The sequence below is a fragment of the Pelophylax lessonae genome (assembly GCF_965119305.1).
Source record: "Pelophylax lessonae genome assembly, chromosome: 4".
In the NCBI taxonomy this organism is placed as follows: domain Eukaryota; kingdom Metazoa; phylum Chordata; class Amphibia; order Anura; family Ranidae; genus Pelophylax; species Pelophylax lessonae.
In genome coordinates, this window is record NC_138771.1 from 309,089,229 (window position 1) to 309,161,317 (window position 72,089).

Below are 72,089 nucleotides of genomic sequence, written 5' to 3' on the forward strand. Positions count from 1 at the left end.
CATCTGAACCAAATAAGTTTATCTTGGTCTCATCAGACCACAGGACATGGTTCCAGTAATCCATGTCCTTAGTCTGCTTGTCTTCAGCAGACTGTTTGCGTGCTTTCTGGTGCATCATCTTTAGAAGAGGCTTCTTTGTAGGACAACAGCCAACCAGACCCATTTGATGCAGTGTGCGGCGTATGGTTTGAGCACTGACAGGCTGGCCCCCCACCCGTTCAACCTCTGCAGCAATGCTGGCAACAGTCATATGTCTATTTCCCAAAGACAGCCTCTGGATATGACGCTGAGCATGTGCACTCAACTTCTTTGTTCAACCATGGCGAGGCCGGTTCTGAGTGGAACCTGTTCTGTTAAACTGCTGTATGGTTTTTGCCACCGTGCTGCAGCTCAGTTTCAGGGTCTTTGCAATCTTCTTATAGCCTAGGCCATCTTAATGTAGAGCAACAATTTTTTTTTTTTACAGATCCATAGAGATTTTTTTTGCCATGAAGTGCCATGTTGAACTTTCAGTGACCAGTATGAGAGAGTGAGAGCGTTAATACCAAATTTAACACACCTGCTCCCAATTCACACCTGAGACCTTGTAACACTAATGAGTCACATGACACCGGGAAGGCAAAATGGCTAATTGGGCCCAATTTGGACATTTTCACTTAGGGGCGTACTCACTTTTGTTGCCAGTGGTTTAGACATTAATGACTGTGTGTTGAGTTATTTTGAGGGGACAGCAAATTTACACTGTTATACAAGCTGTACACTCACTACTTTACATTGTAGCAAAGTGGCATTTCTTCAGTGTTGTCACATGAAAAGTTATAATAAAATATTTACAAAAACGTGAGGGGTGTACTCACTTTCGTGAGATACTGTATATAAACACACACAGTATATTTAGATACACATTATATACCGTGTATACGTATACATGTATGTATTTCTACAGAGAGAGAGAAGAGGAAGAAAAAGAAAGCAATATTTTCCACCAGGAATTCCACCTCAATTTGGTCAGATGTACCTGCTTTAACCCATAAAACCAAAAGCAATCTGAAATGCATCAATTAAAATGTAAAAGAAACCTTATATGTAAGTCCACTTCACAAGCAGGTCCTGGGTCCCTCGTGGAAAAGAACGATAACAGTCTCTGCCCTGTATTTGCTGACGGACATTACTAAATTAGACCAAGCATCAGGTATAGTTTTTTCATTTTAAGGATGCATGGTAAGTCATTTGTAAGTGTAACACTTATAGGCGTTAATTTCCTTTCATAAAGACCACATTACACCCCCAGACAATGCCTTCCTCTGCTTTTCTCTCCCGAAGGACAGTGCCATCTTTCTTCCGGCATTATCCAGGGCCATCATCTAATTCCTTGACTGCAATACTGGCTTAGAGTTGGCGTGTATATTCTGGCACTTGTACAGTTTTCTACTGTGTTTACAAATGTCCAACATTGATCCATTTTTTTACCCCCAACCCAAGGACAGTCAGAACAATGCCCTGGATCAAAATATTGATTTCTTAGCTTTTAATATAGCCATGGATATTATTAGATGGGGGAAAATCATCCTTTTTTTTTAAATTTATTGTTGTTTCTGCCATTACTACCATGTAGTAAAGCATTGCACAGCTTAATCACTCTTACTGTAAAGAACCCCTTTCTAAACTGAAGAAGAGCCTAATTTCTTTCTGCCTTTCAAATCTAGTTTGACAGGCAGGCACTTTTATAATTCACATGTACTCTTTTCCCTGCATTTTATTCCTTGCCTGGCTATTTCTGGACATGTTGCTAAATCCATTGATAGACCTTAAGGAGTTCACTAAGAGCAGCCAGAAAACTCACTGCTGCTTATGTAACATGCAATCCTCCTTATTCTCTCTTTAACTTTAGGCCCCTTTCACACCTGTCCACTCCGTCGGCGGACTCCGTTTTTCTCAATGGGGATCGAACCGCCGATCCCCACTGAGCAGGTGGATGACAGCTCCGTCTACGCTCTGTGTGTGGAGACAGAGCTGTCAGGTCCCCGCTGTTCTCTATGGGGGAATCGGATGAGAACGGACCGCCTGGAGGGAGGGAAAATAGGGTTTCCATCCATCCAGATTTGACGGACTGGATCAGATGTCAGCGGACATGTCTCCGCTGACATCCGCTGCCCCATAGAGATGCATGGGGCATCCGTTCAGATCCACCTGAAAAACTGACAGGCGGATCTGAACGGTCCGCTAGTGTGAAAGGGGCCTAAGTGTAGTGGCAGCTTTGTTTAAAAAGCAAATATTAGGTTCCAAAAAAAAATGTTTGTTTTTATTTTTTAGGTTTAAACATTTGTAATATAATTTTGATCCGATTTTTAGTGCGACTTGGATATGGTTTGCATACCCTATGGGGTCAAAATTGTTCTGGAATCGCACCAAAGTAGTACAGGAACCTTTTACAAAACAGCGTCTCGTAAGTTGCATTGATGTGCACATGCACCGATGAATGTGATTTCCATTGTCTGTGTGACTCAAGTTACATCTGAAATCCCACTAGGGTGAACAGAGCCTTATTTATGACAAAAGAGGGTTGAGGTTTGTAAGAAAGGGAATTATCATTCAAAAGTAACATGGAAAGTATCTTCTGTTACTAGAATCATAACGCAGGCAATAGATTTTGCAATTTTCTTTCCTTCAATGAATTAAAGGGAAGAAAATCACTCAATTCCTCCCATCAACACAGTCAGTGCTGAAGGGGGAATACCTCCCGCAATGCTATTGTGCCTTCCCTGCCATCAGAATGCAAAGATCACTACCGGCGGCTAAAGCTGCCGGCAGTGATCGCACAAAAAAACAAAACAAAAAAAAAACAGACAGGCTGATTGTACTGAAATGATCAGTAGATCAATAAATCTGCCCATAGATTTATCAAAATGCGGCTGGTTCCTGCTGAACTGGCCCAATTTTGATCTGTCTATGGCTGGCTTATGAGTCCTATCTGAACGAGAAAATTGGACAGGTGGGAAGCAGGGAAAATTGAATGACTCCTCCAGCAACGTGGGCCACCAGCCTCAGTTTTATCAAAATCTACTTTACGGCTACTTTGCAGGATCATGAGAATTTAGCTTAAACCGGTAGCCTGTTGCCATACAATCTACATTTGTGCTGCTTCTGCAGAAGACACAGAGTGGTAGCAACCAACCTGTTCACAAATAGGGTTTTTTACTTGTTTAAATGTAAATTAAATTCTAAAATGTAATAAGGTATTCTAGAATTCAGTGTTTGTCACTTTGGTTCTTCCCATTGTATTAGTACAACATGCAAGTGTAAACTGTGTATGAGCTTTTCAAAAAATTCTAGTAGTAGAGTGTTGTCAAAATGTAATTTATCACATTTGTATAAACAACTGGAATAATTATAAAAATTTAATAAATATCACATTTACGACAACCAGACACAAGGGATACGAATAAATGCTAAGGCCATCAAGATACATTTTTCTTTATCTTACATGCATTTAAATTGTCCCATGCATGTCATATAAAAGCCCCATGGGGAATTAGCCACCAAGCTGCCTTATCTTAGGACAGCTGGATAAAAAACAGTTTGGAAATAGACTATACCACAATACAATCAATTTTTTTTGCCAATTTTCTTTTCCTTGGACATGTGTAGTGATCATTTGCATTCCATATATTGTTTCGTTCTAAAGGCACACAAATATTTGTATCGTACAACAATTTTAGATTCCATATACTGATGACTATTTACCGGAATAAAAAATCCGAAATCAAGTGCTAATTTTTTTATTTAGTGTTGGATCTATGACGAATAGCCAATTACATTCAAAAACATCTTAGTATCCTGGTGTTTAGTATATTGAAAAGTGGAACAAGAAGATCTAATGTTCCACATAAACTATACATTTTTTCCAATGTAGGTTTGAGAATAAAGGGAATATTGCTATGGCCAACATCTCATACTCTGTTTATTATAATACAGAACCACTGTATGTTGCCCTTCTGTCAGGGTAATTAGACTTTCCACACAAGCTGTAAACAGCATAGATGAAATCTGCAACTGGAAATCTGTTAACCATACAGGCAATGTTTCTCAAACCAGTTTTCAAGGATCACTTAGGCTGGGTTCACACTGAGGCGGCTTCAAAGTCACCCGACTCTGAAGCAACCCCATGCAGCGCGACTTCAGCGTGGCTTGCAAACGACTTCTCTAATAGAAGTCAATGCAAGTCGCCCCTAAAGTAGTGCAGGAACCTTTTTCTAAGTCGGAGCGACTTGAGTTGCTCCGATTAGAACGGTTCCATTGCACTGAATGGAGCGTGACTTGTCAGGCGGCTAAGTTGCTTGACAAGTTGCCCCAGTGTGAACCGGGACTTACAACCCACGTTTTTTAGATCTCGTCACATAATCACAAGTGATGTAATTAGGCAACATAAAGCAACACAGCTTTGCAACTGCCTGAAGGCTGGAAATGGGAGACCTGTTGGTGGTTCGTAAGAACTGCAATTGGGAAACACAGATATAAGCTAACCTTTTATGAGTATTATTACCTATATTTGAGGTAGTAAAGTACAATCGAAAAAGGAAACTGAAAACTTTGTAATAGAGTAAAGAAGATGAACCTATTTAGCTGTACGGAAAATGGCAGGGCTGCTCTAGTAGATGAGTGGCTATTTCCATCAGAGGTTCATAAATGCTATTCACACAGGTATTAGGACTAGTCACAAATTCCCTTTAAAGAAATGTAACACCATATTCTTAAAGGGTAACTCCACTTTCGTGGGGAAGAAAATCAGCAAATAAAGAAAAACAATATATCATATACGCTAAAACAATACAGCGTATACGAAACATATACGCTATATTGTTATATATATATAGCGTATTGTTATATATAGCGTATTGTTATATATAGCGTATAGTTAAAACAATATAGCGTATATGAAAAACAATATAATTGCAACACAAATCATATTGGAATTGAATTTTATTAAAAATGTCTTTTTAATCTGCAGCTGTTGTAATTTTCTGCCTAAGATACAAGTCAGATTTCTGGCATCCCCTGCAACAAAAATGTCATTTTTGGTGAGATACTCCCAATAGGAGCATGTCTAAAGGGATGCAGGCCCAGCAGCTTTCCTCATTAGAGCCCTGCAGCTGCCACAGCTGATAGATAATTATGAACTCACTCCCATTTGACCCACTCAGCACAGAGGCACAGAGGAACGAACAATGATTTATTCAGAATAACAAAAGGTAGGAATCTGCAACAAAGTTTGCTAAAAATCCCTGCAATGTACAGAGATCACCCAGAGGGGAATGTTTCTTTCTCAACAAAAGTGGAGTTACGCTTTCAATTTCTATTGCTTTTGTACAGCATTAGTAACAATGTATATGTATATGTGTGACATTGCTTGGGATTGGAAATGTTCCTCTTGTTGAATACCCTAAATGGCAGAGGCATGTAAATGTCTAAAAGGGAACTGTATTTAGAGAAATATGGAAACTGCCATTTGCTAACTTTCTTCTAAAAATACTAAATCCTTAGCTGCTTTCTAGGTTACTGACCTATAATAGTGTGTGGCTAGTGAATGTTTATACCTGTTCTAAGTCAGCAATTTAGAATATTTGGAAAATGTTGTTTTCCTCATAATGTTTAACCCCATCACCCAGTCAAATGCAGTATATACAGTTCTCTCTGTTACAGATCTCTCTTTGTACATCCTGTTTCTGGAAGGAGGGTTTCAAAGTGTTAGACTTCTTTTTAGAAATAACACCCCCTTTTGGAAAAGAAGTTCCTAAGAAGACTCAGGGGCCATGTGTTACACCACCTCTGAAGCAGAATGAGGTGCACTATCTTGAAACCAATCTCATTTGTCTACAACAACTGAACTTCTATAGCAGGGGTGCCCAACCTTTTGAAGGGCGAGGGCCACTTGGTAACTAGTCGTGGGCGGATGACAGGTCTGTGACTATTTTGCATATGCAAAGCGGACACAGACACAGCCTGCTCTACTGTATGGGCCCTCTGATCCGATCCACCCAGAAGGAAGGGGACAGATCCCCTCGTGTATTTTTAGTGGATCGGATTGGAGGTAGGCAGGTATAAACAGACTCAAGTCCTTTAACATCTGCCGCTCCATAGAGGTGAATAGAGTGTCCGATTGGGTCCATGTACAGCGCCACCTCCTGTCACATGCAGATATCACTCTGCATGTGACAGGAGGTGGCGCTGTACAGGAAACATTGGCTTATGTGGCTCGGCTCTGCAGCCACTTGCTTCCTGTTCCACCAGCTCCATTCACAACACTGATGTTCGGGGATGGGGGGGTCTGCAACCCGCAATCTGGGCTTGCTGACCCGCAATCCCATTGCAGGAGGTCACAGGCAACATCAGAAGGCCACGGGTTGGACACCCCTGTTCTATAGCATTTCTCCTAAAAAGAGAGGAACAGGTATTGATCTGTACCAAAGTATGCATGGTTCTGAACTCTGTGTACTCTGCAGGCCAGTTAAACTTAACAGGTTATATGTAATGATCCTTAAAATATAACTAAAGGCAATTTTTTCTTTTAGTTTGGATAGAGTGGTGAGGGATTAGAACACCTGTCAGGTTTTTATTACTATCTGTGTCCCCGTTAAAGAGATCCACCCTCTCAATTTGTATAAAACAAATAGTGTAGCGCTAGATGAAGTAATAGCATATCATATGAAAAAAACAGTCCATGCAAGTAGCCCACAAGTGCAGATAGTAGTAGAAATCCTGTTGGGAGGTGCATATACACAGATGCTCTTCAGTGTGCCACACACAGCCCACCACCATACAGAATGGCCTCTCAACTCAACCTGATAAAATTCAGGCAACCAGATCTCCACTCTCCTCGGACAGGACAGAATAGCACTCTAAATATGGGACCATGGACCAGTATACTCCAGGACTCTCTCCAGTATGAACGTTAAAAAGGAGACAAAAACACACACGTCAGACGCTCCTCCTATCCCCCCGCACGCGTATCGCCTCCTGTGGGTGGAGGCTTCCTCAGCGCTGAGGAAGCCTCCACCCACAGGAGGCGATACGCGTGCGGGGGAATAGGAGGAGCGTCTGACGTCACCCGCTGACACTTCGGATACCGGCGAGGACCGAGCTGGTCTCGTAGCTCCCACCGTTGCCATACATATTGTACCATTGATGACTGCTGTGAATTAACCTTCTAAGCGTAAGAGGCCATTTTTTATCATTTAAGATTAATAAAGCTTATATCAGGTTCATGCTATGGGCTGCCTGTTTTTGTCTCCTTTTAACGTTCATACTGGAGAGAGTCCTGGTGTATACTGGTCCATGGTCCCATATTTAGAGTGCTATTCTGTCCTCTCCGAGGAGAGTGGAGATCTGGTTGCCTGAATTTTATCAGGTTGAGGTGAGAGGCCATTCTGTATGGTGGTGGGCTGTGTGTGGCACACTGAAGAGCACCTGTGTATATGCATCTCCCAACAGGATTTCTACTACTATCTGCACTTGTGGGCTACTTGCATGGACTGTTTTTTTCCATATGATATGCTATTACTTCATCTAGCGCTACACTATTTGTTTTATATTTGATGTGCTGGTTTTGTTTTTGAACCTGAGTGTATAGCTGCTTACTGTTAGGTTTTTGAGCGCTGATATTTTTTTCTTGTCTATATATTTTAGTAATCAATTTACTTATATCTAGCAGCTCAATATGGATGTATTTAGTTACCCTCTCAATTTATCCTGTTTACCATTATCATTGAAAGTGAAAGTAAAAGAAAATCCCAAATTTTGGGTTGTCCCCAAAAAGGTAATATAGGGGAAATCTTGCAATTAGGACACTAGTTCTGGTGGCCTGAGGGTCCCCAAAAAATTCACTTGATTTACAGAGGTTTCCTCTCACTTCCTGTTTGGCTCTGGGGAGGGAAGGAAAAAACTCTGCAATGGGACACATATGGCGAAAAAAAATTTGATAGGGGTTATAACCCGCCCTTACTCTATCCAAAATGAAAAAAAAAGTTCTACTTTAGGGCAGCATCAAAATATGAAATCATAAGTCTCATATAATAAGGCAGCTAAAACCGCAATGACTACGTACCGTCTGCAGGAACCTAAAACCACCAGAATTCCCCTGCTTACTTGCTAAAAGGAAACTGAAAATTTCATGGTTTCTTTGGGTTACTGTATTTTTGCAAATAGATAGTACACTAATAAAAGCTGAACTCCGGACCAAAAAACTTTTGTTGAAATATATTCCTCATTAGCCACAAAGGATATAAATCCACTTTGTGAGCTCCAAATGCATTTGGAAATCCAGTTTTTACCTTGTAAAAGTAGCAGTGACATCATCACATAGCCTGTGCAGAGATAAGAGCAGTGAATGTGAGGGGGGGGGGCAGGGATCCCAGATCCCAGCAGGTCTTCCCCTATAGGCTGCCTGCAGAAAACTACAGGAGGGGGCGGATACAAGACTATTCACCCTGCCCAAGCAGAAAGAGCCGCAGTGAATGGTCTTTATTAAAAGAAGCTCCCGCACAGAGGCAAAGTTTAATGCTGGATTACTGCACAGAGCTGGAAGAAATACACAATTACACCAAGATTCAAATCAAGAATACACATGCCTCTTGTGTTTAGACATTATTTGCTGAGTTGAATTTGTAGAGTTCAGCTTTAAATGAGCAGGAAAGTGTTCATTCTCATTATCTAAATTAACATTCATGTACCCTGAGGACAATAAATAACAATAATAGCATATTTGTACATATTTAATAAGTCCCCTCCTATTGCCACATATTCATGTTTAAATATATATTTACATCAACTCTATCTAGTACACAACGGGGATTCCTGAGGTACAAGTTTTGCTGTACTGTTATCTTTTGACTGAGAGTTCTTGATCCATAGGATTTAGTTTATATTGCATTCAAGTGTAGAGAGTTTCACTATGCTTGGCCAGTGCTATGATATTTTACCGAATGATTTGCAGGACAAACAGATATCCAGAAGACCCTGGTTATTGCCAGTGAAAGTATTAAGTTGCAAACCCAACGTTCATGCTGCAAGTGGAGTCTATTTTGAACTTCATCTCCCGCAGTTGGCATACGGTCACCTGACATGATAGTCTGCATGTATAATGTGTCTTTTGTATGTCCAGTGATGTCATTCATCTGAGGTAACATCAATGTCCTTTGGGCTGTCCTGACAGGTTGCCATTCTCCACCTGCTGACATGCTGAGTGCTTTTTCTTTTTTGCTGTGCGTCTGGACATTCTTCTTCTAACTTTTGACGTTTGTGTTTCGTTCTTCTGTTTTGAAACCATACCTTTACCTACAAAAAGGGTGAGATTTTCAGTATTCAGTAGGGATGAGTAGAGCAAATTTGGCCAAATTGATTTGACCACAAAATGAATTGATTTTGCTATTGAATTAGCTAATACCTTTACCATGTTTTCTGCTTAGGTGAAATCTGCTTGAAAAAAATTTTCAAGTGGAAGTAAGGCTGGCCATACATGGGTCGAATTTCGAAAGAATTTTCTTTGGAACATCTTATGTAAGAATTTTCGTTTCTTATTTCGCACCATTAGTGGGCCGAATTTATCCTCCCTGGTGGTCTGATTATGTCCAGATTTCTGTGCTAAATGAGGTAGATTGTTTTGCATGGAAATCAGTTGTTTTACATTTTAAAACTCACCTTCCCCTGCGATCCCCCACCGTCCTCCCCCGCCGTCCTCCCGCTGTCCTCCTGCTGTGTGCTCGGCCGATGCCGACACCTGTCTTCCGCTTTCCATCCCTGCGAGCATTGCGGATTACACTGTATCATGCCATTTCACCGCCATTTCACCACAGGATTTCACCTGGTGACCTTTCCAGTGCCCTGCCTGTGCTTTTCCAGTTCTTTGTGCCTGGAAGATTGAGAATGACCATGGCGTCCAAAATGCCTTCTTTTTGCGCAAAATCGCTTTTAGACGAACTGGAAAACAACGACAGCGCAACAGATTTACTCGAAGAACTGAGTAATAGCGATTTGTGGGAAAATTCGTCATCAGGTACGGAAAGTGACAACAGTGATGATTCTGATGTCTCTTTCGGGCACATAGCTCCTTTGGAAATTCTGAAGAAACATTTGATATACTTCCCAAATTCCATAAGCTATGTGCCAGAAAGAGACATCAGAATCGTCGCTGTCGTCACTTTCCTTACCTGATGATGAATTTTCCCACAAATCGCTATCGCTCAGTTCTTCAAGTAACTTAGTTCATCTAAAATCGCTTTTGCGCAAAAAGAACGCTTTTTGGACGCCATGGTCGTTCAAAATTTTCCAGGCACAAAGCACTGGAAAAGCACAGGCAGGGCACTGGAAAAGTCACCAGGTGCAATCCTGTGCTGAAATGGCGTGATACAGTGTAATCCGTTAGGATCACAGCTTTGTATCATGTCATTTGTGTATTTACACTTTTGAATTTGCCACCGGTTCCACCCCCCTGCATCGCAAAGCTCGCACACAAGGGAACCAGAAGGCAAGTGCTGGCAATCAGTCTTGCACAGAGCGGGGAGAGACTGTGAGGAGGACGGGGAGGATGGCAGGAGGACAGTGGGGGATCGCAGGGAAGGTGAGTAACATTCTGGGGTAATCCCGAGTGTGGCTCGGGGTTACCGCTTTTGGTACTGAAAGTTAACCCCGCGCCACACTCGGGAATACTGCCAGGGAGGTTAAGTGATCGGGCATGTTGGAAATTTTTTTGAACAAACGCTAATCTTTTTTTAATCAATGATGGGAGAATTGTGTGCGAGAAATATGATTGAAAAAGAAATATGCATGAGTGCAAGAAAAGAAAATTCCCGAAAAGAAAAGAAGATTCACAGCCACAACATTTTTTTTCTGTAGCAATATGAGGTGAAATTGAAGGCTTGGTTGGTCGAATTTCGAAATCAATGGTGGCACCATTGAATCACAAAACACACAAAATTTCTAATTTTCGAAAGAATATTCTTTCTAATTTCGACCCTTGTATGGCCAGCCTAAGGAAAAAAAATTCTATGAGGTAGGGTTCCTGGCAGAAGAGACTATTGGGCTGATTTACTATATGAAGCAACAATTAATACCAATGTGTGAATAATTAACTACTTGCAAACCTCCCACCGTACATTTACTGCGGCAGGGCGGCCGCTCTGCGCCAGATCACGTACCTAGTTTGTGATCTGACACTTCCATGTCTGGGGTGCACCTCATGCAGCACCAGCAACTGGCACCCGCTGTGATCACACACAGCGGGAGCCCAAGGGCTGATACCGCAGATTCAATGTCTGCCGGCACACAACGATTTCACAGGACACAGGCAGAATGACAATCTGCCTATGTAAACAAGATAGATTGTCATTCTGTCAGAAGGGGAAGGTATTGATCCTGTGTTTCTGCAAAGCAGGAACACTGATCTTTACCTTCTCCTAGTCAAAGCACCTCCCACACAGTGAGTAAGCACAAGCTAGGCACACAAATTGCAAAAATGGCCTAGTCATGAAGTGGGTAAATCTTCCAGAGGTCAGGTGGTTAATTACATTATGCAATAACGTGACATAAAATTATTCTTCACTTTAAATACCCAATCATGTACAGATAAAATAAGTAAACAGAAATTAGATTTTCACATGATTGGTTAATTTAGGTGAATTCTCACACAGTTTATATCTCCTTTAGTAAATCAGCCTCCTTGTGTGTTTTTTTGCCAAAAAACTCCTTCCCCTTTCTCCTACGCTGCCTGTTGTGCACATGCAATGTAGTGTAAACTTCTGATATCTGTAAGATGCTGAGAGTGGAGCTGCGTGTCGGGATGATGTAATTCTAGCAAGCATACAAAAGAGTAGTTACATCATTGGTGGCCAATCAATAGCCAAAGAAAGAAAACACAGGGCTGTAGGAAGAAGAGAAGGTGGGATGGAGAACTAAGGGAGAACTCTGAGCTGTCAGTGCTGGGGAAGGATAAAGTAGAAGGTAATTCCTCCATAATATGTAAGTATTCCCACATCAAACATCTGGAAGTTTAGTTTTGCTACAAGTAAACCCTCCCACGTTGCTTTGCAAAGTTTTTTTTTCATTTGTAGTTTTATCTTTCATTTATTTTGTGTATTTTATTGTTATTTGACTTTTTTCTTACAGAAATAAAGAAATAAAATTGAAAGCTAAGTCGAAACAGCAATGAACCAATATTATTTTATTTCTTGTCTTTGTTATCACTAAAATTAGCGGCATTGCTGCAGTATATATATACAAATTTATAAATGTTCTATATGCAGAAATAAAAAACTTATAACCCAACCCTAACAAAAAAACTTAAAGCCAGGACTCAAGCATCAAACTGGATACTTTCCATAATTAAATGTATACCAGATTATTATACATTTGCATTATTTTATTTGTATATTTTTTATGTTATCCTCTGATCCTAAGCTTCATAATCGTTCTTGATCAGTAAAGGATCTGTTCATCCTCCTTTCTGACTAAAGTACCATATGCAGAATTACAACTGTAGTACATGGCCTGAGGGACTGTCGGAACTGCGGTATATGAAAGGCTTCACAGCCAGGTAAATATTGAGATGAGAATGTCTCTGTAAACAAAAACTCCATGCATTCTTACAGTCCTCCCCTTACTTGGTCCCAGATGACCACCTAGACAGCCCCTTAAAGGTGCACTAAGATCTACTTCAGTAATAATAATATTAGCTTGGCAGAAAAATAGAACTGTCCTGAATAGGAAAATTCTGGATAAGTGTACAAGCCCCAAGCTCACTTACGGTATATTATGTGTAATCACCACATATTAATACTAATCTGAATTTTAATGAAAGCCCTTAAGCTCTTCACATGTATGTGGGATTCAATGTGTAAATTAAATAGGTTTGTAAGATTTTCTGTACGCCCTCAGGCTCTAAGAAAAAAAAAGTTACATTTTTTTGTAGTGTATTATACCTGGGTCTCTGTGAGGCACAGACTGTTTGCAAGCTGTTTCCTTTCTGTCCCGACTACGTAATGGTTCTTTTCAAATGCTCCTTCAAGGCGTAGCAGTTGCGAGGGAGAGAAAGCAGTTCGTATTCTTTTAGGTTTCCTTGAAAAAGGTCCCTGAAGCAAATAGTTCTCTGGAGTATTCTCTTCACCTTTGGAAATAGAACATATATTTATAATTATCATATAACAATAAAATTCAAATATTATACACTGGTAAAAGTGAGATTTATGTGGCCACAAAACCAGTGTTTGCAGCACGCACAAAGCTGGTTAAGAGGAAACTTAAATTTTATCTAAAGCTATAAATCTCCAATTCTGTTTGTGACCCTGCTGTGGCAATCAACCCTCTAATTTTGTACTGGTGACCACAGTCTCCATACAGAAAGTGATGAGAATTACAACATTTTACAGTTGTCCCTGGAACAGGTATAGAAGGGACATCTTCCAGGTGTACACATGTTCCAGTCATAACTGGCCATTGGTCCTCAGTTTGAAGAGATTTCATATTACTTCTTGTGATGTCTCCCGGATAGGTTAACTTCCCCCCTTCAAAAAAACGATATGCCATTTAAATTCAATTACCTAATTTGGCTATTTCAGGCAAACCATTACATTATTGGCAATAAGCCAGCAGTTTAGATTTGATGAAAACTCAGTAAATCAAATAGCATTAGCAAAATAGTAATTGGTCACTATGATCAATATTTTTATGCCACAGTATCATCCTGGAATAAATTAACGTTGTGTCACCCAAAAGAGGTTGAAAAACATAATTTTATTTTAACAGATCAGTACACATTTATTGGGGCCTTGAAGAAGGGGCTTACCAAAAGTTTTCCTATGTGCACAACTGAAATACATATCCTATGTGTACTGACAATAAATCATAAAAAGTAAAAAAATAACTTGTGATACACACCATATAAATGGCTATTTCAGTCAAGCACTTTACATTATTGCCATTAAACCAGCAGTTTAGATGTGATGAAAACTCAGTAAATCAAATAGCATTAGAAAAACAGAAAAGTAATTGGTCATTATGATCAATATTTTTATGCCACTGTATCAACCTGGAATAATTTAACTTTTTGGCACCCCAAAGAGTTTGAAAAACATAATTTATTTTAACACATCTGTGCACATTTATTGGGGCCTTGAAGAAGGGGCTTACCAAAAGTTTTCCTATGTGCAAAACTGAAATAAATTTCCAATGTGTACTGCCTATAAATCAAAAAAAGTAAAAACAATACTTGTGATACACACTATATAAATGGCTATTTCAGTCAAGCGCATAACATTATTAGCAATAAACCAGCAGTTTAGATGTGATGAAAACTCAGTAAATCAAATAGCATTAGTAAAACAGAAACGTAATTGGTCATTATGATCAATATTTTTATGTCACTGTATCAACCTGGAATAGTTTAACTTTTTGGCACCCCAAAGAGTTTATTTTAACACATCTGTGCACATTTATTGGGGCCTTGAAGAAGGGGCTTTCCAAATGTTTTCTTATGTGCAAAACTGAAATTAGTTTCCAACGTGTACTGGCAATAAATTATAAAAAGTAAAACAATAATTTGTGATACACACCATATATGGCATTATCATCACAAATACACAAATACGTAAAGTAAAAAAAAATTGTAAAGCAAAGAGGCCCGCCAATAAAAGCCATTTTTAAATTCACATGAATGGCGAGGTTATAAAATTACAACTTAGCAACACTGAAATAAAAAATTTGACAATAATGTCAAATTACACAAACATAGCGAAGACGGTGTGCAGTAGAGCTTACTGTCCACTGTTCAGAAAATGCAAAAATCTAAAACAAGGGAAATGTTTAGCTGTTCAAAAAAAAAAGTGTCTACTTGTAGTATTATAATCCCGAACTAGTCCAACTTTACCTTGAACTGATATTGTTTTTTAGGGTAGGCCGTAGGGGATGCAAGGTCTCTTGTGTCTCTTACTCTAATGGTATGATTCTCATATAGTAGTTTGTGTCTCTGTCTTTCCCACAATGCCCTAATCAAAGTTTCTCTCTTTTTTGTGGACTCAATTATTTTACATCCACTAAAAATCCAACATACATAAAAAGCCAGCATGTGATTCAACTCGCCCAGAACCACACAAAATACCAATATCAGTACTGGCTGAAACTTAGGCCGTTAAAAAAATAAAACCAACTTATACAGTACCTAATAATATTCACCTTAATGCACGGTAACACAACAAAATTTCATCCTCCTTTCTGGAAAGGGAAAAGGTACCTCTAACAGCGATCACTTCCCATCCTGATATTGTGGTCTCTGTACCTGCACTGATTACTATAATTACTGTGACTACTAAGTACTGACCGTGACAAAAGGGGCACCAACAGTAGACCTGCTTCAGCAAACTGTTTGTTACAACTGGAAACCAGCAAGGTGAAAGACCATGGAGGGGAGGCAGGGTAGGAGACAATTTTCTTTTCTTTTTTTTTTTTCTTTCTTTTATGTGGCTATAAATAATTGACTAATTGACTAGAGGTACCTTACAAAGCATAGGAAAAACAGGTCTAAACAACTGAAAAACATTGTTCCAGTACACAATTATAATATTATTAAATTGAAAGTTTGCATTCTATTCCCCGCTGTTCTCTGTCATTGATAATCTACAAATAGCAGTGTCAATTAAAAAAAAATGATAAAAAGTTAATAACGTGTAATATGACAAGGACAGATGTTCACTTCTAGCATCCAATAAAGCAGAAAACAAGCCGTATTATTTAAAATTTACTTGCGCATGACTTTATGCACACAGACCTACTTCACCTCATGTTTCACTTTAGTAAATCAGGTCCAGGATCACTTCCCCTCAATTTACTTTACTACTTATTTTAGTAAATCTAGATCAACCAGTCTAAGGACTGATTTATTATAAAGGGAAGAGATTTTTCATTGTGTGAAATGTTCAGCTTAGTGAATAAGGCAAGGCTGTGTTCACTACATATTTTCGTCAGGCCTCTTAATTTTTTCTATGTATATAACTGAATATTCAAAGGAATTTAATAGATCTAGGATCTCAAACACAAAGAATGAGCACATATAAAATGTAAAATAGTCTTAAATATTAAAGTTTAAAGTTATTAACTATATAAGGCAAGGAAAAAGACTATACACAGACCTGTAGAATTGACATATGTATGTGCATGTATGTATAAGATTTAAAAAATTAATAAAACAAATGTAAACCAAGTTGATAAGTCCAAACCAAATATCTTTTCTTTCTGTGCACTATTCTAAATTAGTATTACTTGGTTACCCTCCTCCTCTCTCAAAATACAACCAAGTACAAGCTTTTCACATTGTCAACACTGCAGAAAATGTCTTCTTTATTCTGTCTATATTGAATTATCAGAACTGAACATGTCTGATGTAATCTTAGCACTTGTACTGCACTATTTGAACTATGAACAAAAACCTTCTACTAATTTCTAACTTGTCAAATAAAGACTTTTATAATAATTTTCATAACAGATTTCCAATAATTCCAACACACCACCATATTCATGTTTGCATCATATTTAAGAACTGTTTTATAGTTTACTTTCTGCTATTACATCCCTTACTAAACTTCCTTGATTAAAAAAAACTGGAGCTGATTCGGAAAAATCTTATTCTCAGTGGTCAGCCACAATCAGTGGTCATAAAATCATCTCACTGGTTTGACCACCAGGCACTATCTCAGAAAATAGTTTTTAGGAGGCAATTCATACAATTTAGATTGTCCAACACTGAAATCACAATATCTTTACGGTGGTATTGCCGTATTTTTGTTATATTGTAGGGTTACAAAATTTTATCAGACTTTTCTGTCTTCTCTTTCACCTCAAAAGTTACCAACATATTTTTTTAAAAGAGAAAAAAAAAAAAAAAGAGATGACCTAGCTAAATTTGGACAATAAGGCATCATGCACACTATATGTTATTAAAACGTCAGTAGAAAGCTTTAGGTGTAGAAGGAGTTTTTCAGCTTTTTTGCAGTAGCGTTTTTTAGCTTTTTTTAGCTGTAGCATTTATTAGCTTTTTTAGCAAAACTATACTCCCACAAAAGCTTAGGGCTCAAAAATGTTGATAAACGTTAAATAGCCACGTTTTTCAGTGTTTTTTGGTGTTTTTTAGCTTTTATCAGTTAGAGCGTTTTTACAGCTCAAAAAACTCCTCTCAAAACCCACTAGCTCTGGGTTTTTTTTAAGCTAGAAAACGCCCCTGCCAAAAACTGCTGATAACACCCTATGTGTGCATGGACACATAGGATAACATGCTGGGGAGTTTACTGACTGCAGAAAAAAAATCTAAACCCCAAAACAGCAGCTGTAAAAATATCCTAAAGTGTATCTACAGTATAGCCAAAGTGTTTTTTTTAAATATTGGATAGAGTATGGAAAGTTTAAAATGGCAAACAATTTTTTTTATGTTACCCACATAACATTGGGGAAATTTCCCCTCACTTCCTGACCCAGGGATGCAACAGCAAGTAAGAGGAAATCTCTCAAAGTGAGAGGAATTCCTCTCTTACACGGTTGTCCCCAATACAGGAGTCCCCATTGGAGGATTTTCCCTTGCCTCTTTTTCTGGGGACAGCTCTAAAGCTTTAGATTTCCCCTCATTTTATTTCTTGTGACAATAGTTACCACTACAAATAGAGGAGAGAATCCCTAAAATGGGAAAATAGACACGAATAAGAACTTGACAGATCTAGCCCTTCCCCACTCTATCTAAAACAAAAAAAAGAAGGTTTTGACTAGAGATACACTTTTATACATGTGTAGTTATTGTAATTCAGGTAATACCCTCCTATTTAAAAATGCATTTACAAATGTTAGTGCTTTAAGGAGAGTAAAATTAGACAAACCTGCATCCAACTGGATCTTCTGGTCGGACAGCTAAATGCTCTAATTCTTAGCTAACCCAATTGCTTGACCTCATTCACCTTTGTTAGGCTTTAAAACACCATATACTTGGTTTACAAGTTCTTGATTTTCCTTTTTAATTTGAACTCTTGGTTTTGTTTAGAAAGAAAGACAGTTTTCTATAACACATTTTACTATGGACCTTGAAAGCAGTTTTGAGTCTTGTTTTTTTTAGTAGCAACATAAAGTCCTAAATAGTTTTTTGTTGCATAAATGTACTTCTTTAATAAATCAGGTCTCTATGATGCATTTATATAATGAGGCAGGAAAAGCCTGCTTTAGTCGTAGAATACCAGCAGATTACTGTTGTTAAGGATACAAACAACTTTGGCTTTATCTATCAAATCTATTGAAACCAAAGCATTGTTTCATGAAAGTGTTCCTGCTTCTAAGAATAAAAAAAGAGTTAACTCACTCATCGTTTGTCAAAAGCGGTAATTGTTCACTGGGCTAAATGACAATCAATTTAGAACTGTCCAGCAAGTATTTAGAGAGCCCTCAGGAGTCCTGTGATTGGTCTTCAAAGCTTACCTTCCAGCTATAAGAAGTAAGCCACCTCACAACTGAACATATCTAAAATATCAATTATGTGTACTTTTCATCCTCACCAATTACTATATTTTTTTTTTTTTAGCTCATGCACATAGAAGAGATCTGTGTAGATAATTTTATATTGTTATCTCAGATCTCTTTATAAATATATGCTTTATAAATGCTAACATTATAGAGGGATTGATATAAAAGAGAAAAGTGGCCTAGTAGTAGACAGAGAGTTAAAGTAGCTGTTAAAATTGAGTTCATCCTTTACAACCGATGACAAATATTTTTATTACTGTCATGTTGCAGTAATAATAAAAAGTATTATATGAGCTTGACATTGTAATATAGATGGTTACATGACAACTACCTTTATAATAAAAAAGGTAAGGGGGTATTCTATTTTATTAAAATATTAAATATATATTTTGCATTAATTCAGCACACCTTAAAAGTCACAAGGGACCTGTTATCATTTATATCTCAAATTTCTGTATGCACTCTTTCACTGGATGTATGTTTTTTAAAAGGCTGCAAAAATAATGCCTATACGGTAAAGGCATATGATGTATAACTCAACCTTCATTAACGTGCACCATCATGAGTAACTATTCATTACTATGGGTTCCAATAAAGTATGTTTGGGGTGATTTTAAAAGGTATCTTTATTTAATAAAATGAGAATCTTTATTTAATAAAATGTAGCTGTGTCCACTTTGCATACCCAATCATGAGCAGATGAATTCAATAAAAAGGAATTTGCTTTTCCCATGATTGGGTATTTTAAGACCAGCCAAACATGAAGCAAATTTTTTTAAATACTTTATTTTATGTGTTTTTCACTTGATGTATTGAATTTACTTGATTGCAGGGAAAAAAATGCTCAATTCCCCCATCAACACAGACAGTGTTGATGCGGGAATCCCTCCTGCTGGGCCATTGTCTTCTCCCGGCAGGGAGGGGGCAGGTGGGGGAAGATGTCCCTGCTCGGAGAAGACAGTGATTGTCGCTAGCGGCTATAGCAGCCGCTAGTGATAATTGCAAGAGAATACAGCAGGCTGGTTGTACCCAAGTTGATTGATTGACCAATTTGGTACATTCAGCCAGCGCTTAACAGCTCGAATATCAGCCAGTTCAGCAGGAATGTATGTATGTATGTATGGCCGGCCCTGGTGAAACTTCACCCAACTTTGAGTGAAGATTCTCAGCTCCTTTAGTAAATTAACACCAGTTTTTTAGATTTTATTTATAATGTTTACTGCATTGTAAAGCAGAAAAAAATAATTTAAATAGCCTACGTAGACAATAATTTATTTACTTGCCTTAAAAAATAATGTGTAACACCACAGCAAACAAAGGATGTGAATGGGCCCTTAATTCTTTGATACTGTAATCACCTACATGGTACAAATATGTGCAGTATATATTAATTCAGTTAAAGTGATGATTGAAAGTTGGATATTTTTTATTTGGTGAAAAGATAAAAGCAGTTCTGGACTTCACGAATCATGAGTGCTGATAAGGTATGCATCAGGTGCAAAATTCTGGCCAAAATATTTTTTTAACAGCTTACTCCCAGCTAATGTCTATAGTTAGCTTGTCAGGTTTTCATCAAAGAGGATTTTTTGGACTTACAACTCATCCTTATTCCTCCTGTTAAAAAGTATCATACTAAATGGACAGACAGAGCGCAGCTTAGAAGCGAGCCTGATGGAGTGCCCCCATAGCAAGAGGATTGCAATTGGGGGTACTCGGCAGGGGGGAGGACCACCGGCAGCATCGCCGACGGGGGACCAAAAAAGATGAGGATCGGGGCTGTTCAGTGCAAAACAGTTGCACAGAGCAGGTAAATTAAACATGTTTTTTATTTTAATTTAAAAAAATATATTTTCTTTAGAATCACTTTAAGCTTTAATAAAATCTGGAAATTGATTTGTTTCCATGCAAAGCTGCACCAAAGTATATCCAAAGCCCATAAAAAGTTATTTTCAGTTTTGAATACAGTAGAGAAGGGTTAAAACCGCTGTCTAATTTATTTTTATTTTTTCATACGAGATTTCCCTTCTCTTTCTGTCCTATAAACACATTGGGAAGTAAGAGGAAATGCCTTCAAAGTGAAAAAAATTCTCTACTAGAAAGTTGACACTAGGTTTTCTAATGTAGACAAGTGTCTACATTAGAAAATGTCTCCTCTATTCCTGTGCCAGTGACAACTCAAAATTTTAGAATATTATGAATTTAGACTTTTAGCCTCAGTGACAATGATCAGTAGAACACATAGATGGAATACATTTCCTGAGCAGAGATACAGACAGCAGTAAAAACTGGCAGGGCTTCTAACCATTTCTCACTAAAAGGAAAAGAAAAAAGTTTTGGCTTCACATACGCTTTAAGACTTTGAATTGTTAAGAAGTAAAAACTCTTTACTGAACAAAGCCACAACAATTATAGCATCACAACTGCGTAAATGCATGCCCAGTTTTGAATGATTGCCTTTCGTGAGAGTGAAACGTTAATAAATATACCCTATCAAACTTGTCTGGGCAGTTTCTTTTAGGGCACACCAATTTGGAAAATTGTTGAAAATTCCCAGGGAGTTGGGGTAATTTGCATTTGTAAGTTTTCTAGTATAGCTAATGTCAGAGGCACAAACAATTTTAGGTATTATTTATCAAAGTCACTTTGTGTATACTTAAAATGCACGCTTGTGAAGCACAGACTAACCGGAGCATTAAAAAACCTTGTAAAAGAAAACTGGTAACTTCAGACTAAAATAACCTTATAATTGGACAATCCAAAATGAAATGCACAAACCTGAGATTTATAGCATATCTGTATTTAATTAACACCTTTTATCTACATAGGATGGAGTATATTCCGTATTAATATCCCACTTTCCATGAGCCATACTTGTGCTAATGTCAGTGTCAAGATATGTATGGATCACTAGAGTGTATCCTCAGTTAGAGAAAAGAAATCCTCACTTAGATCACCAAAAATCTTACAGACAGAAGAGGAAAGAGCCCACGTGGGACTGATTTAATGAAATTATGGTTGGAAAAAGCAGAGCTGTTTACTTCCATCATTTAATTATATGCAAGATAAAATACTGCAAAGCATTTCTTTCATAAACGAACCCCTACAAATCAATTAAAAATCACTAATATGGCTTTATGTGGTTATTGTCCATGAGTTTGTTTTTTCTTTATGGGTATGTGTATACTTTCAAGTGTTATCAACACCAGGATAAGTTTGTTTAAATTTATTTATACTCATTTGTTTCTGATTCTTATGTGTATGCATTTAATCTTTCTGCCACAAGCCCTTTCGGATTTTATGATGTCCTAAAATAAAGGGTATATCTTTTAATTTGGTGATGTTTCATTTTTGGCACACTTAAAGTCCCCTTATCTCACTTTCCATTCCTACTCCGATGGTAACCTGCATCATAATCAATAGATATTTACTTCTGTCACTAAGTTGTAGCTGGATGTACTGTGTGCCAATAAAAGAATGATTTCCATGGCTCTACCCTCTTATCTTATAATAAAGAATAAACCTCTTATTTTTGGTGGAAATTAACATAGTTTTTTCTTTAAAGAAAGCTAGAATGTGCTTTGTACCAGTTAAGTGGCCAGCTTTCCCGTTCCTTTTGGTCCACCTTACTATAACCTGTCTGGTTTTACTTTCTCAATGCTAGTTCTGCAAACTGGGGGTGCCAAGATCACAAAGCTAAGCTGTATATAAAGGGTTTTCTCAGTTAGGTATATCACAACGCTAACACATTGTTCTATAAAATCTTCCAGCTCCACCTATTTCTCTGTTTTCTATAAATGTGCAAATTATATAGGGACTCATTTTTATTCCACACACCTACCACCCCTCCCAACATCAACGTATAATGCTAAAAGGCATATTCCAAATTGTAAAACTAAATATAGTTCTAGAAAGTGTTTGTAATATTGTGCAAACAATATAGAACTGGGTTCATTTCAATGCATGGAAAGGAAATTAACAGCTTTGTCCTGAGACATTCACAGCAAATGAGCTGATTTATAAAACCCCTTGTACAGTGTCATTTCTATTCCACCTCCAAAGTGAGAAAAGTATCGGATTTGTTTGTAATGAGTATATGAAAAAGGAACAGCTTTATTGGCAGAGCAAAGGATTGTGTCATACCTTCCCACTGTGATCACGTACACACAAAACACACAAAGAGACAGAGACACCATATAAGATCTAACCCCCTATATTATGCAGCACATGGTTTATATTAGGGTCCAATATTTTTTTCTCGTCTAGAAGCTAAAAACATAACCACTTCTGGATGGGATGGTTTTATCCCCGTAATGACCAGGCCATTTTTTGCGATTCAGCACTGCGTTACTTTAATGGACAATTGCGCAGTCGTGCGACGCTGTACCCAAATATAATTGATATCCTTTTTTCCCACAAATTGAGCTTTCTTTTGGTGGTATTTGATCACCTGTGCGATTTTTATTTTTTGAGCTATAAACAAAAAAGAGCGACAATTCTGAAAAAAAAAAACAATATTTTTCACACTCTGCTGTATAACATTCCCAATAAAAAAAATGGAAGAAAAAGTATTCACAATAGTGATACCTCTAGCGCTTGCTAATCCCTAGTGGAAATTTACAATATGTGCTAAAAATTCAAAGTGGATACAATTAATAAATAAACATGAAAATAAATCACTTCAAAAAATAACTTAAAAATAATAGTCCATCCAATGTGTGGTGATAAGTCAATAAACATTAATAATAAACCATAAAATGATAAAGTCCAAATCCAAATAATTTTGTAATAAAGTGCTGGTGCTTCTTCCTTAATAACTGGTGCTTCCTTTCCCGTGATAAATAAATAAATAAATTGCCCACTCACCAGATGTTGTGGGTTCTATATGTCTTATGACATTAGAACCTAACTTGCTTCAATAGAAAATCCTTTCCAGGTTCGGGTTCCCTCTCCCTGGGTATGGACAGGCCGTTCGGTTAATAATCCACCATGGGATGAGTCTCCTCCAACCACGGGCCAAAGTATGAGATGTATTCCCTGCAAATCACCTCCAATCACAAGCCTCGTCTGCTGCCACTTCCAGCAATGTCTCTTTTCTACTTCCTCCAGACATTGCTGGAAGTGGCAGCAGACGAGGCTTGTGATTGGAGGTGATTTGCAGGGAATACATCTCATACTTTGGCCCGTGGTTGGAGGAGACTCATCCCATGGTGGATTATTAACCGAACGGCCTGTCCATACCCAGGGAGAGGGAACCCGAACCTGGAAAGGATTTTCTATTGAAGCAAGTTAGGTTCTAATGTCATAAGACATATAGAACCCACAACATCTGGTGAGTGGGCAATTTATTTATTTATTTATCACGGGAAAGGAAGCACCAGTTATTAAGGAAGAAGCACCAGCACTTTATTACAAAATTATTTGGATTTGGACTTTATCATTTTATGGTTTATTATTAATGTTTATTGACTTATCACCACACATTGGATGGACTATTATTTTTAAGTTATTTTTTGAAGTGATTTATTTTCATGTTTATTTATTAATTGTATCCACTTTGAATTTTTAGCACATATTGTAAATTTCCACTAGGGATTAGCAAGCGCTAGAGGTATCACTATTGTGAATACTTTTTCTTCCAATTTTGCACCCGCACTTTACTAGCAGCTGCACTTAATTATCACAATTAATTTACTTATTTATATAAATCTTAACCAGGCTACGGTCACTGCCTCTCTGGCGCGCTAATATACATAGTATATTTTTTTGCCAATAAAAAAAATGTAAAAATCTAATTTTTTCATCCTTTTAGGCCAATTTGTATTCTGCTACATATTTTTGGTTAAAAAAAATCCCAATAAGCGTATTTTGATTGGTTTGCGCAAAAGTTATCGTTTCTACAAACTAGGGGGAATTTTTATTTTTATTTATTTATTTTTTTTACTAGTAATGGCGGCGATCTGCGATTTTTAGCAGGACTGCGACATTGCGGCAGACAGATCGGACCCCTAACTGATATTTTTGACACTTTTGGGGGGACCAGTGACATTACTACAGTAATCAGTGTTAAAAGTATGCACCGTTACCTTAATAATGATACTGGCAGGGAAGAGAGTTAACCCAGGGGTGATCAAAGGGTTAAATGGGAGCCTAGGGGGTGTTTTCTAACTGTGGGGGGATGTGCTTGTGAAATCAACACAGAAACCTGTGTTCCTAAATAGGAGGATCACAGAAGCTTTGTGTTGATTCCTGAGAGAAAAACGGTCTGCTGTGTTTACAACAGCAGATCGCTGTTCTCTCTTCACGGGGGGTGATCGCGGGTGCCTAGCGGCACCCCCATGATCGCTCCTGCGAGCCACCGTACAGGTACGGCAATTTGAGGGAACCTGCCGCCGTATATAGGCGGCGGGTGGATGGCAAGGGATTAAGTGATTTTAAACAATCATCTTGTAAAACAACCCACTCAGTTTAAAATAGAAATGAAAGGCAAAACATTTCTGTATAGGTATAAAGAAAAACATTATAAATACCTTTTTTACCCTTTTTTTATAAGGGATCAAATTCCCTCTGTTCTCAGCTGCATAAGAGCTGGAGGAAGAGAAGCAAAAGTATGCTACTGAGCTTCCCAATGAACGGCTGTGCAGCTGGGGCATGTCAGGACAACTCTATGGAATATGAAGCGTTAGGGTAACAAACGCTTTAAGGCTGCCATACATAGCCTGAATTCTGATCGATTCTTGCTGGATTGGTCAAAATAGATGCCGCTATCAACACCATCAACACCATCAGGCTTGAGGAAACTAGATAATTTAATTGTCTTTTGTTAAAGCAACTGGGTGGAAATTTGTTAGCTGAACAGTGAGGTTGATTTACTAAACTGGAGAGTGAAAAATCTGGTGCGGCTGTGCATAGAAACCAATCAGCTTCCAGATTTTATCCTAGCTTAACACTAAGGCCGATCTACAATTGTGTGAGTTTAGCTGAACTCTCATGATTTTAAACCGGCATTTTCAGTCCCAATTTTACAGACATCTGTGGGGGTTCAGAAACTACTTTTGGGAATTGGTGCGACGTCGCAAAGTCGGTGTTGCCCTGATTCAGACGGTGCCATTGCCGGCAATTGCCTCTGATTTGACATGTGATTTGATATGTCAAATCGCATGTCAAAACGGACCAATGTGAACGTGGGCTTATTGTTACAACCTAATTGAACAAGCTGAAGTTACATAGTTAGTCAAGTTGAAAAAAGACACAAGTCTATTTGGCTCAACCGATAAAAAAACAAAAAACAGTAAAGAAAACCCAACCATACAATCCCATATACACAATCCTATACCCGCAGTTGATCCAGAGGAAGGCAAAAAAAACCCCCCAGCAAAGCATGATCCAATCTGCTACAGCAGGGGAAAAAATTCCTTCCTGATCCCGAGAGGCAATCAGATATTCCCTGGATTAACTTTACCTAAAAAAAATGTTAGTACCCATTTATATTATGTACACCCAGGAAAGAATCCAGGCCTTTTTAAAGCAATCTAGTGAGCTAGCCAGAACCACCTCTGGAGGGAGTCTATTCCACATTTTCACAGCTCTTAGGCCCCTTTCATACTTGGAGTCCGTCCGGCGCTGTGTGCCGAGACAGAGCTGTCAGGTCCCCACTCTTCTCTATGGGGGAATCAGATGAGCACTGACCGCCTGTCCGTTCTCATGCGATCCCATCCGATCCGATCCTCTGGACATAGGGTTTCCATCCGTCCAGATTTGACGGACCGGATCGGATGTCAGCGGACATGTCTCCGCTGACATACGATGCCCCATAGAGATGCATGGAGCATCCGTTCAGATCCTCCTGAATAACTGACAGGCGGATCTGAAAGGTCCGCAAGTGTGAAAGGGGCCTAATGGTGAAGAAACCTTTCCGAATTAGGAGACGAAATCTGTTTTTCAGTTAGAAGCTGATTGGTTACCACGCACAGCTGAACCAGATTTTGCATTCTTGACTTTTAATTAATCAACCCCAGTCTCCGCATCCAATAGGATGCAGGCACTATTTGGGTAGTCTGACAGTCCCATCTGCTGGCTGTCAGAATACAATAGCTGGCAGGGGAGATACATGTTGTTTAGCATGAATCTATGCATGTATGTTTAGTTTTAATTTTATAATACAGTAATTTTTAGTTGTCTTTAAGTTAATTTTCTTTTCAATAGTTGTTATGACACAAACCTCTTCTTGTTAATTATTATGACACAAACCTATAACATATACTAAAGGGGCATATTTCCCGTAGCCTCGTGCAAATATACTTGCTCCAAACATTAAGTCCTATGCAGGGGAAATTGCACTTTATCTCATATATGACTTCATTTCTGTACACAGCCTCACTGGGCCACATGAGAAAATAGCAATTGTATTGTAAAGATAACTTTAGGGGCCTATTCGCGCTAGTCTGTTTTGCTGCATGAAGATTCATGTCAAGTAGGAATCCTATTCTTTACTATGTGGCTGGATCACATCTATGCAATTTAGTGAAACTCTATAGGCCCTTTTACACCCAAAGCATGCACATGGAATAGTGTAAACCCTTGTTCACGTTGAATTCGGCTTTGAAATCATGAGACTTCATCTGAAATTGCACGATTTCAAAACCAAATGTCAGTGCAACTTTAGGTGTGACTTGGAAGACATCTGTGCGGCTTCATGCACAGATGTCTATGGAAGTCACACCTGAAATTGCAAAACGTAGTGCAGGAATTATTTTTTAAAATCGATGCGGCACTGCAAAGTCAGCTTCCCGCCGATTTGAACAGTGCCATTACCGACAATAGGGTGAGACTTGTCATGCGATTTGACCAGTCAAATTGCATGACAAGTCTCTCCAGTGTGAGCGGGGGATGAATTCAAATAAAACACACTCTAGAAGGATATCTTCTCCATGATGTCTTGTTACAAGTATGCTTTATTAAGAGACTCTACGATTCTAAGAATTACAATATATGATCAAAGATATCATGTGCAAGGTACATTAAAGCGTAACTCCACTTTTGTTAAGAAAAAAACATTGCCCTCTGGGTGATCTCTGTACATTGCAGGGATTATACCAAACTTTGTTGCAGATTTCTACTTTTTTTTATTCTGAAGAAATCTCTGTTTGTTCCTCTGTGCCTCTGTGCTGAGTGGGTCTAATGGGAGTGGTTTCATAATTATCTGTCAGCTGTGGCAGCTGTAGGGCTCTAATGAGGAAATCTGCTGGGCCTGCATCCCTTTAGATGTGTTCCTATTGGGAGTATCTCACCAAAAATGACATTTTTATTGCAGGGGATGACAGAAATCTGACTTGTATCTTAGGCAGACTTCTGGGAAAATTGGTGAGCCAATCACACAAGCAGGAAATTATGTTTCTGGGGTGTGGTCAGTACACATTCTTTGTACAGAACAGCTCCAGGTAGCCATATTGCATTATATTTCCAGAAAACTACAAGAGCTGCAGATTGAAAAGGAAAGGTAATATTTAATAATGTTCAATCACAATATGATTTGTGTCGCAATTGTATACACTATATTGTGTTTTCTTTATTTGCTATTTTTTTTCCTCAGGAAAGTAAAGTTACACTTTAAATTCTAGAATTCATTATTAATATTACTACATTACCTCTACTGTATTTTAATAAACCCTTCTTTCCTTTTGTAACTGCCTTGAACAGGCATGCCAGACTTGAAAACATATTAGACAAAAAGACAAATCACAAGCATTGAGAAGCTGCTAACAATATAATATTTAATTTATGTACTTAAATGATCACCATGGCAAACAGATAGATTGCTGATAACCTACTGTTTCAAAACATGCAATGATATTTTTTTAGAAATGAATTCATTTTTGTCTTAAGCTATCATTTTTGTCCTGCCCCCCAAATATCCTTCAGAAAGCATTTCCTTATAATTCTTCGATAGTAAGGGTGCCCCCTCGATAAAGGTACAATATACGCCCTCCGCCCAGGTCAGTTCCTAATGCCAGCTCAACTGCTGACCAAACTGTCTAGTAAATGTGACAGGGGAAGGTGTTAGGACACACATTAGTACTGCTTTAGTAATATCAACATTTCTCATTTCTCGTACCCCTGAATGTTTTGATCCTTAAAAGACTCTTGGACGAACATCTCAAGGAGCAAAACATTCAGGGGTATGAGAAATGAGTACGGCCACACACACCTACACAGGTTGAACTTGATGGACTATTGTCTTTATTCAACCTCAACTTCTATGTAACTATTTGCACTTTTCCACTGCAAGTACCGGCTCAGCTCCACTCGGCACTGCTTGGCCCAGCTTGGCTCAGTTTGCTTTTCCACTGCGTGGTACGAGTCGGCATGTTTCAGCACTGTATAGGCTCTACTCGGCTCGGTTTTGCTTTTCCACTAAAGTAGTAAGTGGGTGGGATTACAATGATTCTCTGACCAATCAGTGGCTAGTAGTGACAAACAATCAAGGCTGCATGCAAAGGATTGTGGGATATGGCACAGGTACAGCCCGCTTGGAACCCCAACCGAGGTGGTACTGTTTAACCGCTTCCATACAGAGCAGTTAGACCCCCTTCCTGCCCAAACCAATTTTCAGCTTTCAGCACCCTCACACTTTGAATGACAATTGCTCGGTCATGCTACACTGTAACCAAACAAAATTTTTATAATTTTTTTCACACAAATAGAGCTTTCTTTTGGTGGTATTTGATCACAACTGGGTTTTTTTTTTCGCGATATAAGCAAAAAAAGTGCAAAAATTTTGAAAAAAAAACACTTTTTTTTAGTTTCTATTATAAAATTTTGCAAAAAATTAATTTTTCTTCATACATTTGGGCCAAAATTTATACTGCTACATATCTCTGGTAAAATTAACCCAAATTAGTGTATATTATTTAGTCTGTGTGAAAGTTATTGAGTCTAGAAGCTATGGTACCAATTACTGAAAATTGATCACACCAGATGTACTGACGGCCTATCTCCTTTCTTGAGGCCCTGAAATGTCAGGACAGTACAAATACCCCCAAATGACCCCTTTTTGTAAAGTAGACAATCCAAGGTAATTAGTAAGAGGCATGGTGAGTTTTTTGCAGTTATAATTTTTTCCCACAATTCTTGTGGGAAAACATTTTTTTTTCTTTTTTTTTCCCACAAAGTTGTCAATTTATAAGCTATTTCTAACACATAGAATGTGCACAGCAAAAATGACACCCCACAATACATTATACTACTCCTCCTGAGTATGGTGATACCACATGTGTGAGACTTTTACACAGCCTGGTCACAAAAAGAGATTCCACATCCAAGAAGCACCTTCAGGCGTTCTAGGAGCATAAATACACATAAAACTTTCTTACTACCTATCACACTTTTGAAGGCCCTAGAGCACCAATACAATGGAAAAGTCCACAAAATGACCCCGTTTTGGAAAGCAAACACTCCAACGTATATTCTATGAGGCATTATGGGTCGTTTGAACATATCATTTTTTTCCACAAGTTTTTGGAAAATGTGGGAAAAAAATAAAAACTTTTTTTTTTTTACACAAAGTTGTCAATTAATAGGATATTCCTAACACATAGCATGTACACAGCAAAAATGACACCCCAAAATACATTCTGCCACTCCTCCTGAGTATGGCAATACCACATGTGTGAAACTTTTTTACAGCCTAGCCATATAGAGGGGCCCAACATCCAAGGAGCACCATCATGCATCCTAGCCACTTGCCTAGGCCTATTTTTGACATTTGGTGTTTACAAGCTAAAATCAGTTGTTTTTGCTAGAAAACTACTTAGAACCCCCAAACATTATATATTTTTTTTTAGCAGAGACCCTAGAGAATAAAATGGAGATTATTGCAATATTTTTTATCACACCGTATTTGCGCAGCGGTCTTCCAAACGCAATTTTTTTGGAAAACATTCACTTTTTTGAATTAAAAAATAAGAAACCAGTAAATTTAGCCCAATTTTTTTCCATAATGTGAAAGATAATGTTACGTCGAGTAAATAGATACCCAACATGTCATGCTTCAAAATTGCGCACGCTCATGGAATGGCGACAAACTTTGGTACTTAGAAATCCCCATAGGCGACACTTTAAAAATGTCTACAGGTTGCCATCTTAGAGTTACAGAGGAGGTCTAGGGCTCAAATTATTGCTCTTGCTCTAACAATCGCGGCGATACCTCACCTGTGTGGTTTGAACACCATTTACATATGTGGGCGGGGTTTCCGTGTACGTTCGCTTCTGCGCGCGAGCTCACGGGGACAGGGCGCTTTAATGTTTTTTTTTTTTACTATTTATTTTATTTATTATTTTTTATTTTTACACCGTTTTAAAAAAAAAAAAAAATAATGATCATTTTTATTTCTATTACAAGGAATGTAAACATTCCTTGTAATAGAAAAAGGCACGACAGGACCTCTTTTTTGTGAGATCTGGGGTCAAAAAGTCCTCAGATCTCACAAGTACACTAAAAGATAGAAAAAAAAAATAAAAATAAAAAAATAAAATAAAATAAAATGAAAAAAAAAAGGGACCTTTAAACCGGTTGCTAGGCAACGACATTTGCCGTAGCTCCGGTCCTCCAAGACCATAGAGTCGAGTGAGGGCAAGCTTGCCCTCACTCGACATCCTGTCTGTGAGGATCCGGGACCAGATCATTTTCCCCGCTGCTGGCGGGTCCGGTAAGCGGGGAGAAGTACCGGAACGCGGCGGGAGAGGGTGGGGCACCTCTTCCGCCATCCCAGAAGGGTGATCCCGCGGCGAATCCGCCGCTGGGACCACCCTTATCAGAAAGCCAACCGTCCACCGTTTAAAAAAATACCAGGGTTATGGCAGCTATCTGCTGCCATAACACCGGTATTTAGGTTTAAACGGAGGACGTATATAAACCTTTTTGGACATGGTGGCTGTATGAAGGGTGACAGGTACACGGGTACTTTGCTGGGCAGGTGACAGGTACTCGAGTACTCCGATAGGCAGGTGACAGGTACTTGGGTACTCTGATGGGCAGGTGACAGGCAGGTGATGGGTACTGATGAGTAGTACTGATACTGATAGGTGATACTGATACTGTACTGATTGGTACGGATGATCAGTACTGATACTGATAGGTGATAGGTACTGATGAGTAGTGATGGGTACTGATGAGCAGGTGGCAAGTACTCAGGTACTTCAGGTGTCAGGTACTCTGATGAGCAGGTGGAAGGTACTCGGGTACTCTGATGGGTAGGTGACAGGTACTCGGGTACTCTGTTGGGTAGGTGACAGGTAGGTACTCGGGTACTCTGATGACGGGTACTCAAAGTACCCTAGTACCTGTCATCAGATTTCCGCGAGTACCTGTCATCAGAGTACCCGAGTACCCTTCATCAGAGTACCCGAGTACTCGTCATCAGAGTACCCGAATACCCGTCATCAGAGTACCCGAATACCCGTCATCAGAGTACTCGAGTACCCGTCATCAGAGTACCCGAGTACCTCTCTGTATCCCATCAGAGTACCCGAGTACCTGTCACCTACCCATCAGAGTACCCGAGTACCTGTCACCTACCCATCAGAGTACCCGAGTACCTGTCACCAGCCCATCAGAGTACCCGAGTACCTATCATCAGAGTACCTGATGGGCTGGTGACAGGTACTCGGTTACTTTGATGGGCTAGTGACAGGTACTCTGGTACTTTGATGGGCTAGTAACAGGTACTTTGATGGGCTAGTGACAGGTACTTTGATGGGCTAGTGACAGGTGCTCTTTATTGGGGGGGGCAATCAGTGTGTTTGGGGTGCACTGTATTTGGTAAGTAGCTGTTACCACAATCTCCTCCTCACACAGGATCAGTGTGTGAGGAGGAGAACACGGTAACAGCTAGTTACCGTGTTCTCTGTTGACATTTGTGACCGGCTGTGATTGGACACAGCCGGTCACGTGGTAAAAAGCCAATTTCATTGGCTCTTTACCTAGATCGGGGATGGGCTCTGTCCGAGGGACGAGCCTCGTCCCCGATCGGCGCGCTGCGCGCCCCCGGGGGAGCGCGCATTGAGGAGGGAACAAGCGGCTCACGCTGGAGCCGCTCATGTGATCGGCTGTGATTGACACAGCCGATCACGTGGTAAACAGCCAATTTCATTGGCTGTTTACCGTGATCGGGGTTGGGCTCAGTCCAAGGGACGAGCCTCACCCCCGATCGCCGCGCTGCGCGCCCCTGGGGAGATCCGGGCGCCGTCATATGACGTCCGCTCGAGAAAGGATTCCTGCCGCCGTCATTTTACTATAGCGCGGTATGGAAGGGGTTAAGCGAGCCATACCGACGCCGTACCATGTAGTGGAAAAGCGCCGCTGTACCAAACCATACCGAACCGTTATAACACGTACCATGCGATACCATGCAGTGGAAAAGTGCCAAACCGAGCCGTACCATGCAGTGGAAAAGCGCCTTATGTAACATTTTTAACCACTTGCCGACTGCCTAACGCCGATCTACGTCGGCAGTCAGCCCCTCACAGGCAAAGTGACGTAGGGCTACGTCACTAGCTTGTGAGGGTCTAGGGAGCGAGCGCGCGCCCCCGGAGGCGCGCTCCCGCGTGGTCACGGACCCCCCCGCGCGTGTGACCGGCGGACCCGATGTCCACCGGTCACTCGGCGATCGGCGGGGGAGAGGGAGAATGTCAGGCAGCTTGTGTAAACAAGCCACCTGTCATTCTCCTTGCTGTTAGGATACTGATCACTCGGATCTAGTATGTAGATTTGTTGATCAGTGTCCATACAGCTCAAGCCCCAGCCAATCACAGTAGAAAGCACGCCCCTAGGGATACACACAGCCCCTCCCTCCCAAATAAAGTTAACCCCTTCACTACCAGTGTATTTTTACAGTAACAGTGCATATATATAGCACTGATTACTGTAGAAATGTCACTGGTAACCCCAAAAGTGTCAAAAATGTCAGTCAAGGGTCCGATCTGTCCGCCCCAATGTCGCAGTACCGCAAAAAAAATCGCAGATCGCCGCCATTACACGTTAAAAAAAAAACAACAAAAATGACAGAAATCTTTCCCTTTGTTAGTAAACGCGATAACTTTTGCGCAAACCAATCAAAATACGCTTTTTGCAATTTTTTTTACCAAACATAGGTAGCATAAAACAAATTGGCCGAAAAAGTAAAAAAATTTTGATTTTTAAATTTTTTTTTTTGGGGAATTTCATATAAAAAAATGTGAAAAATATTGCTATTTTTGCAAAATTGACGCTCTTTTTTTGTTTATAGCGCGTGATCAAAAAATCGCACAGGTGATCAAATACCACCAAAAGAAAGCTCTGTTTGTGGGAAAAAAAGGACGCCAAATTCGTTTAGGTACAGCGTCGCACGACCGCGCAATTGTCCGTTAAATTCACGCAGTGCCGAATCGCAAAATACCCCCTGGTCGGAATGGGGGTAAAATCTTCCGGGGCTTAAGTGGTTAAATAAAAGATTAGCCTATGTGAGCAAAAGTTATCTATTGTAAGCACCTCTGGCATTGCTATAGTGTGCTCCACCCCTGTCACTCTCACATTTGCTGATCAGCATGTAAATAGGAAATTTAAAAATGGATTGCTATATACAATGCTATCAATGCATATATTAATCACATGCACTTATCTCTTTTGTCTTTTATGATAGTAACCATGTTTCTGTAAGATCCATATTACTTGGTCCAGTATATGCCAAAGTACTGATAGACACAAGAACATTTTTCATCCAATATATGTTTAAGGATTCCGCGCTATAGTAATTGGGAAAGGGCTGCTGCCTAGCTCAGAGATCCCACACAAGTGGGAAATCAGGAATAGAATGATTTGAAAAAGCAATGGAGGCATTTGGACTTTAATGGTACCATACAACTAAACGTACACTCAAGTAGTAAAATATATACATTTATTATCACAGCATAAAAACATTATTCCATATAATTAATACAAAAAAGGACAGCACATCAAGTAAATATGCAGTGCATCAAAGGAACTCTCTAATAATACCACAAGGGACTCATGAAAAGCAGTATGAGTGCACGAGAGTGTACGTTTAGTTGTGTGGTCCCATTAAAGTCCAAATGCCTCCATTGTTTTTTGAATCAACTTATTAGGACATTGGTACTTTTGTACAGAGACCATTGTGGCACCCTCAGTATATACAGGAATAGAATGAGATGAAAAAGAGGGGAGGTAAAAGATGGCGCTGCCAATAATATATGCAAAAAATAAATAAAAGTACAATACTTTTTGGACCATCAATAAAAGAGTTTACAATCTACATAAATCGTGTGGATAAGCAAATAGGCGGTATTAGTGGAAGACACCCCTATGATCCAAGGACGTATATCCAAATGTAAAGTGGTAACAAAATATATATTCATATATACATGCAATAAACATATGTACAAAAAATATATCATATCAAAACATAAATGTGCGATAAAAAAACAGTCCAAGATATGTGAACCAAAGTCCTTAGTGTATGAATCAAACTTCAATGGAAATTACACACCTTCATCAAAAAAGTGGCAAGTGAAAAAAGTGACTTGTGCCCTAAAATTCAGTGGGGGATAAGTGATGTTCACTCATGCTCCCCCCTTCCGATCCAAACCCTCCACAGAGTCACATCCCTGGAGGGTTAAAGAGCATATAGATATAAGCCAGATGCAGATCCTCTCTCCTCTTACTCCTTATCTGTCTGGCTGCTAGATCTCTGAATATACTCATTCACGGATGAGTAGACAAAAAGAAACAATCCATAGAGTAAATCTATAAAAACTGAGTCTTATTTACTTAAAAGCAGCTAAATGCGCACTTACAATTATGCTGTGCAATCAGAGCATGGACAGGTACAGTTTAGAAGGCGCCGTGTGTTCCACAGATCGGGCTATCCAAAACTGGAGGTGACATAATGACGCTTGAAGTACCGGTAGGATACTTCTAGAATCTCACTACAGATAAAGTCAGTCTTCTGAGAATTGTAAGAATGAATAAATAAAGTAGGGCACTATTCCCTTCAACTAAAAAATATGTGTAGTGGAATCCGTAGGTGTACTCTATTGTGTCAAACCTCTATACCAGGGATATGCAAACTGTGGCCCTCCAGATGCTGCAGAACTACAAGTCCCATGAGGCATAGCAAGACTCTAAAAGCCACAAGCATGACACCCAGAGGCAGAAGCATGGTGGGAGAGCCACAGTTTGCATATCCCTGCTCTATACACTTGAATTCATTCCAGACTATGATACAAAAAATTCCATAAAACACGTCAATATAGTGTTGCAATATCAAAATACAAATATTAGATAGAACAATAACAAAAAATAAAAATAAAAAAAAAACATCAAAAATGTGAGAGAAAAAATTAAGCCAAAACTTCAAAATTCTTCAATAAAGTCCTGTGTTCCTTCAGGGAAACACTTATACCTGTCCACCGTGCATGTGCAAAAAAAAATGGACTTCCTGATGACGCCTTTCCAGTGAAATGCATAGAGGTCAGGTTGCTGCTCGTTGTCTTGGCTAGCAAGTGATGTCACATCCGGGTGAGTTGGAATGCACGCCAGGGTTTGGAAGGTAATGGCGGTGTGGTTGGACTACATTGCGAATTTTGAGCAGATTAACTGAGCATACAAGCTGATCGTGCTGGTACTGGTCTGGGCACTTTCTAATGTAAGTGCAATGAATTTGGATGGTGTTAAGAAATTGTTTTTAATAAACGGTATTGCACAATCATTCTGTCATTTCTTTTTTGGTGATTGATGCTAACCATTGGATGGGAGAATATACATATGGGAGGAGTATGCGGTTGTAGGGGAAGAATTGATTACCACATCCGGTCCTATTGGTGTAATACAAAGGCTATATTGGTCCTTGTGACCATAGGGCTATGGTGAGTGCATTTTTATTATCACACATGGTAGAGCTCTGGCTGTTCGTTTTCAGGATTATTCATGCATAAGCATGGTGGATGGGAAAGTGTTTGTCTGCAGGAACATTGGACTTTATTGAAGAATTATAAAGTTTTGGCTCATTTTATTTTTGCAAATTTTTTATTTTTTTTTGCACATTTCTGATGTTTTTTTTTTTATTTCATTTTATTGTTATTATTGTTATATAGGATTTATATAGCGCCAACAGTTTGCGCAGCTTTAGCAAAATGAAGGCAGACATTACAGTTACAATACAATTTGGAACAAGAGGAATCAGAGGGCCCTGCTCGTTAGAGCTTACAATCTATATCTAATATTTGTAATTTTTGCTGATATTGCAACACTATATGGAATTTGTTATGGAATTTTATGTATCATAGTATAGAATGAATTCAAGTGTATAGAGGTTTGACACAATAGAGTACACCTACGGATTCCACTACACATATTTTTCAGTTGAAGGGAATAGCACCTTACCTTATTTATTGATTTTCATTTTAGTGTAGCCTACACTTAAAGGGGCAGCTGTCACATAAATGCATGTAGGTTTTTCTTTGGTTGGAGCGTTTATATTTTGAAGTTTCCTGCCTTATGAGAATTATGTCTCATGAGACAGTCTTATCTTGGGAGGTCACTGTGGTAACTAATGCTTTAGAGCCCTGGTGCCTAACCTGTGGCCCTTAGGGCCCCTGCAAACAGTAATTTGTGTTTCCCTATTTTTATGTTATAGCAGTAATTGTATCCATTTACTGTAATATGTCTCTAGCCTATAAATGTTTACTCATGCATGTCCCCAGTCTCCAAAAAATTCTAGAACAGTCTCTGGCAATCTCCTGCAGCATGTCCCCAGCCCTGACTATCTCTTGTATCATGTCTGCAGTCTCTGACCCTATCTTTTATCATGTCCACAGTCTCTGACCATCTCTTGTATCATGTCTGCAGTCTCTGACCATCTCTTGTATCATGTCTGCAGGCTCTGACCATCTCTTGTATCATGTCTGCAGGCTCTGACCATCCCTTGTATCATGTCTGCAGTCTCTGACCATCTCTTATATTATGTCTGCAGGCTCTGACCATCTCTTGTATCATGTCCGCAGTCTCTGACCATCTCTTGTATCATGTCTACAGTCTCTGACCCTCTCTTGTATCATGTTCACAGTCTCTGACCATCTCTTGTATCATGTCTGCAGGCTCTGGCCATCTCTTGTATCATGTCTGCAGTCTCTGACCATCTCTTGTATCATGTCTGCAGTCTCTGACCATTTCTTGTATCATGTCTGCAGTCTCTGACCATCTCTTGTATCATGTCTGCAGTCTTTGACCCTCTCTTTTATCATGTCCACAGTCTCTGACCATCTCTTGTATCATGTCCGCAGTCTCTGACCATCTCTTGTATCATTTCCACAGTCTCTGATCATCTCTTGTATCATGTCTGCAGTCTCTGACCGTCTCTTGTATCATGTCTACAGTCTCTGACCCTCTCTTTTATCATATCCCCAGTCTCTGACCATCTCTTGTATCATGTCCACAGTCTCTGACCATCTCTTGTATCATGTCCACAGGCTCTGTCGCTGGATCCTGGAAGAGGTTACTTACCATGTCCCTGGGATCCCGCGATGTGTTCCTGCAGCATACGGCGTCCGGATCTCCTGCCTGATGCTGTGTGCCCCGACTTCCGTCTCCTGCGAGTGCCAAGTGGCAGGGGGGTGGAACCGGCGGAAAATTTGAAAAGTAAAACACACAAACACACTGATATATTGTTGTAGTCCTATTGGATTACATTACTAAATAAAATAAATTGACATTAGTTTGCCCCCAGTGCCCCTGCCTGGAGTTTTACTGTACTTTATATATATATATATATATATATATATATATATATATATATATATATATATATATATATATATATATATATATATGTGTGTGTGTGTGTGTGTGTGTGTATATAAATATATATGTGTATATATATATATATATATATATATATATATATACGTATATATATAATATATGCATATATGTATAAGTATATATATATATATATATATATATATATACTTTAACTTTATTATAGATATTTATTATATTATAACTTACGATTTTTTTGTTTCAAACTTTATCATACCTGAAATATTATAAAGAAGAACGCACAGTAAAAAAAAAAATCATATGTAAATAGTTGGTTTGGGCTGCTCGTTCTTAAGAATTACTAGCAAAATAATGGTACCGCTTTCAGCACCTAAAATCGGAAACAATCATACCGCCAGGGAGGTTTATCAGGTTATTCAACTTTTTATCAATAGCACCCACAATATATCAAGATCATTAACACAATTAGGAGCCAGAACAAGCTGGTAATGACACTAACATGCATGGTTGCAGCATGTACTATTTTTATTTATTCTAGAGTAGAAGCACAAACATGCTTGGAGGGAAAAGCTCTTTTGTTGTCGACTGTCTGATTGCCGGGACAAAAATGGCAAAACAGATTCAGTCTACAAGTCTTGACTGTGTGCTTATATAACCTAAGTGAAAATGAAAACTAGTCCATTTTGTTCTGTTTTTTATATGCATGTACATGCATATACATATACAGTATATACATATGTAACACAGCAACATGCAATTTGTGACAATGCCAACAGATATCCCAAGGTGTAATACTACGTAATAATCCATCTATCTATCTGCTACTAAAGGTGGCTAAAACACTGTCTATTTTTTTTTTGCAAACACTAATCCCAAAAAAGTACCATTTGTGAAATAAATCTACAAATAATTAAATGTGTTTTATTAAATTGCACATTTATTTCACATTGTTACTATGCCAATTTTGAACACAAAGGACAGATGTAAAAAAATGATCATTATTTAATATTTATTTCAGGTACTTATATTGCACTGTCAATTTATGCAGTGCTTTACATATACATTCATATCAGTTCCTACTGTCAAAGAGCTTACAATCTAAGGTCCCTAACTCAAATACAGTGCTGGTTCACATATGCGATGCGGGAACCCTGCAAATCCACTGTGGGTTCCCGCATCACATTCAACTCCCAGGCAGTTCACACTGCCATATGCGAATCGCTGGGGGTGTCAATACAAAGTTAATGACACCCACAGATCAGTTCGCATATTGTAGTGCAAACTGTCAGTTCGGACATGAATCGGATCACATAGGTGTGAACAACCATGCGATCTGATTCTGGTGAGGACCAAAAAAAAGGGTCCTGTGCGACTTTGGTCCAAATTTAATGCGAATTCAGCCATACAATCTGTATGGCTGAATTGGCAAAGCACATACATTGCTTGTGATTTGCAGAGCAGTGCGCTGCGAATCACATGCAATGTCTGACATCGCATATGTGTGAACCGGCATTCATACACATACTAGGGTCAATTTGGACAGGAACCAATTAGCCTACCAGCATGTCTTTGGAATGAGGGAGGAAACCCATACAGGCATAGGGAGAACATGCAAACTGCAGGCAGATAGTGTCATGGTTGGGATTTGAACCAACGACTCTTTTGCTGCTAGGCAAAACTGCTAACCACTACACCATTGTGCCACCCACCAATGCAAAATACATTTATCCTCCAATCCTGTGCACCTGCATTCTTATTAGAGATCCACTGGGGCCAAGAAAACATATATATATATATATATATATATATATATATATATCTCCTTATTACATTAATAAGTGTCCCTTGCTGACTTTTTTGGCCTGTGGGGTTTTACTAAATGTACTAAATTAATATTTTTAGCCTTTATTTACTAGAAGAGGACACCGCACATCCTTCCCTCCCTGACTAACAAGGAATTAGCCAGAATTTATCATTTTGGCGAAAGCCGTTGGTGATAAAGCCAGAGTCACAAATATTGAAATAATGACAACATTCCCTTCCCAACTCTAAAGGCATGAAGGTGTCCATCTGACTATACATGTTTATGTGACAGCAGGCTCTTAGTAATGTTAATGTTTAGAGATTGCCAATCTGATCCAAGATCAAACACCTCCATGTGTTTACATTTAGCTTCAGCATCCTTCTTGGGAGCTCCAGGATACACTATTAATGCTAAAACTATTGTTCATAGATGCAGCCAATCATAGCGATAGCCAAAAGTGGGTAGCAGGAGTTAAAAAGATGGGCCAAAGTCCTAACCTCCTGGCTGAAATTGGTATATGCTAAACAGAAAGTCCCAAGTTTCAGAGCTCCATTAATTCTCTACAAGAAAGCCATAACTATGCATAGGCAACTGTGGAGTAACAATTTATAAGATACACTTTACAATAGCTGTGTGAGTTCTATTTGACAAATAGACAAAGGAATAGTGGTAGTGGTGTCGTGATTTACTCACTTGTTTATCATAATATGGCCACATAGGTTGAAGTTTATGGCATATTATATAAGCAATCACACATATATGCCAGTTTTTGCATTATATTGCCATACAACTAGTTTTTCGGTGCGTTTACCGTATACACAGTTTATAACAGCGCCTTACTTTATGAGTTTTCAATGGTTTTAATGTGGTTCACATGTAAAGGGGCAGCAGTTATTTTTTACTTTTTTCATTTCAACAGGGTTGGCGCCCTCAACAGCTACATGACACCCACAACTAGGCCATAGCTCTTTTAAAGACTCACATGGCCCAAAGTTACTACAATGAACATTGAGGAATGCAGACCTTATTGTTACTTTTTTTTTTTTTTATTGCTATTGCAACAGTCAGGTTTTTTATACTATATTAATCACCAAAAATAAGCTATTTGTGTATGTTGCTGGCAAGTACATAGACTTAGCCAAACAATGGAGCAGTCCTGTGCATAGGCACGTTTTCTGACACACCACTGTTCCTGCTATATTAATATGATCTCTCAAAGACCAATAGTCAAACATTGTTATGGACTGATTATAATGCAAACGGATCGTCTCCTATTGCCAGGGGGGATCATGTGGGCCAAAGCTAAGCAAACTCAAATGGGATGAGTTCATGGCTAAATACTGTATAATAAAAGCAAATGCTTTTCGTTTTGTGTTTTATGCATTTATGGTCTTTCTGAGTGAAAAATGACTTAAAGAAGAATTACAAGTAGCACGCTAAATACACAGCTGCAGTACATATATGTGAACTGGTTTGCTTGTTCAATGATTCATGCCATCTGCCTGCTGCATAGACACTGAATCAGCAGTGCGATGATGCTGATTTACTGTCCAGTGAGTAAACTGGAGACAGAGTGGTGACACTGCCAAACTAAACTAGGAAATACTGGAGTCATCTTGCTGCTATGCATTGAATAACTACTTTAATAACATGCATTATATAGTATTGGCACTACTTAAAACAATGATGAGCTGGAATAAAAGGTGGCTATAGATCTATGGGGGAGGACGCTCAAGTAGGCATGAGCTGGGCACCTGGAGATATGTCTAATGGCCAGCCATCTATGCCATCTGTGAAGAAGAATGCTCAGCTCATCTAGATATACATATTTAAGTGCGTTGTGAGAGGAGGAGTGAGCTAAACCTAACTAGTGCCATCCTGTATGGTAGGAAAGAACAGTAATCGGACAAGATTTTCAACCAATCATTCCCCTAAAAGGAGTCAAATTGTGGCTGCCACCATAGACAGTAGATTTGGGTAGCTAAATTGAGAAGTGATTATTTCAAGCCAAAAAGAGGCAGTACAGTGGCTAAATGGTTAGCAATTCTCAGCACTAGGGTTGTTGGTTCAAATCCCAACCATGGCACTACCTGCCTGGAGTTTGTATGATTTCCATGTGCCTGTGTGGGTTTCCTCCCACACTCCAAAGACATGCTGGTAGGTTAATTGGCTCCCGTATAAATCAGCCCTAATATATGTATGTGAGTTAGGGACCTTATGCCTCGTTTCCACTGAGCGTTGCGGTTCGGTACGGTACGCAATTTTTGTCGTTTCCATTGTCAAAAGTTGTGAATGGTACCCTAATTCCGATCCGTACCGTACCACTTTTTTGGGACCCTTTCGTTGGGGTACCAAGCACATTAGTACTGTACCAACAGGCTGGTGCTATACTGTTGAGGTACTGTTGAGCTGAAGTACTGTTGGCAGTGGAAACGCAAACCTGATCAAAATGTACCGTTCCGAACCGTACTGAACTGTACCGAACCGTACCGCTTAGTGGAAACGAGGCATTCGATTGTAAGCTTCTTGAGGGAAGGGACTGATAATGATGTACAATATATATGTAAAGCACTGTGTAAAATTGATGGCACAATATAGGTACCTGTAATAAATAAATAATAATAGGACGAGAGAACTGCCTTTTGTAGTAACAGACAGGGGTAGATTTACTAAAACTGCAGAGTGCAAAATCTGGTGCAGCTGTGCATGGTAGCCAATCAGCTTGTTCAATTAAATTTTGACACAAAAAAAAGATCTGTAAGCTGACTGGTTTCTGTGCAGAGCTGCAGCAGATTTTTCACTCTCCAGTTTTAGTAAATCAACCCTACAATGACATCAAATGTTCCTTTTAGACTCAGGAACATCATAATTATACCATTTGCAACAACCTCACAGTGATACTGTCATTTTTTGTTTGCAAAAACTCCTTAAAGAGGAAGTAAACCCTCCTCAGGAAGTTGTACCTATAGGTAAGCCTATGATAAGGCTTACCTATAGGTACTGTAAATATCTCCTAAACATGTACCGTTTAGGAGATATTTACCTTTAATGCAGCCAGTGACGTCACTGGCGCATGCGCTCTGAAGGAACGGCTGATCGTGCCGTTCCTTCAGAGCCCCGTGCCGTGACCGTCGGCTCCCGCGCGCGTGCGCGGGAGTGACGTCACCGCGGCTCCGGCCAATCAGATGACCGGATGCCGCGATCCCGGAAGACGAGCGACATGTCATGTCGCCCGTCATACAGGTAAGAGAGCGGCACGGCGGGGGCTCGTTCTAAGGTAAGTATTTCATAATGAGCTAGTATGCGATGCATACTAGCTCATTATGTCTTTCTCTTGCAGGTTTTAAAAAAAAAAAAAAAATTTTAAACAAGTTTACAACCTCTTTAAGACAGAGTCAACCAAACCAGTCCTTGGGGTCACCAGGTCAACAAGTTTTCCGGACCTATTTACAAAACCACTGGTGATATAACTGCAAAAGAACTGTGGCTAATAACCGCAAATCTGCAATTGCCTGGAAGCCTGAAAAAAGTCAACTGTCACTGGTTTTTGAGAGCAGGAAGGCCTTCCACTAACAGTTGAGAAAATTCATGTGTTAGCAGCTTTATTTGAAAGGAGCAAACAAAAATTATTATATTTATGATTGCATTGCATGCGATGTTAGCTATGATTGCTCTGCCACATAGTCAGTTCAATTTTGTGCTGACTTTTGTAAACAACTATATTAGAATATGTAATTTTTATGTACCCACTGTGCCCCACGTGACACTGTTTGATAAACCTGAGGCGCCTAATGTCATGGATACCTTATTAAACAAAGAGAAAACATCACAACTCTCCTACTTGATTCACAAATGTCTGCATTGACCCTTTTAGAGCCAGAGGGGGAAATACACACACACACAAAAATGTTATGGCTTTATAGTAAATTAACAAGAAGGGACATGCCAGCATGCCACTGATATATGTCACTGTGAATTTAGCTGTAATAGATCTCTTTTCACCCTTGCCACAAATTTCTGTCTAATAATTCATGTATCATTTTAATAAGATTTTCAATAACACATTTAATTACATCTTTTTTTTTGCTTCCAGCTTGGCTCCAGTGTATATAATATTACAATGTGTACCATAGGACAAGTGCCTACATGGTGGGGATGCCCAATGGCCTCAGGGTCTGTTTAAAAAAGCCTGAATCGATTTTCAGTTTTTCAGCTAAATATGAATGTCGAGTTTTAAAGAAAAGGCAAAGAAAGAAGACAATGGTCTTATTATTTTATTCCTTTTTTTTTTTTTTTTTTTATTTTATTCACTGTTATTTTCTTCTCTCCCCTTTTCATAATTATTTAAAGAATAAAAAGTGGGATTTGAGGAAGTCACATATGTGAGATAGGTAGTAACTGCAGTGCAAAAAATAAAAGATATATGAGTTATTAGATGATGGCAATTGTATAGTCTGATATACAGTGGGTACGGAAAGTATTCAGATCCCCTTAAATTTTTCACTCTTTGTTATATTGCAGCCATTTGCTAAAATCATTTAAGTTCATTCTTCTTCCTCATGAATGTACACACAGCTCCCCATATTGACGGAAAAACACAGAATTGCTGACATTGTTGCAGATTTATTAAAAAAGAAAAACTGAAATATCACATGGTCCTAAGTATTCAGACCCTTTGCTGTGACACTCATATATTTAACTCAGGTGCTTTCAATTTCTTCTGATCATCCTTGAGATGGTTCTACACCTTCATTTGAGTCCAGCTGTGTTTGATTATACTGATTGGACTTGATTAGGAAAGCCACACACCTGTCTATATAAGACCTTCCACATCACAATGCATGTCAGAGCAAATGAGAATCATGAGGTCAAAGGAACTGCCTGAAAGGCTCAGAGACAGAATTGTGGCAAGGCACAGATCTGGCAAAGGTTACAAAAAGATTTCTGATGCATTTAAGGTTCCTAAGAGCACAGTGGCCTCCATAATCCTCAAATGGAAGACGTTTGGGACGACCGGAACCCTTCCTAGAGCTGGCCGTCTGGCCAAACTGAGCTATCATGGGAGAAGAGCCTTGGTGAGAGAGGTAAAGAAGAACCCAAAGATCACTGTGGCTGAGCTCCAGAGATGCAGTCAGGAGATGGGAGAAAGTTGTAGAAAGTCAACCATCACTGCAGCCCTCCACCAGTCGGGGCTTTATGGCAGAGTGGCCCGACGGAAACCTCTCCTCAGTGTAAGACACATGAAAGCCCGCATGAAGTTTGCTAAAAAACACCTGAAGGACTCCAAGATGGTGAGAAATAAGATTCTCTGGTCTGATGAGACCAAAATAGAACTTTTTGGCCTTAATTCTAAGCGGTATGTGTGGAGAAAACCAGGCACAGCTCATCACCTGTCCAATACAGTCCCAACAGTGAAGCATGGTGGTGGCAGCATCATGCTGTGGGGGTGTTTTTCAGCTGCAGGGACAGGACGACTGGTTGCAATCGAGGGAAAGATGAAGTACAGGGATATCCTGGACAAAAACCTTCTCCAGAGTGCTCTGGACCTCAGACTGGGCCGAAGGTTTACCTTCCAACAAGACAATGACCCTAAGCACACAGCTAAAATAACGAAGGAGTGGCTTCACAACAACTCCGTGACTGTTCTTGAATGGCCCAGCCAGAGCCCTGACTTAAACCCAATTGAGCATCTCTGGAGAGACCTAAAAATGTCTGTCCACCAACGTTTACCATCCAACCTGACAGAACTGGAGAGGATCTGCAAGGAGGAATGGCAGAGGATCCCCAAATCCAGGTGTGAAAGACTTGTTGCATCTTTCCCAAAAAGACTCCTGGCTGTATTAGATCAAAAGGGGGCTTCTACTAAATACTGAGCAAAGGGTCTGAATACTTAGGACCATGTGATATTTCAGTTTTTCTTTTTTAATAAATCTGCAACAATGTCAACAATTCTGTGTTTTTCTGTCAGTATGGGGTGCTATGTGTACATTCATGAGGAAGAAGAATGAACTTAAATGATTTTAGCAAATGGCTGCAATATAACAAAGAGTGAAAAATTTAAGGGTGTCTGAATACTTTCCGTACCCACTGTATATTAGAAAGAATGAGAAACAGTGTCTGGGTGCCAGTGGGAGATGATCTGTGGGTTTCATGATTTTTTTAGGGCTTCTGCAGTTGGCAACTTTCAGTTATCACTGAGGAGCACCCCAATATATCCTCTGGCGTGGCAGTCATCTCAATAAGTTGCTAAGGGGCCCACATTGCATTGCAGGCTGTGGATAGGGCAGAGGTTAGAATATGCATGCTGTGGGCATCTAGGTTTTGGAAGCCCTCTTGGGACCCTGCCATAGCATTTTGGAAATGAGGCACTAGGACTACCAACTTATGGTGCCTAGCCTTGCAGAAAAAAAAAGACTTTTGCATAAGTTTTGTATAACTAAGCTGAGTCATAACATATCAATACATCTTTAAGCAAAAAAAAAAAAAATACGCACAAGGCAGTTTTACTTTCTTGAATGTCAACTATAATTATGACTATGAACAGAGATACCCGCACAAAGCTAACTTTTTCATAAAGAATCTTACTAAAGAATTCAGCAATCAATTTTTTCCAGCCTCTCCCAAGCCTGATATGACAGGTGACATTAAACAATAGGTTGCATGCATCTACTCGACAACTGCTAGTTAATCTATAGAAACTTTTACATAGAGATTGATGCATTTGTATCAGGTCTCATTCACACTTTTTCAATCTGTTGTGGTGCGTTAGTGCAGAAACGTTAACATGCAGTGCATTAAGGCAGCCCATTAATTTTGAAAGGATTGCTAATGCATGACAAAGAACAAAAAAAAAATAGAACTGTAGCATTTTATATTGCAGTGCACCACAGAGCACACACCCATATGCCCATTTGCATTGGGATGCCATTCTAAATCAACACAATTTGCTAAAACTGGAGAGTGTAAAATCTGGTGCAGCTGTGCATGGTAGCCAATCAGCTTCTAACTTCAGCTTGTTCCATTAGGCTTTGACCATAAATCCTGGAAGCTGATTGGTTTCTATGCAGAGCTGCACCAGATTTTGCACTCTCCAGTTTTAGTAAATCAACCCCAAAGTTCCATTCTTTACTGTGCACATTTCACCACATGCTATGGCAACATATAAGCATGAAGGGGCCTTAATGTTTTCTACTCATAGGAAGCACACACCCTACTAAATAACAGCACCGATGATGTACAAAGTGCAGTAGCGAACAGCAACTAATTCAGTTTCCACATTAAGGTGCCCTTTTATGAAACGGAGATGAGCAGTGATCCTGCTGATCACAGCTCATTTCCGATCATTCTCAGTTTATGAAACAGAAATGATCGCAGGAGAACATGTTCTTTGCTGATCATCTCTTCACACGGGAATCTGTCATTGCCTGACACAGAAACAGCCAGGCTATGAAGCTGCGATCTACGCACTTCACTGGTGATCTGTGCCAGAATTCACACTCCCAGATTCACCAGCCTGGAGCTTGTGAATCGGGGAGTGAAGACCAAATCGGGGGAGAACTGAGGGGGAAAAACGAAGATTATGGACTTCCTTCTTCCTCGTTCAGACCCCCCAACACAGTAATCATGTCCCCCTGCCATATTTATGTATATATATATATACATGTATATATATATACACACATACATGTAGATATATATTTAATGTGTATATATATATATATAAAATGTATGCGTGTGTGTATTCAGTGTATATATATATATATATATATATATATATATATATATCATGTAAGGGGACTATTATTTATTAACATTAGTGGGGATCGTGTACTCAGCAGTGATAATTTATCACTGCTTGTTAAAGCGCGCCAGGGATTTTCATACTACTGTAATCTCGCTTTGTCTCACGAGATTACAGGCGCTCCATTGACTTCTACACAGATCTCCGAGAAAACCGTTCTCCTCTGATCACCCTGGGCAAATCTAAAGTTCTCCGCTTCATAAAAAGGGTGTCAGAGGAGATAATTTTCCCCGGAGAACTGCAGAGAAGCGAATAGAGAAAGAAATTCACCCTTTCATAAACGTACACCAAAGTCAAATCACTGAAAAGATATTTTCCGATCATTAACTGTTTTCATTTATATAATAAGTGAGAGACTATGGCCTACCCCAATCTGTCTTGCCTAGACCTAAGGCCCATTGTAAATAATCTGTAGCTATACCACCAACATGTAATTGCAGTCAAGACATAATTTACAATGAAAAGCCAAATACATTAAAGACAAGTTCTAATGTTCAATAATGAAACACTGCTAAGGTAGGAACCAAATGCTAAACTGCTACTCTATAATACAGAAGTGATTTGTACAAAATATAAAATATGAATTTTATGTACGTTTCATGAAATAAAATTTGGCGGAAGGGGTGCGCCTTTCTGTGAATAATTATACATATATATATATATTGCAGTTTAATATAGCGTAAATGATAATTATTATGGTGACGAATCCTCATCATCTTTATTACTGTGGAAGCAATTATTATAGACATGATCATAACCAGATTGGTAGTTTACAAGTGCAACTTGATTGGGAGAAGATTGTAAGATATATGGGCATCTTCAGATCACACTAGACACCGCTGACTGATAATTCTTGGAAGGCTGAGAGACAATCGATCAAGTTAGATATTCCCAGCCAATTGCTATTGTTCTGACGCAGTACAAGTGTGGGTGTGCTGCACATATCTTTTCAACAAAATATAATTTAGACATCAAGTCTAAACGCCATCTTACCCCAGTAGATGAATGATTACCAGCATGTCTGTACATCTAGACTGATGATGAAAAATTTAGAATTCTTAAGCGCTAGACTTTTCCTAAGCTGGCAAAAAAAAAAAACTGGTTTAGATAGAGCTATGTTTTCCTGATCTAACTATCCTTTGTCATTTTATAAACCTTAACTAGAAACATCCTAAATAAAGAAAGATGAAAAAGATACATTTTCTGCTTTTGTTGTTATATCATGCACATCAAAGTGACACACATTTTTCTACTGTGTTATACAAAGCAAGGCTAAAGAATAAGTTACAAAGACCTTCCAAGTTAATAATTTTTCATGTATAATAAAATATGTACCTTTGCACCGTTCAGTCAGAAAAAAATATCAAAGTAATTAGTAGATAAAATATATATATATTTTTTAGGGTTTGTCAGGTAGAAGCATCAGGCCATATAATATATATATATATATATATATATATATATATATATATATATATATATATATATATATATATATATATATATATCAATGTGTCAATTTATAGCTTTATTGTTGAAACTATGATTTTGCAGTGAAGATTTGAATATAACTGGGTGCTGTGACACTAGTATGTAGACACTTTTGTACACTTGTGTACATTTGCAAATAGGCCAACAGTGTTTAAAACTGTAAGCCTTTTATTTCAACTGTGTTTTTTTTTTTTTCTTTTGTCATAGACCAACTGAATAAAGTGTTATTAGTTTGTAATAACTAATGTGCACAGTGAGCATATTCTCAGCATTTATAGTGTGTTATGTCCTCCTGTGTACCAGGCAAGGTATTTTAAGCGGAAAATATATAAAGTGTGAATTAAAAAAAAAAAATATATTTGTATAAGCAGTCTGTCCTCATGCCACTGCTTTATTAAATGCTATCCTACTATGGAATATAAAATGCTAATTAATTACTGACCTCCTAAACTCTAATATTAATAAAAGCATACTATTCCCGCTTTATCTGTCTTCTGTGGTGGAGAATTCTGAAATTAAAAAGATAATACACAAACACACTCTATCTATCTATTTATAAGTATATATATTGCCATCTTAAAGAATATAGGTAAGCTACCACTTAAATCTTTGCTACTTATTTTTACACAGCTGGTAAATATATATATATATATATATATATATATATATATATATATATATATATATATATATATATATATATATGGTATTCAATGGCTGCCACCGCACAATGACGGTTTTAATCAACGTTTCGATGAGGGACGACACGAGGGACATCTTGAGGAAGACGAGCTTGTGCCTTGTCGAAACGTTGATTAAAACCGTCATTGTGCATTTACCTTTCAAGATTGTGAGTGCCGCTCTCTTTTTTTGGTTTATATACAAAAATATATATATATATATATATAAATATATATATATATTTTTTTTTTTCTTAAATATAGTAGGTATTCGAAAAATTGCTTGCCCCATGGTGAGTAGGAGTATTTACAAAGTTTTAATACAAAACTGGTTGGAGGGGCCCCATATCCATGTATAAATCCATTATCTGCATGGTGATTACAGCATGAGCTATTTTCAGATGGCTGCTGAACAAGAATCACAAGTATGATTCCAAGATATAGATAGATAGATAGATAGATAGATAGATAGATAGATAGATAGATAGATAGATAGATAGATAGATAGATAGATAGATAGATAGATAGATAGATAGATAGATAGATAGATAGATAGATAGATAGATAGATAGATAGATAGATAGATAGATAGATAGATAGATAGATAGATAGATTTTTTATTTATTTATTTATTCAGTATAAAATATGGAAGTACTGACAAAAATGATCATTATGTATAAAATAGCTATCAATAACAATAATTAGAAGAACAAATATAAATGAGAATTGTCTCAAGCATGGACTATACTGAAGAACATTTCTGGATGCAAAGTTAAGGCTAACCCAGGAATTAGTAAATGAATGGTTCTGACAAACTGTAGGTTTCATTTGGGCTTTTCTGCGGCAGATACACTTCCCCCGGATAGACAACACTGCCATAAACAATCAAAAAACCTACACATAGAAAACTAGCAGGAATCTGGATATATTGATATAAGCGTAGTGTAGGAAAAAGCATAGGAAATATAAACATATAAAATAAAATGTATAAAAATGCATAACACATAACCTACATTACAGATGCGTTCTAGTGATTTAGAAATACTCCTTAGATTTAGGTATGGTTCTGTATAAGGAAAGGCAGAACATCCAGTGAAGAGGAGTGATACCGCGTATGTACGGCCCCATTCATTTCCCTGTGTTTTATTTCATCCGCTGATTTATGTAAGAGCTATAAGCCCAAATGAGACTTTATTAAAGGTCTCTCATCAGCCATCCCTTTATACTCCTGCACATATTTATTACACAGTTTTCCAACATAAAGATGTATAAAATTTAAGCTGCAGGAAATGAATATGTTATGAATCCGATTTGTTAGCACATGTTCAGCTTGTGCATTGACAAGTGTGTATGTTTTATTCGTACATGTGTATGTATTTTTAGAGACTTTTGTTGGATAGCCCTCGGTCAGTATATTTCTCTTGTTATAATATGGGGGAATTGTGACAGATGTGAGTGATGTGTTGTGATACAGCTCAGATGTAGTCGATGTGCCATGTCCTATGTGTCTAATGTAGAATGTGGAATCCCAACACCAGGAAATAATTGTATAATTACAGAGAAGTTCGCATTTTCCAGTGTATCTATGTCTGATCTATTTTATGATCAAACGATCGTCCAAATTAAAATAGATAAATGAAATCTCATTTTCCTGACAGATTGTATGTCTATTATTTTGTGGCTTATTTTAGCTTTTTGTTGCGAAAAAATTGGGAAAATCATTGTCAAAATGTGCTACTTTCCCTATTTCGTAATATAATTACTAATATGAGTCATATTAGTAATGCTATTACTCATAGCATTACTATTACTAGCAATAGTACTAACTTATCTAGTCTACAAACAAATGTATCTAGTTGAGTCATACTATAGATCACATTCTAAATTACATACTGCACTCACAAAAAACTGGTAGGAGTGTCAGAAGCCTGGTCTGCTGGCACTTGTAGTTCCACACCAGTGAGCCACAAGCTGCTTGGAACTTTGTTCGGTCTGTCCAGTGTAGCAGATTGCAGCCTTTGACAGACAGAAATTTTGATTTCTACTGAATTTCTGCTTATGAATGTTTTCCTGCTGCAGCCTTTTAGGAATCAAAATTCACCTACATGCCTTCCAGTTTCTGTGCACAGATGCCAGTTAATGTGTGCCTGCTCTAGGGCAATCTAAAAGGTGTGAAGTGTAAGCTTATGGGCTCACTTCTGCTTCCTGTGTTCATTTTTGTGACAAAGGAGGACTGAGGTGTAGTGGTGGATGATGCCAATCTATAATGCCAAACTTGAATGCCCCATATGCCTAGTGATCAGACTGCTGACCAGAAATTAATTGGTTGAACTAAATGGACTTGTGTCTTTTTTTTCAACCAGACATGTAACTATGAAGACAACATAGGAAACATAATGAAACTCCTCTACACAGTATTTTTGTATGTTACTAAAGATCATCAAAAAGCAAGGTGATATAATGGAGGGAGGGACATATTTCCTTGTTAGCTGGACCCTAGCCTAAATTGACAACTAATACAGACCTTTCAGGAAAAGTGCCATGCACATGCAATCCTCCACACAGCCATGGGATCCCTAGATTTATGGACGGTATTGCTGGCCTTTTAGGAATCAAAATTCACCTGCATGCCTTCCAGTTTCTGTGCACAGATGCCAGTTAATGTGTGCCTGCTCTAGAGCAATCTAAAAGGTTTGAAGTGTAAGCTTATGGGCTCACTTCTGCTTCCTCTGTTCATATTTGTAACAAAGGAGGACTGAGGTGTAGTGGTGGTGGTTAATGCCAATCTATGATGCCAAACTTGAATGTCCCAGTATGCCCAGTGATGAATTGGTTGAACTAAATAGACTTGTGTCTTTTTTTAACCAGATTATTGTAACTATGAAGGCAACATAGGAAAAATAATGTAACTCCTCTACACAGTATTTATGTATGTTATTAAAGATCTGCTGGTCTGATCAAAAAGCAAGGTGATATAATACAGGGAGGGACATATTTCCTTGTTAGTTGGACTCCAGCCTAAATTGACAACTAATACAGAGCATTTAGGAAATGTGCCATGCACATGCAATCCTCTACACAGCCATGGGACCCTAAAGCTGGATACATACTATACAATCTTCTTTAGGTTTTTTCCTTTAGATTCACCAAAACCAAATAATATGAGGTCAAACCTAAACACTTTCGCAGGCCCTTAAGCTGGATACACACTATACAACTTTTGTTGTTAGATTTCCTTTAGATTTACCTTCAACTATGTAGTACAGGGTTTCTAAACCAGGGTTATGTGGAACCCTAGGGTTCCTCCTGAGGTTGCGAGGGGTTCCTTGAGAAATGGGCAATTTCTGCCTCTCAGATAAGTTCCTAATGACACCATTGTTCCTTTTAGCTATCTGTAAGGGGGTAATTCTTCCCAATGATGACAAGAGTAAGAGCATTCTTCCCACTACCTGTCACACTAATGTGTCATGAGTTGTAGACTTTTATTTTTTAGCAGGGGTTCCCCGAGACCAGACATTTATTTTAAGGGTTGTGTTGAAAAGGTTGAGAAAGGCTGATGTAGTACAAGGGCTGGCCTGGTTGCATACAAATTGAAAGTGTTTAGGTTTGACCTCATATTATATGGTTTTGGTAAAGCTAAAGGAAAAAATCTAAAGAAAGTTGTATAGTGTGTATCCAGCTTTATACTACATAGTTGAAGGTAAATCTAAAGGAAATCAAACACCAAAAGTTGTATTATGTGTATCTAGCTTTAAGCTGGATACACACTTTACAACTTTTGTTGTTAGATTTCCTTTAAGCTGGATACACACTATATGATTTTATGAAGACTTTTTCCTTCAGATTTACCTTTTCTATGTAGTGCAAGGGCCTGCCAGATTGCATACAAATTGAAAGTGTTTAGGTTTGACCTCATATTATATGGTTTTGGTAAATCTAAAGGAAAAAGTCTTCAGAAAATCTTATAGTGTGTATGGGCCATTAGATTTAACTTCAACTATTTAGTACAAGGGACTGCCTTATTGCATACAAATTGAAAGTGTTTAGGTTTGACCTCATAGTATATGGTTTTGGTACATCTAAAGGAAAAAATCTAAAGACAATTGTATAGTGTGCATCCAGCTTTAGGCTGGCCATACATTATACAATTTTCTTGTTCAATTTGCTGTAGATTTACCTTCAACTATGTAGTACAAGAGCCTGCCTGATTGAATACACATTGAAAGTGTTTAAGTTTGACCTCATATTATTTGGATTTGGTAAATCTAAAGGCAAGTTTACAAGAACATGGTATAATGTATGCCCAGCTTTAAATTTATGGATGGTATTGCTGGTCTGACCAGTAGATAGACACACCTTGCTGTCACTCTTAGTTTTCTAGCTCAATGACAAGCTATGGAAGACATGGGACATATAGATTTATAAATATATTCTTGTAGGATCAATAGAGCTCAGATGCAGTGCAGGGCCACAGGGGCTACCCTGTCTACTTACCGGGCAGCCGATGTCTCAGGATCCAGGGGCAGAAGCTGAGCGGGTCCCTGTGCAGTAAGCGATGTTGGGGGATGCCCAAACCATGCCCATAGGGGTTAGCTGCGTGCTCCGGGAATACCAGATCTGGGGCCCCAAACAGGCGGATCCCAGGGCGGAGGGGGCCAGGACCCAGTCCGGGGCCAGCTTCAGGGTACTTTAAAGCAGTGGGTCTAAGAGGCTCCTCTGGGCTTCTGTCCGGACCCACCAATGCCTCTATAGAGAATCCTTTCCTGGCTGGAGGCAGGAACATGGTGCTGCCCCTGGGGCCAATTACCAGAACATAGGAGTCACTGAGTGCCAGTCCTCATCCCTCCTCCAAACACTGATTGCTCCGGATCTTCCGATGTCCCCAGATGGCTGTGACTGTTGTCACCTCCTTAGGTGAGAAGAACAAGCCTTGTGCACACTTCTCCCTCTCTATGCAGATTTGTAGCTGAGATGTCAGTGCCAGGCATACAGTAATGGGGGAAGAGCATAGACTGTGCTGGGGTAAGGCATAGCACCTAGCAGAGCAGTACATGTGCACAAGCCCCTCCCCCACCACACCTCCACCAATAGAAGAAGCACTTGCAGACGCAGCCTAAAAAGCCACGCCCATGTGTCAAACCCAGATCTAGTTTCCCCTTCTTCTACCTGCAGGACCTGTAACCTCCCTCTGAAAAGTAATCCTCATCACCCCAAATAAGAGCAGCAGCAGCAGGACACCTTCTGTACACCCCCCATGTCAGATCCCATCAGGACACAACACAGCTCCATGTGAGATGTTACCTCCATCAGCACAGAAATCAGAGAAATCATCCACATGTTTATACTGACAAAATCATTCTGCACGATCAACTGAGAAGTCACTAGAACATCATTAGCTAATTGTTATGTATAATTACTGCTTATCTGGAATTGATCCGTTAATAATGATCTTCCAAGGTGATACAGATGGTGATACAAAACAATCAGTGTCTCCTGTTAGCAGGGGCGGCTTTGTTAAATCACCCCCAGCTAGTCACAATTCATGAATATCAGTAATGGATAATATGATCGTCTTCCTAATAATGTTTTCCAGTTATTGAACATAAATTAATGAATATGCTAGTGCCTACACTGTCACTAATACTATAGTATAATATCACATGGATATAGGCAGCATTTTATTTACTCAAGGATAAAGGGTGAGTAAAATTAAAAGTTTTATTTTTTATTTTCCCACATTTTGGGGAGAATCAAGAGATTTGGCATAATAGTAAAAAAAAAGCGAAATTAAAATGATTTTGGGTGATTTTAAGTGCAAATGGATATGTTCTAAGGATTACAAAAATAACTGTCCTGAACCTGTTCTCGTGCCAAAATATTGCCACCTGGTTATTTGATATTGTTTTCATAGAAAAAAAAAAAAAAAAACCGCAAAAAAAGGTCAAATAAAAAAATGTAAAGCGATACAACACAAAAAGCAATGGAATAGACGCCAATAATAAAATAAATAAATATATTTATTGATTTTATATGTTTAAACGTCAATAAAACTATTGAAACACTAAAATATATAAATATACAAAATACCAAAGTTATATGGGACTTTAAATGTGTCTTCTTGGGTGTAATGACCACATATGACCTTTATCTATAAAAAATATAACATTTTTATTAGAAAAAAACTAATACAAAATACAAAAAAATTAAAAAAACATATATTAGATTGTAAGCTCTAACGAGCAGGGCCCTCTGATTTCTCATGTACCGAATTGAACTGTAACTGTAATGTCTGCCTTCATTTTGTAAAACTCTGCACAAATTGTTGGTACTATAAAAAAATACCGTATAATAATAATAATAATAATATCCACAGGTTAGCCACCCAAGATAATTTCTTTCCTGGCCCCATCTATGATGTTGCTCTACCCCTGCACACAAGCTTTTGGTAATATATATATATATATATATATATATATATATATATATATATATATATATATATATATATATATATATATATAGTAATGCAATATGTAATAAAGTAATATGCAGCAATATATATAACAAATGCAAGGATCATTAAAAAAAAAAAAACAGAAAAGCACTGAATATGACACCCCCCCCCCCCCCTTAAAAACACACACACACCAAATTTTTAAATAAAGGGGGAAATATAATTTTTTTTTTTATTTTTTTTTCACAAAGTAAAATTCGCCTAAGCAGCTTAGCAGAACCTAGTTTTTACTTTTCCACAATTTTAAATTTAAAACATTTATGTGAAATGCATTTGCTCATCACTAACGTGTGTACTTTAGTTATCCAATCTGGTTCAGGGGATTTATTTATGTATTTTAATTTTTTTTTTAATTCATTTGCAAAAAAAAAAAAAGAACATTTCACTCTAGCCAGATAGGAGAAACGAATCAGACAGCTCATGTCGGGCTGACACCATGGTGGTACCACCCTACTATTATTCCAGTAGTAGTCACTCAGTCTATGTTATCCTCAAAATGACAGATAGTCCTTGCACAGCATGCCTCACTAGAACATATACTGTATATGTGTGATGCTCGGGGACTATCTCTATGCTAAAAAAAAAAAAAAGGTAAAGAAAGTGGAAATTAAAGAAAATATCTACTATCTCCACCTCTAGGCACTGGGTCATTCTGTCAAATTCTGTCATAAAAAATGATTTTTATTCTTTTTTGTATGTTTTTCAGTTATTTTTGCATTCAATTCTGATCTGACATTGTGATTATTGTCCATCAGTCACATTATTGAATGTTACAATATTAATATTAACGAAAAACCCGGCAGACTTATCACAGGACTGATTCGGGTGTGCTGTCCTCAGTGCTTAATGAGCGCTAACAATTCGCTCTCTCATTCTAATCAGGAGATGATGTGATATACAGAGTAAAACTTATTGTTATTTTTTTTACATTATTCAATAGAGTAAAGATTATTTTTTAATAAAACAATGAATTAAAAAAAAAAAAAACAGGTAATAAAAATAATGAAAGTAGAAATGTTGCCCGTTTAGAACAAGTTTCATCAGAATGGTCACTGCTCTCCATTATTTCCTATCATATTTACTCCGTTTTTAATAAATAGCAGTCAAAACCAATGTGTTGCTGGTTACTAAAGATGACAGAGTCTAGCACCAAGCCTTTTTAGAAATTAGTAATTACATTTATATTTCTGTTTTCCTGCCAATGCTGAGTAGTCAGAAGTGGAAAATTAGCACCTTTTTGAAACCAAGGAGACTTCTCAGACACAGAGGCTGCTTGTCTGGAGCACTTAGCATAGTTGATAATGAAACAACATGCCCTGTACCCATTGTGAAGTTTGCATTAAATTGAAGCATAATTGCAAACCAAGGCTGGCCATACATTATACAATTTTCTTATTCAATTTTCCTTTAGATTTACCAAAATCATATAATATGAGCTCAAACCTAAACACTTTCAATGTGTATGCAATCAGGGGGGCTCTTGCACTACATAGTTGAAGGTAAATCTAAAGAAAATTGATTAAGAAAATTGTATAGTGTATGGCCAGCCTTAATTTAAGTACAGCCCAAACTTATTTATCATAGCACCATTAATTCTATGCAGCTTTTTACATTCAAATCAGTCCCTGCCCTCAAAGAGCTTACAATCTAAAGTGGTTGATTTATTTATTAAAACTGGAGAGATCAAAATCTGGTGCAGCTGTGCATGGTAGCCAATCAGCTTCTAACTGCAGCTTGTTTAATTAAGCGTTGACAATAAAACCTGGAAGCTGATTGGTTTCTATGCAGAGCTGCACCAGATTTTAAACTCTCCAGCTTAAAGCCTGGTACACACTATGAGTTCTTTTTTTTTTTTTTTTTCGTCCAACCTGTTGTCAGTTCCGGTAGGAGCCGCTGTACTCACTATGCAAAGTAAGTACAGCGATCCATCCCCCCACTGAGCTTTTGTGTTCTGACAGGGGGCGGCCCTCCGCTAAAACACCCCTGATCAGCGCTCTTTGGCTGAGAGCGCTGATCGGGAGTCGGTTGGCTGTTGGACAGATCGACATACACACTGCCCGAATGTCTGCCGATTTTTTTTAACCAGCAAATGTCTCCCGACATTCGGCCCGTGTGTACCCGGCTTTAGTATATCAACCCCTTTAGATTATAAACTCCTTTAGATTATAAACCCCTTTAGATTATAAACGCCTTTAGATTATAAACTCCTTTAGATTATAAACCCCCTTTAGATTATAAACGCCTTTTAGATTATAAACTCCTTTAGATTATAAACCCCTTTAGATTATAAACTCCTTTAGATTATAAACTCCTTGAGTGCCGGTTCACACTGATGCGCTTGCGATTGTAATGCGAATTTGCGGTGCGAGTTTACCTTGCGTTTTTCCATAGTACAGCGCGATTGCAATGCGAATCGCATTGCGTATAATCATGTTAATTAGCTCAAGTGCGATTTTTGCTCCAGCCAATCCAAATGAAATGGGTGTTAACTTCCGGTGGACTTCCTGGTCTTTATGAGGAGAGTACACCGTGGAGTGTGAGCTGTGGTTTTGTTTGGAGATTACGTTGTGGAGAGTGTGCTGTATTTTGGTGTATTGCCACTATGTTTCATTTGCCTTTGGTCATGGCAGCAGTTGCTACTGCCACTGCTGCAGTCTTGATCAATAAGGACAGGAGGAGGAGAAGGATGAGGATGATGATGATGAGAAGACGAAGGTATTGGGTTCATCCCATAATTTCAAACAGGGAAGAGAGAGGTCAGTTCAATGTCCTCTATCATGATCTCCGGCAACATGAAGAGAAGTTTTTCAACTATACTCGGATGTCTGTTAATAGGTTAGTATGTGAGAGGGAGTCTCTCCTTCTTCTTCTCTCTTTTTGCTGCTTCCCTCTATATCTCTTTTTTCCCCATCTCTCTTTTTCCTCTCTCTCTGTTTTCACCTATATCTACCCCCGAATCATTCCTGAAGCTCCCCACGCCCCCCTTTTGCTTGCCACTTACGTGTGTTGTGTTTTTTTTTAGTTTTGACGAATTACTTGGGCTGCTCTTTTCACGTTTGGAGCGTCAGAACACCACCTTCCGGAACAGTGTTGTGCCTGCTGAAAGATTGCTTGTTACATTATGGTAAGTGTGATATATTTTGTGAAAAGTCATGTATTTTTTTTCTCCATAGTTAGCAATACAGTGAATGCAGACAGATATGATGGCAAAGTTGACTTCAAAAAAAGTTTTTATTTTTTTTTTATTTTGTTGCATGTAACAAGAACAAAGGAACAAAATCCAGAAAAATTAGGTAAAAAAAGACAACTTAGGTCAACGTGGCAATACAGTGGCAAGTGTACTATAGATCCAAAAAATTTGGTGAACTCTCCAGATCAAGTGGTGTTGAAGAGCCTGAGGGTGTATGATCCACGGTGTTGGGATATAGCCATGGCACAAGCGGGGATGGAGTTCTATGTGACGGTCCACTTGGGGGCCTATATTGTGGATAGGGTGGAGGTATTTTTGGGGAAAATGCACTAGATTGTGATGGTGGTGGTGGTGGTCTGCTGGAGGGGGGGAAATGGGAAGAAGTGGAGACATCCGGTGTTCTAGTGTGGGGGGGGGATTACAGAGGGAATTGGGGAAGGAATAGGATATGGGATTTGGGATCTAGGGGTCTCATGGATGCTCCGATATTGGTCAAAACTTGACGGATAAGGGTTTGTTGGAATGGCAGAATGACTGGGTGTGAAATGAGGGGACCATGGAGTGTCTTGCGGTAACTGTCGTGGTACAGAGAACGAATGTATACAGTTTTGTACCGCCATTCTCATGTCGAAATACCTTTCAGACGGGACCTCTTTGAGAAGAGGCACCAAGCTATGAGCAAATAATGTGTGAGGACATTTATGTGCATCTAGTTGCTGGCTGATGCCTGACATAATGTCCACTAAGTGCTTTGTCTGCTCGTCTTCCGCCTCAGCAGTTGCCCTGCTGACTCTCCTCCTGTGGGATGTAGAGCCTCGACTTTGAGGCCTGGTGGAAGGCGTGGAAACGTCAGTTTCCTCAAACTCCTGTTCTGGTTCTTGAGCGGATCCTGACTCATCCAAACTCTGTGACTCGTTAGGAATATTTGAACTACTATTCGAACATGCAAAAGCGACGCCTTCTTCCTCATCAACTTGAGCTGCATGCTCCTCCTCCTCCCCTTCCTCCTGCACATTCTCCACCTCCTCCCAACTTGCTTGTGTGCTGCAATGACAAACATGAAACAACTTTTCATCATCCGCTCCAATATATAATTTGAATGATAGGTGGGGATTGGAAGGTGAGGGGGTTGGGGGTGGGGTGAAGAGGGAGGGGGAAGGAAGGATGGGTTAATAGTGAAAGAGAATTTGACAATAAACTTACTTCCGCATTTCTAGAACCGGTAGCAGAAAATCCAGACATCTGGCAAAGGCATAGGGACGCTTAGGGGGGGCACCGGACCCACTTCTCGCCTCACGTTCTAGTCTCTTGTACCTTTGCAGGGTATCCTTGAGGCTACGCCATCTTGTTCGTATTAGTAATTCTGTAAGAGAAAAACATGACTAATAATAACTTTCTGTTTTTTATTTCAGGTACCTTGGAACTGGTAATTCTTTTGCAAGCCTGCATTACGAGTTCAAATTGGGGAAATCCACTGTGAGCACAATTGTTCGTGATACCTGTATTGCCATCTGGGAGGTCCTAAGAGATGTGGTGATGAGAAAACCAACCAAAGAGGAGTGGATCTCTGTAGCTGATCTTTTTTGGCAACGCTGCAACTTCCCTAATTGTGTCGGTGCTATAGATGGCAAGCACATTAGGATTGTGAGACCAGTTGGTAGCGGCACCAAATATTTCAATTACAAAAAATATTTTTCTTTGGTTTTGCTGGCAGTGGCGGATGCAAACTACTCATTCATCTACATAGATGTTGGTTCATATGGGAGCAGTTCCGACTCCAGTATTTTTTCCCACTCCAGTTTTGGAAAAATGCTGCGTGAAAAAAGCCTGGACCTCCCACATGAAAGACCACTGCCTGGAACATCTCAGCAAAGCCTCCCATTTGTTTTTGTTGGTGATGAGGCTTTTGCACTTTCGGAACACCTGCTTCGCCCGTATGCTAATCGCTCACTGACTGTTGAAAAGAGAGTGTTTAACTACAGGCTCACAAGAGCGCGCAGAGTTGTGGAGTGCAGTTTTGGTATTCTGGCAAATAAGTGGCGCTTTCTACACACGCCACTGACTCTAACCACGGATAACGCCATAATTGCCGTCAAAGCTGCCTGTGTACTCCACAACTTTGTAAGATCGCGAGATGGATACCTCTTCGAGGACTCCCTGATGGATGATATGGAAGGCGCAGAGTGGATCCACACCAGGGGAAACTACAGAGGGGCCAACATCAGGGAGAATTTCACTGACTACTTTATGAGTCCTGCTGGTCAAGTGCCATGGCAGCTTGATTCCATACAATAAAGAGTATTAATTAATTTTTACTGTACTTTGTTTCAATAAATAAACTATTGTTCAAATGTTCAACATTGCGTAATGCATTTCTTTTCGTCTGTGGTTACATACTGAGCATGCATTGTCTTCCACAGGGCCCCCCATAGATCCCCATTTAAAACTTGGCCCCCCCATAGATCCCCATTTAAAACTTGGCCCCCCCACATAGATCCCCATTTAAAACTTGGCCCCCCCACATAGATCCCCATTTAAAACTTGGCCCCCCCACATAGATCCCCTTAAAACATGGCCCCCCCACATAGATCCCCATTTAAAACTTGGCCCCCCCACATAGATCCCCTTAAAACTTGGCCCCCCCCCCATAGATCCCCTTAAAACATGGCCCCCCCACATAGATCCCCATTTAAAACTTGGCCCCCTCACATAGATCCCCTTAAAACATGGCCCCCCCATAGGAGAATATATACACATACCTTTCTTTTTGCGCTCTTGAGTTGTGAATCCACTCCAGTCCTCATACAGGCTTGCACAAATTTCTTCCCATCCTCTTTTCTTCATAGCGTTGTTTTTGTACTCTGCAGTACGGCTGTCCCATATATATGGCCTGGAACGGACAAGCCTGATCAGCTCCTCATTGTCGATCCCAACACGTTTGGGTGCCATGTTTGTTGATGAAGATGTTTGTGGATGTCACATGCAGGCTCGGGACAGGAAATAGGGGGGTGTAGCTGTCGGGACAAACTATACACATATTCGCACATATCTGAACTGTACATGCGAGTTCAGAGCGATTTACATTGATGTCTATGGAGACTAAATTCGCAACGCAGCACTGTAAACTCGCACAAGACCCTTTTTTTCATCGCATCACATTCGCATCTAGATCGCAACGCATAGATGTGAACGACCGTCACGAATGCAATGTATTTTTTAAGTGCATGCGATTGGAGACTTTTTAGAACGCAACGCATTCGCAGTACAAGCGCATCAGTGTGAACCGGCACTGAGATTATAAACCCCTTTAGATTATAAACTCCTTTAGATTATAAACTCCTTTAGATTATACCCCTTTAGATTATAAACTCCTTTAGATTATAAACTCCTTTAGATTATAAACCCCTTTAGATTTTAAACTCCTTTAGATTATAAACTCCTTTAGATTATACCCCTTTAGATTATAAACTCCTTTAGATTATAAACCCCTTTAGATTATAAACACCTTTAGATTATAAACACCTTTAGATTATAAACTCCTTTAGATTATAAACCCCTTTAGATTATAAACCCCTTTAGATTATAAACTCCTTTAGATTATAAACCCCTTTTGATTATAAACACTTTTAGATTATAAACTCCTTTAGATTATAAACCCCTTTAGATTATAAACTCCTTTAGATTATAAACCCCTTTAGATTATAAACACCTTTTGATTATAAACCCCTTTAGATTATAAACCCCTTTAGATTATAACCCCCTTTAGATTATAAACTCCTTTAGATTATAAACTCCTTTAGATTATAAACCCCTTTAGATTATAAACTCCTTTAGATTATAAACCCCTTTAGATTATAAACTGCTTTAGATTATAAACTCCTTTAGATTATAAACCCCTTTAGATTATAAACCCCTTTAGATTATAAAACCCCTTTTGATTATAAACACCTTTAGATTATAAACTCCTTTAGATAATAAACACCTTTAGATTATAAACCCCTTTAGATTATAAACTCCTTTAGATTATAAACCCCTATAGATTATATTATAAACTCCTTGAGGGCATGGACTGATGTGAATGTACAATATATGTAATGCCCCGTACACTCTATGAGAAAATCGGGTGACCGATCAGCCATTTTTCTTCCATGTTTCACAGCAAGTTGAAACCAAGGATAGAAATAATGTTCTCCCATGACAAAGGCTTTTTTTATCATTTGCTGTTTCTGATCATGCGCAGTCTTTTGTATCTGATATTTCACATATAAAAATTGTCCGAAAGCTGTACACATTAAACGAAAATTGTTTGTTCTGTTCCCATACGTGAAAAATTTTGGAGTTTTTCTCGTCAGAAATTTTCTTTCGGAAAGGTCGGAATCGGCTTTCGAAAGTCGTGTATACAATATCAGAAAACCGTACGATCGTTCCTCAAGTAAAAATGTTTGCCCAATTTTCTTATAGTGTGTACAGGCCCTGGGCTGAATACAATAAACCCTAACTCACATTCATACACTAGGGTCAATTAGGATAGGAGCCAGTTAGCCTACTACCATGTCTTTGGAGTGTGGGAGGAAACCCAAGCAGGCACAGAGAGAACATGCAAACTCCAGACAGGTAGTGCCAAGGTTGGGATTTGAAGTGCTAACCACATAGCCACTGTGCTACCCCAAACTTGTATTTATTATTTATTTTAGTTTTGGACAGAGTGGGGAAGGGTTAAATCCTCGGCCATGTCACTTCACAAACCCCTGTATGTACCCCAGCTAGGTGGATTCACCCTCTCCATTATATTTACTAAAATAATTGCATTTCCATGTTCTGTGGGAGACCAGATACAGTGAATGCAGGGTCCTGGCTTTAGTAACACTTTAACCACTTGCCGACCACCCGCTGTAGTTTTACTGCAGCAGGCTGGCTCGGCTGCACAAATCGACGTAGGGGTACGTCGGTCGCGGGAGCAGTGCTGGGGAGCGCCGCCGGCAGTGTGCTCCTGCCCCCACTAGGCAGCAGTGACGCTGATCCACGGGACCAACGGCCACGATTGCCACCGAGCACCCGCGATCGCTCCCCACTGAAAGAGAGCGACGCATCTCTCTGAAATGATCACAGAGCACCTGTGATCCATCTATATAGGATCACAGGTCTCTGTGGTCATTTCACAAGTCCCTCCCCCCCACAGTTAGAAAACACTCCCCTAGTCTCAAAATTAACCCTTTGATCACCCCTGGGTTAACCCCTTCCCTGCCAGTGTCATTAGTACAGTAACAGTGCATATTTTTAGCACTGATTACTGTAGTAATGTCACTGGTCCCCCCAAAAGTGCAATGTCGCAGTCCCACTAAAAAACACTGACCGCCACCATTACTAGTAAAAAATAAATAAATAAATAAAATGGACATGAAGGCTCCGTTCACATGTCAGCGTATGGATCGCGGGCAGAACCGCCGCGGTTCCGCCCGCGATCCGGAGATTATTGCAAATCGCGGGACGCCTGTGCGTTGCCCGTTGATTTGCAATAGCACCCCAAACGCTGAGCGTAATGCAGACATGAGGAATGAGGATCAGGAGAAACAGGTTTAAATATCGGGAGTGGAGCTGAGTGGATCCCTCGGAACATACCTAGGCAGGAAGGCACACAGGGGACCATCCTAGGGTACATCCACACCAGGACCAGCCTGATCCTCGGCACACGCCCTCCACCCAGGGATAGGAGGATACCGCTAGGTTGCCAGACCCATAAATACACCCGCTCTATACCCCTGTGTGGGGTGGGTGTCTCTGGTAAGTGTGCAATTTTATCAAAGGAATCCCAGCACCTTACCACCCACCACGGGGTCACCTTTTCACCTGAGTGTCGGTTTGTTCCGAGTGCTGTCACCTTTATTGCCTTTGAAGTCACCGCACATGATATAGACTTTTCTACTGGATCTTTCCTTATTGGACATTGCAAGCTGTATTTTTTTAAAATAATAACTTTTTTCTATTTTTGCTCTGTTGGCACTTTTTTATTCCCCATATCAACACGTGGTATGAGTGGAACAGCTCACTTTATATAGCACCATATTTTTTAGCACATTAATATTGCATGTTAAATATTATTTATTGCTCATACAATTATTGCACCAGTCACTTTCCAATCTTTCTGCAGGCACTTTTATACCTTGCACTTGCACTTAATTGAAGTTTTTATGGAATATATTATTGTTTGAATATTACACATTATTGTTTTTAGCTTAAGGCACTTTGCATCACAGCTTATTACATTTTTATTATATCTAAATTATATAGGCAGCGCCATCACCCCTATTCCTTTTATAAACGCTGAGCGATGTTGCCGCGATTTCCGCCTGCCGAATCGCGGTAACATCGCGCAAAAAAAATCGCGGGACGCAATACGCTCCAAAGAAGCTCTTGTACTTTTTTGGGCGTAATGCTTCCTGAAATTTTTTTTTGCGCGATGTTACCGCGATTCGGCAGGCGGAAATCGCGGCAACATCGCTCAGCGTTTGAGGGGCTATTGCAAATCAACGGGCAACGCACAGGCGTCCCGCAATTTGCAATAATCTCCGGATCGCGGGCGGAACCGCGGCGATTCTGCCCGCGATCCATACGCTGACATGTGAACGGAGCCTTAATCTTTCCCCTAGTTTGAAGACGAGACAACTTTTGCGCAAACCAATCAAAATACACCTATTGGGATTTTTTTTTTACCAAAAATATGTAGCAGAATACAAATTGGCCTATAAGGATGAAAAAAAATGATTTTAATGTAATATAGCAAAATGTAATATAGTAGAATGTGAAAAATATTGTTTTTTTTCAGAATTGTCGCTCTTTTTTTGTTTATGGCGCAAAAAATAAAAACCGCAGAAGTGATCAAATACCACCAAAAAGAAAGCAACTGGTCCATGTTAATCGATTGTGGAGTGTATGTTAAGTTAACGACACCCTGCAATCGGTTTACAAAAAAGCGATTTGCAGCACTGGATCGCATAAGCGTGAGCACCCATGCGATCCGATTCCGGTGTGGACAAAAAAGGGTCCTGCACTAGTTTGGTGCAAATGGGGTGCGATTTGAGCCATACAAATCTATTGCTCAAATCAAACCCCAGAGACACCGCTTGTAATTTGCACAGGCATGTGCTGTGATTCCTGGGCGAACTATATGCGGTGTCCCGCACCACAACAGTGGTAACCCAAGCTAAACCACATTGATAAGATTAAAGTGGAACTTCACTCTCTTAATTAAAATTGATTATTTTTAATCCTTATGCTGCTAGCATTAGTAAATAGATAGAAAGGTATATCATATTTTTTTTTTTTTATATTTCCTCAGCTACTTCCTGGTTTCCAGGCCTAGGCAAATTATGTCATACATCCCAGGAGTGTGGCCCTGTATTACACTTCCTGGCTCTCCGCTGCGCTAGGCGCGTTTACATTCAGTTTGCTCCTGGTGCTTATACTCTTGTGAACAAGTTCTATGGAGATAAATGCAAGAGCCGAGTTGGAGTTGGTCTTTACCTTCATCAATAAATGGCCTCACTATGTTCATCAAGGCTCTTTACAGAGTCTCTTTGTAAAGGGCAACCTCTGACCTACCTTTATTATCTTTCTGTGTTCTTGTCTGCTATTCCATTCCTCTGGCACAATGGTCTCCAAACTGTGGCCCAGGAGCCGGATGTGGCCCTTTGCTTGCTTTTTTATGGCCCTTGAGACACTATTTCATCCACTGATACCAATAATAGGGCATAATTCTCCCCACTGACAACAATGAAGGGGAACAAATCCCCCCCCCCCCCCACTGACACCAATGAACAGGCATAATTCCTCCCAATGACACCAATGATGGAGCACTATTTCTGCCAATGACACCAATGATGGGGCACAATTTCTCCCAATGACATCAATGACAGGGCACGATTTCTCTCAATGACACCAATGACGGGGCACAATTTCTCCCAATGACACAAATGACGGGGCACAATTTCTCCCAATGACACCAATGACGGGGCACAATTTCTCCCAATGACACCAATGATGGAGCACTATTTCTGCCAATGACACCAATGATGGGGCACAATTTCTCCCAATGACATCAATGACGGGGCACAATTTCTCCCAATGACACCAATGACGGGGCACAATTTCTCCCAATGACACCAATGACGGGGCACAATTTCTTCCAATAACATCAATGACGGGGCACAATTTCTCCCAATAACATCAATGACGGGGCACAATTTCTCCCAATGACACCAATGACGGGACACAATTTCTCCCAATGACACCAATGATGGGGAACAATTTCTCCCAATGACACCAATGATGGGGAACAATTTCTCCCAATGACACCAATGACGGGGAACAATTTCTCCCAATGACACCAACAATGGGACACAATTTCTCCCAATTACGTCAATACTGGGGCACAATTTCTGATAATGATACCAATGATAGGGCACGGTTTCTCCCAATGACACCAACATTTGGGCCCAATGACACCAATGATGGGACACAATTTCTTCTAATGACACCAAAGTTGGGGCACTGTTTTTTCCACAGACATCAGTACCTTTTCTACTTCCACTGGCCACACTCAGGTCCTCCTTAAGTCTGAAGGGCAGTAAACTGGCCTTTGTTTACAAAGTTTGGAGACCCCTGCTCTAGCAGGTTTGGGAGTGTTTGATTTTTTTTAAATGTTTTATTTCTTTTTTGCTAAATGAGCTGCTATTAGCAGATTTTATATGCTCTTGCTGAAGTTGTAGTATTTTTCTTCTGACATTCCTTCCCATACTGTCCCCTGGCCACAATGACCAACTCCAGGTATGCGGGTGCCCCTTGTGCCAGCAAGTCCTGCTGGAGTCTCCACTACCTGCTTGCTCCTGTTTCGAACTACAATCCTAAGTGCAGCCATTCCCAGCATCACACTCACAGGAAGAGCAAGAGGGACACAGAGCCAAAGCTTCACCTCCCCTCCTCCTCTTTCCCAGGTAGGTCTCACAGTAAATCCTGAGTCAAAGTGGCTTTGGCCATTCCTGCCTCGGAATGGCTACACATTACGCTGTAGTTCTAAACAGGAGCACGCACATAGTGAAGACTCCGTGTTCCATTGCGTCTCCATAGAGTGCAGTCACGGAAGTGTGGCACTGGTTGGATCACTAGGTGAAAATAAAGGAAAACAAAAAAAAAGAATGCAGCCAGCACACCTAAAAAGTGGTAGGCTTTACTATATTACATTTTATGTTTTTTGTCTTCGATGCGCTTTAGGCCCCTTTTACAGGGGGCTGACTCTCTTTTGAACAGCAGGGGATCTATCCACTAATCCCCTGCTGATCAGAGCAGAGGCGGCGGATGACAGGTCTGTGTCCAGAGCAGACATGCAGCTTGTCCTGCTCAATGCGAGGCTGGGTGTAATGGACTCCGCTGATTGTTTATACCTGACTTTTCTCCGATCCAATCTGCCTAGATGGAGGAGGACAGATCCCCTTCGTTTTTTTTATTTTTTTTTATTAGCAGACCAGATTAGATCGGAGGTAGGCGGATATAGACGGAGAAAAGTTTGTTTACACCCGTCAGTCCAAAAGGCAAAGGGGTATATGGCCCATCTGATCAGGTCTGTCTGGAAAACTGACAGGCGGACCTGATCGGAAGGACTGTTTCAAAGAGGCCTTAAGTGTTAAGATGCCTGAAGGCGATCAGATCATATATGCATGCATAAGCACACACTGTTAACTATAGCCATCATAAATATACATTACCAGCTATAGAGGCATTATAATTTTTATCACTGCTAAATAATGATATTATTCACAAGCCCATCACAAACACATTAATGAGGTATTAAACACAAAACCAAAAATGTGCTATATTTCAGCATGCCAGTCATCAGATGTGGTGGCTGGATTAGTTTTAATTTTAAGGCTTTTTTCCCTCGGTTTCCACCTGGTGATCTGGCCAGTAATGCACCTCCTATATTACATTGCCTCCACTCTGGATGAATGAGAATAGGGGGTAGATTTGCACAGCAGCATTGTCAGTCTGGGGAGAGGGGATTGTTAGAAGTACTAGCATATTTAAACACACTAACAAATTGACTGCCCATCTGCAGTGGCACTAGTCTCCCTCTCTCCTCACAGGACAGAGAGGCAGCAGCGGGAGCCAATGGCTTCTGCTGCTGTCAATCAGGGGCTGACTGGCAACTTTGAGCCCAGGGGGCAAGTACAAACCAGAGGCCCATGGTGCAGCGACTCGGCCCCCCCACCCACTTTCCCTCTTCCTGACCTCCTCCTGACCCCCATTCCTGGCTGAAGCTCCACTCCAGGTACTCTCTACTCACCGGCAGAATCCATGTTCCTGACCTGGCCAACAGGGGGTAGTTGGAGGGAGATGGGACAGCTTTCTTGCGGCTGGCCAGGGGAGGAGAGTCTCCAGTGGGGCATGGAACCAGCCTCTGCTCAGACACAGTTTACATCATCCATGCTGGGGGGGGGGGGGGGAGGGGCCTGCGCTCTGTCCCTGTCTTCATCCCGCACACAGTAGGTCAGCAGTGGGGACTTTTTACTTATCTTCACCAGAAATCCTTTAGGCATGTCTGTGGCAGAAGCAGTGCAGCCTTTTTACAGGGCATCAAAGTGGCCCGGGGGGGGGGGGGGGCAATTTCCCCCCTGCCCCCTGGCCCAGTCCTCCCCTGCTGTCAATCAAATTATTCGAGCAGAGAGGAGACGGAGCTGAGCTATGCTGCGTGTGCCTATAGAGGCACGCAGCCCGGCTCAGGAGTGAGCCCGCAGGTGCGCCTCCATAGGAAGCGACTTGGGGGGCATGTTGAGACGAGGAGGAGCCTGAAGCACCAGTGGGAGACCCCCAGAAGAAAAGGGTCAGGGTAGCTCTGTGCAATACCATTGCACAGAGCAGGAAAGTATCACATGTTTATTATTTAAAAAAAAAAAACAGATACTTTACAAACATTTTAACTGGCTCCTGTCTACATTGGCCCGCTAATATCTATATGTATAAGGGCTCTTTCACACGGGCGGTCCGATCAGATCCGCCTGTCAGTTTTTTAGGCGGATCTGATCAGATCCTCCATGCAGCTCTATGGGGCAGCGGGTGTCAGCGGAGGTCACCTCCGCTGACACCCGCTGCCATCCGCATCCGATCCTGTGCTGAAATCTGGACGGATGGAAACCCTATTTTTCCATCCGTTCAGTAATCGGATCGGAGCGGATCTGATGAGAGCGGACAAGCGGTCCGCTCTCCTCCGATCCCCCATAGAGGGCAGTGGGGGCTGAGACACCTCCCTCTCCGCTCTGCAAGCGGAGACGGAGCTGTCATCCGCCCGGCTTAGCGGGGATCGCGGATCGATCCCCGCTGAGCAACACGGATCCGCCTGCGGAGGCGGACCGTGTGAAAGAAGCCTAAGTGTGAGTTTGGGACCTTAGATTGTAAGCTCCTTGAGGGCAGGGACAGATGCGAATGTACAATATATGTAAAGCATTGCATAAATTGGTCATCGTTATGTAGATACCTGAGATGAATAAAAATAAACAGCCAGTGAAAAGTACACAAATAAATATCAAATATGGGAAAAAAGACCAATACAAAGAACACTGAATAAATACATCCACTGCCCCCCCCCCCCCCCCCACACCCAAAAAAAAAAAAAAAACACTCTTAGAAATACATTTTTAAAAAAAGAACATTTTATTTGTCAGCCAATTTTTCTTAAGCAGTTCATTGGAGATAATTAACAGTTTCTGTTTCAAAGAAAAGTTGACAACAGCGAAATCTGTAATACACACGGCAAAATCGATTCTGACAAAATCACCCTACTCCTCCTTAATCATCAGAAAGAAGATTAAGGCTCAGCCAGGAATAAGGATAACTTAACATACATTTTTTAACTTTCAGAATGGCAAAAAAAACAAAAAAAAAAAGAACAAAAAAATACTGCTAAGGTGGGAGATAAAAGCAGTTCCTGTCTTTTGTGATGAGTAAATGAAGGCTAAGAGAAAAGCAATGTAACACTGGAGGCAATAGGAAAAAAGGGTAACAGGGCATGAAATTATCTTACAGCATCTCATTAACGTCTGGGCTGGAGAAAGGGATTGTTCATGCATGCAGGTCCCTGCAGGGATTATAAAAGGCTACTAGTCTGGGTTAGAGCCTCAGGTTACCAGCAGTGTAGGGGGCAATGTATTAGCTGCATGTAATTATGGCTTACCTGTACATATGCTACTAGTGTGGCTCA

General features: G+C 39.7%; 1 protein-coding gene across 1 annotated transcript; it reads right to left on the bottom strand.

The window, feature by feature from the left end:
- Positions 1–8,630: 8,630 nt before the first annotated feature.
- LOC309552026 (homeobox protein EMX1-like) lies at positions 8,631–55,106 on the bottom strand. The gene is made up of 3 exons (XM_082252773.1): positions 54,633–55,106; positions 12,969–13,153; positions 8,631–9,330 (listed from the first exon to the last, which is right to left on the bottom strand). Exons 1-3 carry the CDS (start codon positions 54,919–54,921, stop codon positions 9,163–9,165), a joined length of 642 nt encoding a protein of 213 aa, XP_082108899.1. The 5' UTR covers positions 54,922–55,106; the 3' UTR covers positions 8,631–9,162.
- Between the last annotated feature and the right edge of the window lie 16,983 nt (positions 55,107–72,089).

What these genes read in the sequence shown, in the direction of transcription:
- LOC309552026 (XM_082252773.1), bottom strand. Translation starts at nt 54,921, where the DNA reads ATGTTCCTGCCTCCAGCCAGGAAAGGATTCTCTATAGAGGCATTGGTG. An exon ending in CCTGAGACATCGGCTGCCCG is followed by an intron (nt 13,154 to 54,632) that starts GTAAGTAGACAG and finishes CTATTTCCAAAG; the next exon opens with GTGAAGAGAATACTCCAGAG. An exon ending in TGTGCCTCACAGAGACCCAG is followed by an intron (nt 9,331 to 12,968) that starts GTATAATACACT and finishes CCCTTTTTGTAG; the next exon opens with GTAAAGGTATGGTTTCAAAA.